General features: G+C 37.2%; 2 protein-coding genes across 9 annotated transcripts; one reads left to right on the top strand and one right to left on the bottom strand.

The window, feature by feature from the left end:
- Positions 1–24,236: 24,236 nt before the first annotated feature.
- On the bottom strand, positions 24,237–37,597 carry LOC118820079 (N-lysine methyltransferase KMT5A-A-like). Of its 7 annotated transcripts, XM_036588207.1 has the most exons (6): positions 33,220–34,126; positions 30,390–30,467; positions 29,755–29,888; positions 28,181–28,231; positions 25,830–25,997; positions 24,237–25,646 (listed from the first exon to the last, which is right to left on the bottom strand). In XM_036588207.1, exons 1-5 carry the CDS (start codon positions 33,350–33,352, stop codon positions 25,857–25,859), a joined length of 537 nt encoding a protein of 178 aa, XP_036444100.1. In that variant the 5' UTR covers positions 33,353–34,126; the 3' UTR covers positions 24,237–25,646; positions 25,830–25,856. The 7 variants fall into 7 exon arrangements, 4 of the variants coding, with proteins under 4 accessions (XP_036444100.1, XP_036444099.1, XP_036444097.1 ...); XM_036588206.1 differs by having other exon boundaries at positions 24,237–25,997; XM_036588204.1 differs by lacking the exon at positions 30,390–30,467 and having other exon boundaries at positions 33,220–34,125.
- A 17,405-nt stretch (positions 37,598–55,002) lies between these two features.
- Positions 55,003–71,830, top strand: slc22a21 (solute carrier family 22 member 21). Of its 2 annotated transcripts, XM_036588341.1 has the most exons (11): positions 55,025–55,120; positions 55,286–55,461; positions 62,228–62,331; positions 67,258–67,412; positions 67,662–67,833; positions 68,045–68,171; positions 69,140–69,237; positions 69,572–69,786; positions 70,207–70,389; positions 70,828–70,963; positions 71,186–71,830. In XM_036588341.1, the coding sequence occupies exons 1-11, from the start codon at positions 55,072–55,074 to the stop codon at positions 71,289–71,291; spliced, it is 1,521 nt and encodes a 506-aa protein (XP_036444234.1). In that variant the 5' UTR covers positions 55,025–55,071; the 3' UTR covers positions 71,292–71,830. The 2 variants fall into 2 exon arrangements, with proteins under 2 accessions (XP_036444233.1, XP_036444234.1); XM_036588340.1 differs by having other exon boundaries at positions 55,003–55,461; positions 71,186–71,829.
- Positions 71,831–72,089: the final 259 nt, after the last annotated feature.

Genomic DNA, 72,089 nt, shown 5'->3' with positions numbered 1-72,089 from the left:
ACTTGGATCCAATGAACTATTCAAGACAGACACTAGTAAAATTCTGTGCATCTTTATTTAAGTAGTGGATCAATTATGTACAATGAGGTTAAGAATTAGGAACTACTTTGTGTGCTGACTAGATTTAATAGATGTTTAATCATGTTTGGAAAGTAAACTTTGGAAAATAATATTTATTGAGAGCATCAGCAAACCATTATGAACATCCAAATGCTACTCCTTGTGAATGTTTATATGTGAGTGCCTGTCAACAGATCATGCAGTGTTAGAGACAACATGCAGTGATCACAAGTTACCATTTGTTGAAAAAGTGTTTAGAGCATTGGGTATACAGTACATTAAACTACACTATGAAAAAAGAGCATCTCGCAGATACAAATCCACTGCCGTGATCCAAGGACTCTCATTAGTAAATAGACAATCACGAAAATTAACATTTTGAAAATGGCATTTTAGCATTAAGTGAACCAATAGAAATTCATTTTCAACCCATACAGACATACACCGTCACTTTACTTTGCAAGTAAATATACAAAATAGCTACCTTTCATTACTGATAACCTGACACTATACTTCACAGGTGGTAAGTGCCCATGTTGAGAATGAAAACTGACCATGTCTGTGTCACTGCTTAGCTGATCCACTACCCAATTAATATATGGTTAACAGCAGTTCTATGGTGGTCGCTTTCCACCGATGGATGGGGTAGAGGGTAGTTGATAAATTGTGCAGTGATTGATGAGCTACAGTCATTAGCTGTAAACCTACGAAGTGTACCTGTATAGTAGGAACGTATCTGTTAATTCTACATTTAATTTTGGGCAATATAGAATACTTTTGGTAGATGCCAGTGATGCTGGATTGTGATACTAAAACGACTGTACTTTTATTTCTCTGTAATGCTAATCAGGTGGATGATGTCCCAGTTTCTACATTTTTAAATATTTGTGTATCAGCAACAACAGATAAGCGCATAAAAAATATCCAATATCAGCATCAATTGAAAATTTCACAGTTGAAAATTTCCATACCAGTGCATGCCTAGATAAAAGTATGTAGCCTTAGTAAGAATAATCTAGACTTTGTCAGATTCAAGTATCTCAATGTCAATCTAGACAGAGGCATCAGCAGTCTATAATTAACAGTGTAATGTTGGTACCAAAATGCATACATACATAAATGGCATTTTAACTTTCAGTGAACTTTTAAAAGTACAATCTCATCCCAAATGGTGCACAGAGACATTCATATTTACATATGTACTTTGATACTAACATTAAACTATAAGCAATAGTCTAATGTTGGTACTGAAATACATAATTAGGCCCGTTATGAAATAGCCTGGCTTAAATACACTTTACTGTGGCATGTCATGGTGGTCATGACATGTTAATAAAGAGGACCTTTAAAAACTTCTGCAATATTCAATCACTGAGATCTAAACAAAGTCACTCAGAGTGGTTTGATTTGATACGGTTCATTGTAGATATTTCTTTACACTGGTGGTGACAGGAACCAGGGGTCACCATGTCTTCAACACAAGCATAGCAAAAATGACCAGTGAACCTACCCGTGTTTTCTGAGATTGTATATATGTTGATGATGGTAAAATGGCGCCAAGTCTGAAAAAATAAGTTTTCCCTGCATGTATCCCTCTACCACAATTGTGTTTTGTAAAAATACACTGTAGATCAAATCCATCTCAAACCTAACCTAAAACAATGTTTCAGGCATCAGGCAGTGTATTTATAAACATTTTTATGTAATAACTTTCTGTAAGCGAGCGTATAAAGACATGGTTCCTCTTACCACCTGTCACTACCACTGTGAACAAATCTCATGTATTAAGTATTATGTGTAAATATTCTAATTTGTCAGTCTACTAACCATATGCTTTGTGCAATTAGACCAATTTAACATTATAGCACAGCCACATCAAATTTTTCATGATATATGTTTGGCTTTTGTCATTCAAAGAGCAAAGCAGCATTACTCATACCCTTCCCACTTTTTGCAATGCCCCACTTTTTTCTAAAATAAACCAAGGCTAAAAAGATAGCAATGATAGTAAGATGCAGTGGGGAACTGGGTTGGAGAGGTCACAGGATTGGTATTTCAATCGATAATACTTTTTAAACAAGAAAATATATGAAACACTCATACCAGCGCCCACATCCTTCCATGCCACTACCATGTCAGTGTCACTGCTATGCTGAGAATGGTCCACTGCCCAAATAATATCTGGTCAGTAGTGGTCCTATGATGTTCTCTTTCCACTAATTTATAAAGAAGAAATGCTAAATTGTGCAGCAACAGATGGGGTTCAATGAGAAACTGGTAAGTGTTTCTGAAGAGATAAAGTGATAAACTGGCAACTTAGCAACCCTTATACAGAGTCATGAGCTATTGTTTCATGAAAGTGTACTTAACTTTGAACCGGTCTGGGGCTGAGCATAGGTACAAAACTTCAGAAGATTTTCATATGTGAGACTCATACTACAATACAACTTAGTACAACACAGTCATATTCCAAAGTTGTCAAGGAGTGTCAAAATATGGTGTATACTCTTAAGGTTAATTAAATAAGGTAATAAAAATAAAGAAGAAGTGTACAAACTACAGGCCTACCAACATAAGAGACAAAAAGCCTGTGATTTCAATAAAGACCCAGTGAAGACCAACAATTTCAATGTCAGTAGTTTTACATGCATTAGGTTAGGTAGTACATTGTATTGGAGAAAAACACCAAAGCTACTAGCCTAATTGTCAACAAACACCCATTAATTTCCCCATTATCCCCTCCAATCCAATCCAGTCTTTTAATATACAGCATCAACTGATGCTAAGTCTAGTCTAATTTTAGCATCTTCAGACAGTACAGTTGCACAATTTAGGTAAGACATGTATGGCTGCCATTTAATGCTACAGTGAAATTACTTACTTTTTAGTATTTAATAATGTGACATTCTGACTCACATGTTTAGATCTTTGGCCAACTTTATGATTTACGGTTTAATATTTACTTCTTCAGTCTTGTTTACATCCCTGATGATTCAGATACTTTAATATGCAGCAAAATCATTGATATGTAGGAGTTTGCACACTTTAAAATTATATAGGTTTTATTTGTTGTAGAATACTTATGTGGAATAATCATTTAATAGTATCTAGGTCTACAACAACTAATGGACATTTTCAATAATGTTGATAAACTGAATTGTTGGCAAATCATGTTACCCATCAGCTATCTTAATGATGTTTGCGGTTCTCATGATTCAAAGAGAGAAATACATTTGTCCACCCTGCAGTACAGAGTCGTGCACAACCCAAACAATCAAAAACTAAAAATACTGTTTCCTGTAGGATATGTAAAACTGACCTCAGCAGGCAGCATACCCATCAGCATTATTAAATACTTATATTTTACTTAAACTTCAGCCAAAAGAAAAAACAAACAATTTTACTGCTTGGCTGATTTATCTCAATCTTAGTTGAAGGGTCTGTTGTAATGTCTATTTTAATCGTTTATAACATGCTTGGTTCTCACCAATTAACCTCAGGGGGAATCCCTGATGCCATCTTAAAGTCAACCTAAAATCAAAATAAATATATAATTATATATATAGTGCTAATATATATTATATTATATTATATTATAGCGCTAGCTAGGAAGGAGGACTGGTTTCAAGCATGTCCCCCTGAAACTTCAGTTTTTACATGATATTTTGACACCATTATTGCATTGTCAGGGGTTAATGAATATATTACTATTATAATCAATAAGAAATCCATAATCATATACTAAAAGTTCAGTGACAAAAGTGTATTAATCCTCTCACTAAGGAAAGGCCATGCTGTGTGAAGGTCAGGGGATTTCGCAATGGAGAGTACCTAAAGTTCAGAAGCTTCTAGAAACTAGTGTGCTTTGTTGCAAGAACAAGCTGGCCTGTGAGAGGGGAGGTAAAGCTGATAGGAAACTAAACTGTATCAGTGTTGGAACCAGTTTAAAAAAAGATAGAATTTAATTAAAAACCTTGAGAAGATGAGGGCAGCTTAGGATAGCTGAGCATGCCAGTTTTTAAAAAAACAAGGACACGTGTGGTTGAAAATAAGGGTTTCCAACTGAAGCGTAAGGATGGGAAACAATGGGAACCAAAGTGAAATGAGAAAAGGTGAGAGGGAGTATAAAAAAAGGGTATAAAAAATGATGTTTCTGTAATGTACTTTGCATTTGGCTGTCCGGGAGCCATCTTGCCACCTGAAGCTCAATAAATGCAGAGTGGGCCTTTTCCTTCCTTCACAAAGAACTCTACGGCTGAAGTCTTTTATTCAACTTTCTTTTATTTTTGACTGCACTTTATTTTATTTTGCGTTCATGATGAGAACAAGCAACTAGATTTATTAAAAAACTAAAACAGTTATAGAAATTAGTTTAATTTTTCATATGTTGGGGCTTTGAGCTAGAGGGAATTGCACTTAGTCCCGACAGCATAATCACATGAAGCATAAATGTGCAGTTCTGGAAATACATTTTCATTTAAACAAAGCTACTTGAAAAGCATCTAAATGTTTGTGCAAATGAAATGTCAACATTAAATTCAATAACAATACTATACCAAATTAAAATGGTAAAATTGAATTTGAATTTTCATTTTGAGCTGAACACAGCATATATGAGTGGGAAATTTAAATTCAAACATTGCTATTTTATATATAGCATTTTCATTTAAATTTTGCTACTGATATGCTTTCATATTCAAAGGTTGTTTCATTACTACATTAGCTCAAGCAAGTTTTGTTAGATAAGCCCTTACAGGGGCAAGAGGTGAGGGATTGAATCAACATAAGTGTAGACAGTTGCCTAGCAATCACTTTTTTGTCGTGGTCGTGCTTTGTAGCATGTGAAGACACATGGCAGCCATCCGATGCCTTCCTTTGCGAAATATGAAGAAAGACAAATTGTGTCAAACTACTAACCTAAAGTGGCCTAATCAGCTGAATAGTATTATTGTCTCCTAGCTTTCGATACTTAGCAGCTTGCAAATGATAAGAGACCCAGCTTGAGCTCAAAGAAACAAACATTACTCTCCACTTCCGTCTATGTGTTATAGCAGCAGTCAGAAATTAGATCTTTTGTTGTTGTTGTAAGACGTATGTATCACAAACACTGTCTGGTTTCACCTCTAGTTTCAATTCACATCTACATGAAACTAATGGAAACACACCAAATTTCCAACCTGTTTACTGCAACGTAAACACAGAACTGTGATAATGAAAAACTGTGAAAAATTATTGCTGTCAGCCTAAAAAAATGTTATCAGCTTAAATAACTACAATCATTCGATTGTGTAATAAATGAGTGATTGAAGAAAGGATTAAGACAATCTCCAGTCCTGCTATCTTGACACTGAGATAACATAAAAGAGAGATAAAAAAATTCATGTTCATCACAAACAGACTGCATACCTGCTCCTCATCTTCATCACTAGCACACTGCACTCCTGTTCCTCTTCACTAATACACCGCACTCCTGCTCCTCTTTACTAATACACTGCACTCCTGCTACTCTTCATCGCTAACACACATCATAAACACAACAGTTTATTGTCTTTATTTATTGTCTGCTAGACTGTTGCTATATCATGTAAATGTAGCACTATGTCCTGGAATGCAAAAGTATTTCCCCCTGCTAAAAACGGTAAAATATGTCCTCCGCTTGCTTGCCCAGTGGGTCTGAAGGGGGAAGGAGCGAGAAATAAACGCTTTTGCTGCACCGTGCACTTTATGAATTTTGTATTCTAAAACCGTTACTCTTTTCAGTTCGTTATTTGAGGTTTCAAGGTGGTTATTACAAAACATAGACTTAAGGAAAATGTTCAAAATGTCTACACAATTTTAGATAATTCAATAAGTGTGTGTGATTAAAAACACACTGTTGGTATGTTAGACTGTAACACATATTAAAATTATTAATAACAGTAGTTGTCTTAATTTGCGTTAGTTAGCTAGTTAGAGTTAACTTACCGTGAATTTATCTCTGACAGATGAAAGACCAACAGTCCCTGTGTTAATTCTTAGCCTATTTTCTTTGAATTCACAGTTAATAACCTGAAATATATACCTGACCACTGTTAATTGTGAGTTACTAATGCGAATAATTTAACCTTTTAACTCGGTTAGATAGCAAATGATCAGTTCATAATATAAGCTAATGCTAGCTTAGCTTTTCAAAATCTTGGCCAAACCCAAAATGCATCTTAGCTATTGGTTTGAATTTGCTGTTTTGATAACAATCAGCTAGCTAGGTTAGCTAATTTAGCTGGCTAGAAATTAGCTAAAGCTGCAGAAGATTAAATAGGATTTCTATAAAAAAAGTTTTTGTTTATTCTCACGATTGTAAAGAAAATGCCTCAAAAATTTCAATGTAACTGGTGCTAGCTAACCATACTGCGAGCATGTCGTTCAATAAAATCAGCTAAAGCTAACATTTCATGAGCTAACATTAGAGAGCATAGCTATATTAGCCAGTTATTTATTTGGCAAAATAAACTTCAGAAATTCAGAAACATTTTCATACATTTCTTGTAGCTTCATATTAGCAATGGTATCAACGTTCAAAGTGAATAACACAAAAACATACCTTTGTACTGGTTCCTAAAAGCCACTCCCTTCAGACACAACCGTCTTACTGCAACACCTCATACACAGCTTGTGTTAGACAGACCAGACCACCGGATATGCGTGGGCAGGGTAACTGCAACTGTCAGCTATGCGATTTGACCATTCAGAGCACGTTATCATTGGTATATCGAATCTAATACCAGTTGGAGCTCATTCAAAAATGGTCTAATCGTGTTCCAAAATGTGTGCACCCTCCCCCTCTCTAAATGCTACATATGCCCTGCACATTAGCTTTCAGAAGGGCATGCAAGAATCTACACCATGAGTTCAGAATGACTAAAAAATACACTTTTGAAGCTTTTGACCTAATTTATCACAAAAATGACTAATCCTATTTCCTTTAACCTTTTTTCCTTTTTGTAAGGAGTGTCATGTCATTATATATATATATATATATATATATATATATATATATATATATATATATATATATATATAAAATGAGTCTGGATTTCCAAATTAACCTTTGTAAAGCTTCAGGAAGATATCCTTTAGTCTTCAATTTCTTGTTGTTAAGGGGTCTGTTGTGCTCAGTATTTTTGCAGAGGCTTTCAATAAGTATCCTGCCTTGCTAGCAGTCAAAATGATTCCAATTCATTACATTGCAGGAAAGCTATTGAAAGATGTCATAAAATATGGAAACATCTTCATGACCCATCTTCAAGACATAGGCTTTCTTAAGCATTATAAAGGGGTAATTTGGAAACCTAAGGATATAATATTTACTGGTTTACTATTTCTTTATATGTGTGTTTAAGTCAAAAAATGTCCCAGCACAATGTCAACTATCCCTCTATGCCTTATCCCACTTTTATATATTTAAATAAGAGAGTAATCCTTGACATTTACAACCTTCACATTCTTTTGTTTTTGTAGGTACTGAAGGGCAGATCTTCCACCATACTTTGTACACTCTGACAAAGTGTACGAGAAAATGATTAAACAGAAAACAAGTAAAAAGTCATTTTGATTCCTATTTTACTTGCAGCTTAGATATAACATCTTTCTGGGCAAAGAGGCATAGAATTCATAAGCTTGTGGAGAAAACAGAAACACAAACAGCACAGCAATTTGAGCAAAACCAACCTGTAAGGCTAGGTTCTCAAGCTCATGAGGATTCACCTGCTCTTTTGAGACACAGGGCAAATGATTCTCTCTCTGATGAATTTGAGGTCAATCACAACAATTTGGATCAGGACCACACCTCTCCTATGTTTCCTGGTAGTGTTGACCCTGACTATTCTGACTACAATGATTGTCAAGAACCAAATGGTAGTCTAAGTCCTGACAGTTCAGACTACAGTGACTGTAGTGAAACGGAGTTAAACAACGGCATGCTGCTCTATCAATTAAAAACCTGGGCAACTACTTTCTCAATTTCCTTGGTTGCACTAAGTGCACTGCTGTGCATTCTGAGGGTGTTTCATCCAAATCTACCTAAAGACGGAAGGATATTACTTGGTACACAGTCACAAGTAGTCACACGAAAAATGGAAATGGCAAGTACTACCATTTCAGGCTGGAGCAAGCAATACAGAGAAAACTGTTAACCTCCAAACTAGTCTACAAACACAAACTCCAGTTTAACATTCATGGTCTCAGACTTTTTTAAAACTTGTAGAACTCAGCTTTGGCCCATTCTTTGTTTAAGTGACTGTGATTATTCTAAGTCTCCCTTCATTGTAGGGCTGTACTGTGGCCTAAGCAAGCCTGTAAGTGTTGAGTATTTGTGTGAATTTGTGAAGGACTTGACTAATGTGTTGCGGCATGGCATCGTTTGTAATGGCAGACAGCTAGCAGTGTTAGTGTCAGCTTTTGTCTGTGATGCCCCAGGTAGGGCACTTGTTAAGCACATAAAGGCTTATAATGTGGAATAAGAGGTCTGAGGCCTAGGCCAAGTGTCCTCTCACCAACAAATAACACCTTAGAATATAGTAAATAAATTTGCTTGGGAGGGCTGAGGCCCAGGCTGTGGGTCTTATATTCAATACCCTGCCATTTTGCTTCACAAGAATGAAATCTGGGACATGATTCTGAGGCAAAGGCCAAGGGCCCAGGAACTAAATCCAACAATTATGGATAGAGAATATAATAGATCCGTGACTCGTCTCCACGATTGATAAGAAATTGTGCTGAAATTAATAAAGCCCAGGAAAAGAACAAGAACCCATGACCTAGACATTTAGTATCTAAAGATTTAAAATCTGAACAGGAGCCAAAAAACCATTTTGTTGAGTTCTCTGAAGCTCGGGCCCAGGGTCTTGGTCTCAATCTTCTTTTGTTTAGCTATGAAAGATTAAGGTCTTGGATTTGTGTTCAAGTCACTTGGTCCGTAGCCCACTAACAATGAACCAAACCTTAAGACAAGGACAATAATTTTGAAAGGAATGACCTAGCACCGAGGCAAATGTTCAGTAGCATGAGCCAGCCATTTTTAACTCTAAAGAATAAAATTTGGAATAGGAGCTCTGAGGCCATGTCCCAGCATCATATCACCAATACAAATCTCTCAGAATAAGGCCAAGACCCAACCTCTTAGAATAGGAACTATAATATTTCAATGATTATTTTGAGGTCAAAGCCCAGGGTCTTTTAACTGCACTTCTGAGGCCAACAGTGAAAAGAAATTGCAATGGATCCTCTGAGCCGCTACCCAGTATCAGCCATTTCATTTTGAAAGATTAAGTAGGGACATGAGCTCACAACTACAGGCACAGAGGCCTCTAACCTATTATAATAGAATAGGGAATCAAAATTCTGTACAGGTTTGGTCACTCAAGTTAATACTTTAGTGTTGTTTCTCATGAAAATGTGATTTTAGGTCAGTTCTTTTGGAGACAAAGGGTATTTCATGGCAGAAATGTCTGTTTATAATCATTATAAAGTGTTGATGTTCAGATAATACTGCATAGCTTTTCTAGCCTTTCTAAAGCTTCTGAGCACTTTGAGTGCTAAAAACGCCTTTTCATTGTAATGTAGCGTCTACAACAAAGATTTCAGTATTGTACACGTTTAGTCACCCAAGTTAAAACTTTAGTGTAAAAATATAAATACATATAACAGGTATTTATGGCAGAAATGTCTGTTTATAATGATTGTAAAGCTTCCACGATAAAAGAATACTGTATAGCGTTTATAGCTTTTTAAAAACGTTTGAGTGCTTGTGGAGTGCAGTAAATGCCTTTTCAGTGTAACTTATGCTCTACAACAATGATTTCAGTATTGTACGCTTTTAGTCACCCAAGTTAATGCTTTAATGTTCTTTCTCATAAAATGTGATTTTAGGTCAGTTCCTTGGAGACAAAGGGTACTTCATGGCAGAAATGTCTGTTTATGATCATTATAATGTCTGCGTGTTCAGATAATTCTGCATAGCGTTTCTAGCCTTTCTAAAGAGTTTGATTGCTTGTGGAATACTGGAAAAGCATTAGCACTTTTGGAGTGCTGGAAACGCCTTTTCAGCGCAAGTTAACATCTACATCAAAGATTTCAGTATTGTACATGTTTCGTCACCCAGTTTAAAGCTTTAGTGTTTGTTCTCACGAAAATGTAATTTAAGGTCAGTTCCATTACATTTAAAGGTCATTTTATGGCAGAAATGTCTGTTTATAATGATTGTAATGTTTTCACGTTAAGAGAATACTGCGTACTGTTTCTAGCCTGTCTAAAGCGTTTGAGTTCTTTTGGAGTGCTGGAAACGCCTTTTCAGTGTAACTTAGCGTCTAGAACAGACATTGCAGTATTGTACAGGGTTGGTCACCCACTGTTAATGCTTTAATGTTATTTCTCATGAAAAAGTGTTTTTAGGTCAGTTCCTTTAGAGACAAAGTGTATTTCATGACAGAAATGTCTGTTTAAAATTATAATGTCTTCATGTTCAGATAATACTGCATCGCGTTTCTAGCCTTTTCTAAAGAGTTTGATTGCTTGTGGAATACTGGAAAAGCATTAGCGTCTGCAACACAAATTTAATGTACACCTTTAGTCACCCAAGCTAAAGCTTAAGTATTCGTTCTCATGAAAAAGTGATTTACAGTCAGTTCCATTACATATAAAGGATATTTTATAGCAGAAATGTCTGAATATAATCATTATAATGTCTGCATGCTTAGATATTACTGCATAGCCTTTCTAGACTTTCTTAGGCGTTTGGACGCTTGTGGAGTGAAGCACACGCCTTTTCAGTGTAACTTAGGCTATACAACAACGATTTCAGTATTGTAAATGTTTAGTCACCCGAGTTACAGCTTTAGTGTTCTTTCTCATGAAAATGTGATTTTCGGGGTGTTCCATTTTATATAAAGGGCATTTTATGGCAGAAATGTCTGTTTAGAATCATTATAATTTCTTCACATTAAGATAGTACTGCATAGTGTTTGTAGCCTTTCTAAAGCTTTTGAGTGCTTGCGGAGTGCAGTAAATGCCTTTTCAGTGTAACTGCGTCTACAACGACGAATTCATTATTGTACAGGTTTCATCACCCAAGTTAAAGCTGTAGTATTTTTCATCATGAAAAAGTGATTTTAAGTCAGTTCGTTTAGAGCTAAAGGTTATTTTTGGCAGAAATGTTTATAATCATTACAGCGTCTTCCCTTAAAGACAATACTGCAAAGCGTCTGGAGCCTTTCTAAAGCGTTCAAGCACTTGTGATATGCTGGAAACGCCTTTTCAGTGTATCTTATGCTAACCATACACTAGAAGACTTTGAAAAAACTCTGAAAAGACTTAATAGACTAAAGTCTGACACCCTCTCACATCTAAAGACAAGTCACAGACTTTTTAAGTCACAGACTAATCACAGGCTATGATTTTGCAAAGACTGGGGATCTTGCAGGGCCACTATTTGCAAGACTGCAACTAGATTCCTTTTGAGATTATTTCCCATCATGCTCCTGGTGGAATTTTATAGGAAGAGAAACTGTTGAACAATGGAGCAGAAACAGAAGCACCTTTTGGCCACAGCTGCCTTTGTGTGTGCAGTGATTTGTTCAAAAAAAAAAAAAGCCAATACACAGCAGAATGTGGACACGACCCTGGTTGTGTGAACGGAGACAGCAAGGTCTGTCCATCCTACAAAAAGAATTGGAGGTGAGTTATGACATTTAGCACACTGATTCATAGTATTCTCACAGTGTTCTGCCATACATAGTGTATGACTCAATGCCACAGCTCATTGTCCAAGATTGGCATTTAATCATTATCACCAACTCTCAGCTAGTGTTTTGCTTACCAGCATGTCTGTGATTGAATACTATGAATAGATAGTTGTTTGTAACAGCAGCTATTCATAAAATTTGATCAAGTGATGGTCATTAAATAACAATGGTGGCCAATGAGTTATACAACATGCCATTTTGTACTTAAATTCAGCACAAGAAGCTAATTGAAGTTAACTGCTGGTAGTCGTCAACTCACTTCATATTCAAGTATTGCAACATGTTGGAAACATTAACATGGACTAGAATACAGCATATCTATTATACCCAAACCATAAAGCTGACATTATATTCAACTTATTGTAATACTATGAGTTAGCATAAAATATATACACTCTTGGCATTTTTACAGGCAAATGACAGGACCGGCTTTAAGGAACTGCTCCGCATGACAGCGGAGGAATTTGACTTCCTACTAGAACGGGTGGCACCACTCATTACCAAGGAAGACATCAGGTTTCGGAAGGCCATCAGTGCAAGGGAATGGTTGTCTGTGACACTATTTCTGGCCACAGGTGTGTATCAACATGGGAGGAATTAACACTCCTATTGTATTTAGGTCAACACCTCCTTCCTTGGCTTTCAGTCCCTCCCTCCTTCACTCACTCACAGTTTACATGGTAAATTTGACCCAGTGGTTCTGAATGGTCCGAGTGCAGGACCATAATGCAGGTCACGTTTATACCCTAACTCCCCACATTCACACAAATACATGATTTACCAGTCAGTAATAACACAGAAAAGCAGTCTTTTATTGTGAAACATGGTGCCTGATATTGCCAGTTAGAAATCCTAGGTTTTTGCTCTCCAGCCAGCCTCAGATATTGGTATCTACAGAAAAATGTACAAATCATTAGTAATACCTCCATTCTTCCCTTCATCCCTCACTCACTCTCAGAGAAGTGTGAAATGTTGAATCTAATCACATCTCTATATTTTTCATTTTGAAAGTGAAACTTTTCAATCCCTGGGGTTCCAGTACCGCATCGGCAGCACAACAGTCTCCCAAATTGTTCTCTCAACATGTGAAGCTCTCTATGAAGTGATGAGAGGACTACCTTAAGGTAAAACACTAAAAATTAAACTAAAAACAAAAACACTGACAGAAAGGTTTATTCTACCAGAACATTTGTAATCTTACATCAGTCTAGTGATGTACCAGTATGGGACTGAGAACCTTGTTATTAATCAATTGTACTGCATATTATTATCATGATATTTTTTGTAGACACCAACATCTGAGGCCAGCTGGAGAGCTATAGCCAAGGATTTCTATGAGAAGTGGCAGTCTCCAAATTGCCTGGGTGCCCTGGATGGAAAGCATATATACATACAGCCCCCTGGTCATTCAGGCAGCACCTTCCGCAATTACAAAGGCCGCTTTTCTGTGGTGTTAATGGCTGTTGTGGATGCAAATTATAAGTTTATTTATGTGAATGTGGGGAGCCAGGGCAGGCTTTCAGACGGCGGTCTGGTTGCCCACTCTGACCTTTGTAGAGCCTTCTTAATGTTCCCAAATCAGAACCCCTGCCTAAAAGCAACATTGTGATGCCTTACATGTTTATTAGGGATGATGCTTTCCCCCTACGGATTGACATGCAAAAGCCATACTCACACAGACAGCTGGATCCTGACCAGAGGGTCTATAACTATCGCCTCTCAAGAGCTCGGTGGGTAGTTGAAAATGCTTTTGGCATTTTGGCAAACAGGCTCCGGGTCTTCAGAACCACTATCTGTCTGGATCAAGATAAGGTGGTGAAGATAACCGTAGCATCATGTGTGATCCACAATTACTTGAGAGAATGCAGGTCAGAAGCCTACACACCACCCACATTGGCTGACTGGGAGAGTGCAGGCCATGAGATGGTCCCAGGAGTGTGGAGGAAAGATGGCCAAGGGGCATTTCAAAATGTGGCAGCCTGCAGGGCACGCAATGCCACACAAAGGTCCAAAGAGCTAAGGGACATTATGAAAGACTACTTCGTTTTACCTCAAGGCCAAGTTCCATGGCAAGAAAGCCACATATAGTGTGTATATCAGTATGATGATTTATCAGAGGTTCCCAACTTTTGTCCCCATTCAACAGTGACCACCTGTGGACCCACGTTTTTTTTTTCCCTCTGTCACACTGTTAGTTCTTGGTAAGTTTTTTTTAATAGAATACATTGTGTTCTAGTCTGCCTTTATGCTTCTTTTTTTTCCTTTTTGCTGCACCCTTGTACTGCAAAGAATGTTTCACTGCTGTACATTTGCTTTTGTTTTACATAGAATTAATGCAATAAAGAGCATAACTCTTGCAAAATGTGTATTTATTCAACTTTTCTTTGTATCAAAAATAACACTGCACAATAAGACAAAGTAGTGCAAAATAAAATAACTTAATATAGTAACTTTAAAGTGCATTACAAATGCAGTGCTACCCGTGTTCAAAATACTGTACCTATTACAGTGAGAACCATATAAAAGGCATATTAACTGCAAAATGTGTTATTTTTCAAATCTTTTGTAAACGCACACCTAAAATATTCGATATTCAACAAATAAAAACAGCATAGTCAGCCACACAGGCTGTAAAATAAACTAAGTGGCTTCTTTAGTACCGTAATGGTATCTTAAGATCAAAAAATGGAAACACCACATTTCATTATTTTACATATTACATTGTTATTTCAATGCTTGAATTTTACATGATGTGGTTTTTACTATTTCCTTTACACTTTGGAGTGCAGTAATTTGCACAGAACTCTGATAAATATACAAAAGAGTAAATAGCCCAAATACATTTAGAAATAAATGTAGCACAATAAAATGTAGTGTTTCCATTATGTACTCAGATACCTGTAGATCTACACCTACTGAACTGTACTAATCAACTTTACCTGTGCCATCCAGACATACATGTAATTTACAAATGTCACATTAGACCATTTTCAAACTTCACTCTAATGAACATAATGCCATCTTTTCTGAACATAAAAGGCACATCATGTGTTTCTATTTTAAAATTAGACATCTACCTCTGCCTCACTGTCCTCAAGCAGTTGCCGAAAACTTGGCTTGTGCTGTGGAACTTGAGGTGGAATGTATGAGTGGTGGTAGGGTAATGGTGGTGGCTGAATTTGCATTTGCGGGTGCAGTTGAAACACACCTTGGGGTGTGTATGGTGTTCCTGCTTCTTTGTGTGCATGGCGGGTCATATTCTGATCTTGCTCTTGTATGTCATACAAGATAGTCGTTATATTTTTCTTCGCTCTTGTTCTCAATGTCGGATCATTAATTTGTCTCACCTCAGCTGCCACCTGCTGTCCAAAGGTAGACTCTGTAGCTTTAGGATTCTTGAAGCCAGACTGAACAGTTTTAGACATCTCACTAAGCATCACGAGCTCTATGTCAGTCTCAGCAGATCTGGTGTGTTTCTGAGCTTTTCTGCAAGGCTGCCGACTGACACTGGGCTCAGATGCATTGATGGTAGGGGATGGGCTTGAAGATCTGGATGTGCTTGGTGTACTTGGTCTTGATCCAGGCTGGACAACTGTACTTTCAAGTGTTGAAAAAGAGGATCCAGTGTTAGACAGGGATGCTCACAACACTTCATCACTATCATCCATGGATTCCTGGTCCTGTGTGTCTGCATGCTCCTCATTTTCTTCAAGCTGTTGGGGAAAACAATAAGTTTTAAGATTTCATATATCTGCTATATGATTATAAGCATCTAATTTAATCAGCATTATTCACAAAAGTTATCAAAGTTTAACAATCACATATAGAGAGAATCTACATAAATACGTGCAGTGGGGATGAGCCTGGAGAGATACTTACAACAAGGCTGCTCTAACTGTGGCGCGGAACAAAAAATGTTTTCAGAAAGTAAAGGTTTCTCTTTAGCCACTGTTGCTTTGAAGTGAGGGGCTTGTCTCCACTTCCACTTGGAAGAGGTTTCAGCAGACGGGAATACTGTGTCCTCAAAGACAAAGTCCAGGCTTTCACCTCTTCAACTGAAATAACAGCATAACATATACACTGGTTGTAGTAAAAGACTAATCCCTGAACTTTATCTTTCTGTTTTAAATAACGTGAATAATTGGAGGGCTATCCCTACTAACACTACGGTGTTAGCTGGTAGGCTAATTGTAAACACTGCAACTATCGTTAAGTAGCCCCGTTCGGGACTCATTTCTTTAACTTTACCCGCCAGACATTCCTGTGCTTGCCTTGCGACTTCCCGTTTGGCACTGAGAAGAGCTCTCCTATTGGTTGTCGACAATGTTCACGTCACTATTTGCGTGAGCCAAGACTTAAGACTTACGATAATATTAAACACGGTTGATTTTATCGGAACGCCAGGACGAGAAAAAGACTGACTTAAGACTGCAATCCTGACCACGTTACACTAAACGATGGAGATGACGCAAGCACGACGCAACTCTAGCAAGACTCTCATGATTTTATTCCGACATTGGAAATTTGTCTGCAACAGCGAAATCGCTTGAAAAATCGTTTGGTGTAAGGTCGGCATTAGTGTGTGTTGTGCTGCTACGAGTGGATCAGACACAGCAGTGCTGCTGGAGTTTTTAAACACTGTGTGCACTCACTATCCACTCTATTAGACACTCCTACATTGTCAGTCCACCTTGTAGATGTAAAGTCAGAGACGATAGCTCATCTGCTGCTGCGCAGTTTGTGTTGGTCATCCTCTAGTCCTACATCAGTGGTCACAGGATGCTGCTGGCTGGATATTTTTGGTTGGTGGAATATTCTCAGTCCAGCAGTGACAATGAGGTTTTTAAAAACTCCAGCAGCACTGCTGTGTCTGATCCACTCGTACCAGCACAACATACACTAACACACCACCACCACGTCAGGTCATAATGTTATGCCTGACTGGGGTGTGTGTGTGTGTGTGTGAGAATATATATATATATATATATATATATATATATACATATACACACACACACACACACACACACACACACACACACACACACACACACACACACGTGGGGATGGACGACCTAGGGTGGGTCAGCACGCTGAGGGCGTTGAGACCTCAATACTGTTTAACAAACCGTTGAGTTGGGTTGGGGGGAAACTGTTAAGTTGTTCCTTACATACAGAAGGTGTGAGGTAGGCAAAATATAACCAAAATGCTTTAAAAAAAAACAAAATGGTCTTACAAAGTCAGCATTCTACAAAGTCTGTTTTCTTTTCAGTGCCACTATTCTATTCTTCACATAGTACTTGACAGCCATCTAGTCACGGTTTCTGAGAGCGTCAGGTTCGGACAGCAAGCATGAGACATATTCTTACCAGGGACTCGGCAACTATTTATAAATCGCATTAGATGTTTCTCAACGGCGTTTACCTCATCATCTGACCACTTCCTTTTGTTCTATGGGATGTCTGTTGACAGAAATATGGAATAAGAAATGAGTTCACAGTCAGAAAACAAAATAAATCACACACAAAGAAAAATTAATATAATTTGAAAATATTTAACATCAGACTGCACAGAAATCCAAGACATGCTAGTCTGTGTTCCTTTACCATTGCTTTGTGCTGAGCAGAGGTCTTGTAGATGGCTTTGGTCAGGAAATGGCTGAATTTTTCCCCCACTTTTGTTCCATGATTACGCTGATCTGATAAGAACACAAAAAAACTCAAACATACTAAAGCAAGGAAGTAGCCAATAACTTGGGCTTTGCACAAAATGGACTCATGCTGTAACTAGTGACAAATCTAAGCCCATTCAAATGTGGCTTTGATTTCAAAGCCATCCTAAAAAAATGTGAGACAAATACTAGAATATGTATACACTGTATGTGGATAAGTGTATTACACCATGTAAATTTTAAATGTTAAAACACATTGGTGTTAAATAGCAGTACACTTTTCTTTATAATTCTGACCAATGCACCAGCACAACAGAACAGCCCACACCAAAAGAGTTGTACTCTGACTCAGTATTAATATCACTCAATTTCTGACTCAGTATTAATATCACAACCATACTAGAGTACAGCAGTGCTTTACCAGGCAGGGAAGAAGAGGCAAAAAGTTAATCCAACAGTCAGACAGAAAACCAATCAAAAGAAGAAGAGAACAAATTCAGTTCAGTTGAGGCCAAGTTTACATACACTTTGGCTAAAGACCTTCAAAATCAACTTTTCACAATTCCACATATTTCATGTCATCATACATTTATAATTAGGCCAACATACTCGACTGAATTAAACATACTCCTTCTGTCAGGAGGAATGGGCTAAAATTCCAAAAAATTTATTGTATTGTGAGAAGCTTGGGCGTGGCTACCCTAAGTATTTGATTAAAGTTCAGCAATTTAAAGGCAAGCCATCAAAGATTAAGAAAGTGTATGTAAACTTATGATCCTCTGAAATAAATTAGACGGTTGGCTATTATTTCAAAATGACTTCTGGTGGAAGTACATTCCCTAATTTACCCAACACATGAAACGTATGGTGACATTAAATGTGTGGAGGTGTGAAAAGCCAAGTTTGAAAGTCTTTAGCTTAGGTGTACGTAAACTTTTGGCCGCAACTGTATGTACAGTGTGTTAAAGTGAGATTACCGTGTGGATTTGAGGCGTTTGGACTATGAGGCTGATGGCTCAAGAGTTCTTGGGCTACAGCTTTGTGGAGGGTCTTCTGGCTCCTCCTCATCACTTGAAGTATCAGCATCATCCAAGTCTTCAATTTCATCTAATCATGTTGAAAACAGCTTAGTGACAATGTTCTCTACTGAATACGGGGTGCCATGACAGACAGTTAAAATCAACAACATGCAAGAACAATAAAACTAACAATTACACTTTGAGCAATAAGGCTCATAGCATTTACCCACAGTAGATAAGCCAGAGGGGTTTCACAATGACATTACCAAATGTTAAAACCAAAATGGCAATAGACCTCTACAGAAAAGTGCCAAACCAATATTTTCTAATGTTCGCAGGACAACTGTAATGATTTATGATTGCATTAAATAAAAGGGAGCTGATTCAATAGCATTATACATATTAGTTTTGTAAATAAAGTTTATACGTTCATAAATAAAAGGTCCCCTACATTGTGGATTAATTACAATGTCATCCAGCTAAACACCCTGAAATTCTGACAGTGCCCCTCTCTCCATCGCGATGAGATCATTTTAGCAAGTTGCAAAGTACTTTCAGGTAGACAGTAGTATTGGCGATGAATTCTAATGTTGTGACCCAAAAAACTGGCAAGCTGTTCCATTTCATTGTCTTTCAAATTTAAGACTGTTGAAAGAGTCGCAATCTGTTTCCGCAGGTTTGTCGATGAAAGGGCTGTCGAATTTCTTGCACCACAGGCTTCTGCGTACTCATGCTGAGCATCTGAACCACAATAAGCCGAGAGAGCATTTGAACATTTTCACTTGGTACCTGACAGCCACAGCAACAGGACAGCCACCTTCCTGCCACTCTTGCCACGAATTTCCACCCTTTGAAAATGCTCACAAAGCTTCTTTTCAAAATCAAAGACCAGGTGCAATGTCTTCATGAATTGGTGATTTTTCTCTTGAAACATATGACTCTAGTTTCAATCTTGCTGTTTCTCCACCCCTTCTTCCATTAAAAAGTATGACTTTGGTGAGTGTCAACTTGTATAAGCTTACATAGTTTTTGACATGAGACTTTTCCTTCAGAGCATGCTGATATTTCATCATTTCTGTATTTAGAAAAGAATGAAGGTTTCTTCGGTAAAAGGTAAAATTTGTGGCTTGTTCATTTTTGCCTCACTCAGGGTTGTTCCTGCTGCTGCTGAGATGGATTCATTCCATTTGTACTCCTGCAAAACCTTGAAGTTCCTTGCATCCTCAACAAGACGCTCTCGGCCCTTTATTATTGCATTGCATCCCACCAAAGTTGCTATTTTTCCTAAACTGTGGCCAAGCTTTGGAGCCAGCTGGCATTGATGACATGGGGGTAATTTGATGGCAAGACAATATCTTCTATACATTTCATACGTGTCATTCTTCTTCCAAGAGCAAGCTCCCCACTTCCCTCATTTTCTGACGAATATAAATAATTTTTCGTGGAACTTGATGAACATCTGTTCTCCCAACAGAAGTATGTATTTATCATTCCTGATCACATCAGAAATTTCACCATGCTTCATCTGGCATACTACAGTTTTCCAAAATCCTTCGCTAACATCAGCAGAAAAAGCGAATGGCATAAGAGAGAGACTGCACCTTCTGTTTCCCAGGCCCAGACTCATTAACATTGTGATTTTGTGCACACCTTCTAATGTGCCTCCAGAGTGACTTCCTTGCATACAGACCCTGGCAATGAATGCAATGTGTGAAGTCTTGAGTGGATCCACGTTTTTAAGGTCTCCTACAGGCCACCAAATCTCCCTCACCCCCACTGGATACAACAGCATTATGCATGAAATTTCCCTGCTTGTCAACAAACGCACGCACACTCTTCTTTCTTCAGATTTTTTTATCAAAGCTGAAAGCTTTAGCCACATCTGATTCATTGCGATGTACATATTGCAGGTGCCTTGAAATTTTAGAAAACGGCTTCTCACAATAAAGACAGTACTTCTTTTATCTACAGCCTGTACTTCAGTCTCATATCGATGCTACATGGACAGAACTCTGATTTGAAGGGTTGCTGTCAATTTCCACCGAAGAGACTTCATGAGAGGTGCCTATATTAATTTCTGTATAAGAGATCCTACTTGGAGTTTTGTTGATTGGTTTTACTGATGTCACCTTTGGCTGGCTTCTGTTTGATTTGTCTTTGTTTCTCATTACTTTTTTGGGTGAAATGTCACCATGTACATCAGACTTGCTACAGTTGGAAGAGTCGGAAGTATCGCCATCTACACATGGGTCATAGTCTTCACTGTCCGTATACAGAGAGCAATCAGAAAATTCATCCATATTACTGGAAATCTAAGATAATGGAATAAATGATGGTTTCATGAGCCATTAAAAGTTTGAATCTGAAGTAACTTACAGATGATCCACAAATGTACAGTTGGGGCCAAAAGTTTACATAAACCTAAGCTAAAGACTTTCAAACTTAACTTTTCACAACTCCACATCACCATTAATCTTGTGTGTTAGTTAAATTAGGGTTTGTATTTCATTTCCACAAGAAGGTAATTTCAAAATAATAGCTAAGAGTAATTTATTTCAGGTTTTATTCACAATATCAGATTGTCAGTGGATCATAAGTTTACTTACACTTTCTAAACTTTTGATGACTTGGCCTTTTAATTGCTGAACTTGAATCAAACGTTAGGGTAGCCATGCAAAAACTTTTCACAATACATTTATGGAATTTTAACACCAATTCCTCCTGACAGAACAGGTATAATACAGTCAAGTTTGTTGTCTAGCCTCCTTGCTCGAACACATTTACAGTTCAGCCCACAAACTGTCTACGGGATTCAGGTCAGGACATTGCAACGGCCAGTCCAATACATTTACCTTGTTGTCCTTAAGCTATTTTTAAAGCCACACAATCTTGCTACCCTTACACTTCAATGTTGAGACGATTTTCTTTGGATTGAAAGATACATACATACATACATAGTGCTGATCATTATGGCCAAAAAGTTTTGTCTGACCTGACCATAGAACGTTACTCCAAAACACTAGGTCTTTGTCCTGGTGATCATGTGCAAACTTTAGTATGGCCTTTTTGGCCATAATGATTGATCGGCTCTATGTATTAGGGGAAAAAGGGTGAGGCTTTTAATTGAAAGAAGATCATCCCAACTGTGAAGCATGAAGGTAACAACATGTTGTGGGGCTGGTTTGGGAAAGGGACTGGTGCACTTCAGAAAGCAGGTGGCATCATGAAGGAGGATTATTAGGAAACGCTGAAGCAACAAAGGATCATTGTCCTGCTGGAAGACCCAAAGTTCCCCCAAGTTGTAACAAAATGGCTTAAGGTCAACAAGGTAAATGTACCGGACTGGCCATCGCAAAGTCCTGACCTGAATCCCATAGAAAATTTGTGGGCTGGACTGAAAAAGCATGTTCAAGCAAGGAGGCCAACATACTTGACTGTATTATACCCGTTCTGTCAGGAGGAGTAGACTAAAATTCCAAAAATATATAGTGAGAAGTTTGTGTATGGCTACCCCAAGCGTTTGATTCAAGTTCGGCAATTAAAAGGCCAAACCACCAATACTAAGAAAGTGTATGTAAACTTATGATCCACTGAAGATCTGATATCATGAATAAAACCTGAAATAAGTTAGACTCTTAGCTATAATTCTGAAAGGACTTCCAGTGGAAATGAAGAACATTCCCTAATTTACCTACCTCAGACTAAAGTGTGGTGACGTGTGGAGTTGTAAAAAACAGAGTGTAAAATCTTTTCCCTAGGTGTAAATAAATTTTTGGTTTCTACAGAAACTTTCGTTTTATGAGAAAACAGACAGTCCATTAGTACCTTTTTAACCCAATAAAAATAACATCAATTTAATATCATAAACAAGCAAACCTAATGGAAGAATTTGCTGTAAAATGTTATGCTTCAATTTTAAATATCCCCTAGTTGTCAAAATGTATCCCAAATAAAATCTTAAGCTACGTTCACATTACAAGCCTCATTGCTCAAATCTGATTTTGTGCTCAAATCTGATCTCTCTGACAGGATGGTTCACACTCGTTTAGGTAAGTGACCCAAATCTGTTATTAATGTGAACGAACCGGCATCCTGAAATGACCCGCATGTGCACATCCTACTCCGTAACATCACGTGAATGAATCACATGCGTCACATGCACCATCAGCAAACAAACTAACGGTCAGAATGAGCCTTCATGAAGATAATTAACACTGAACAGCTCACAGCTGCTCATTATTAGAGCAAGATGAAGGCGAAAAAAGGTGAGATGTTTTCCTTTTCCACCGTTTACAGGCTTTAACTTTTATTCGGTGATGCTGCTATGGTAACACGGAATGATGGCACACGCGCAGTGGAAAAAAGCACATGAATTCCGATCTGAGCATTCACATTAAGCTTGCATGGCCATGAATTGGATACGTATCTGATCTATGACCACATATGAAAGTGATCAGATTTGAAAAGATCAGATTTGCGTGTCCACACAGCCCTGAAAACATCAGATCTGAGTCACATTAAGGCAAAAAATCGGATTTGTGCCACTTCAACCTGGTAATGTGAACATAGCCTTACAGTCAAATTTTTTGCTTATGTGTTAATATTGTAGTTAAAAAGAAAAAAAAACAAATAATTTTTACCCATCCAGCAGGGGGATACAGGTCTCTGTTCACCAGATGCCAAAAAGGGTTCTGATTCATCTGGAGATTTGGGGATGTTTACTGCCTGCATATCCCTGTTGATATTCTAAACACACACATTCTCACATTAGCTTTACTATTACTTTAAAATGACAAAAAGACATTTAGGACTGAAGGAAAAAACATATGCTAAGATACAAAATTAGGACCAGAAACACACCCCTATTTCTAATATTTTATTTTTGATGATCTCTGCTGTCTGCACATCTCTGCAGGCATTCTAAACGAACATAGACATTCTAGTATTATCTTTCATATTACGATGACTGAAAGAAGAAAACCTAAAAGAAAGGCCAACAGTGATTTTTTTTAAATAATTTACATCAAGATGCAAAATTAGACCAGAAACACACCCCATTTCTGGTACAGTACAAAGTCAGGACATTTTAAACTTCAAACAGACTAGAACATTTCACCCAGAAAAAAACTTGGAGCATTCTTAAGACAATTGTTTAATAATAGCATTACTAGTGTAACCGTGTTTATTAATGCTGATTTCCAAAAAGTTGTTCATAAACTGTGAAGGAATAATCGATTTTTACCTGTGCTGCCAAGATTACTGCTCTCTGTCCATCAGAAGGCAAACAATGCTAAGGATCATCAGGTGGTTTGTTGGTCTTTGCTTTCTGAACTTTGTCTTTAACCTTGCAAAATAAGACAGCTGAGAAGCTAACATTCTCAGTAAACAGTTATTATTAAGAAAAGACAAATAGAAGTACTAGGAGTAACGGTTAAAATTAAATTAAATTTTGACTCAAGCCAAGATACAAAATTAGGACCAGACACACCCCATTTCTGGTACGATACAAAGTCAGAACATTTTAGACTTCAAGCAGATCAACACATTTCACCCCAGAAAAAGTCTTGGAATATCAATCTGTTAATATTATGTGAATACTTATTAGTTTATTACCTTTTCAGCAGTAATCGTGGTGTGGGTCCATCAGAAGGTTCAGCAGCATATTTGGTGATCTCTGCTGTCTGCACATCTCTGCAGGCATTCTAAACAAACACAGACGTGCTAGTATTATCTTTAATATTATTATAATACTACAAAAATGACAAAAACTAAAAGAAGGACCATCAGTGATTTATTAAAATAATTTACGCTAAGATGCAAAATTAGGACCAGACACACATACCCCACTTCTGGTACGGTCCAAAGTCAGGACATTTAAGACTTCAAGCAGATCAACACATTTCACCCCAGAAAAGACTTGGTGTGTCAATATAAGGTGATTAACTTAGCAATGGTATTTTCAGACAGGTGACAAATTAGAGAGCCACTTAAATGAGAAGAGAAGCATAAGTGCAGACGCTTCCATATAGCCATAGTGTACTACATAAAACAAAATTATAGTGGCATGTACAAATATGCTGAATAGTGGCATTCCTTACAGTCTTCACTGGAGTCTTTTTAAAGATTAATCTCCCAAAACAGCACTGGAACTAATAAATGAGCATTAAATGTTACACATGAATTTTAAGACAGGGTCATGTAATTTGTTCTATAATCACACCAAAATCTTGTTTCATGTCAATGTGCTACAACATGTTACCTGTGCCCCAGGTGGACTCATCAGGTCCAGAAGAACATTTGTTGATGAGATAATTTGTTTCTCTTGGTAGTCTGGACAATGTCAATACAGACATGCAAGAGAGGATAGACCATAGTGTCTTTAACATTCACTTAATATTACAGGAAGGACTAACACACAGCATTCCTGGAAAACATGCAGTGTTCAGAAGAAATAAAACTGCCTGAATTTGATGCCTCAAAATAAATGTATTCATATCTTTCACAGAAAAGCATACTGCATATAATTTGGCCTGATGTTTTAATGGGCTATACTGAAATGGCATTCAATTAAATACCACGGACAAATGTTTAAAACTAGTACTTACATGAGCTTCAGATATGAGGACTCAGGACTCTGCTTATCAGTGCCCAAAAAAAACACTGATGTTCTTTGGGCACTGATTGTGGAAATTGTGGGGTCTGAACTCTACCTCATAATTCGCTACAAAGTGGGGATCCCAACTCCAATTGTGATTATGATGGAGATCTACTGCTGTACAGTGTTTAGTCCCAACACCCCTAGCTTGAATATTTAAATGGTACTAAAGAAACTGATTAATTAAATTAGATGTGTTAAGAGTTAGAACTAAGCACCATCAAAAACAGTAATTTATTCATTTAAAAATATATATGGTTGTTATTTCTATGAACCAGCGAACGCCAATGCCAGGAACTGTCTCCATAATTATATGTTATTTCCTCCTCTGGGTCTATGTTCTGAATTGCAAACAAGTATAGGTGTGGCTTGCCATTAACCATTATTTTCTTCATTTTACAATTTGCATTTCTTCGATCATCATTTACTAATCTTCCAAGAGCCCCATCTTCTTTGGCAGCATCTACGCCGAAAAAAATAATTTAGATGCGTTCCACTACAAATACCAACTGCAAGAGTTACAACTCAAGCATGAATCTCAACTAATTTCAATATCAGGTAGTCATAACGTGATTCTGTCTTAACTATTAGAACTGAATTAAGCCAGAAAGATGAAATATTTATAAAATAACATTCAGCAACCTACCACCAACTGCCTCCATTCCATTCAAAGTCAAAAAAAAAACAAAAAAACATTGTGTTTCTGTGTATTTTCTGTGTCTTTCAAAACTCTCCTTTTGGGAAATAAGTTCTCCTTGGTATTCCAGGACAAAGCAACCCTTCTCAACGTGCACAAGAGCAAACACTCCCCTCCCTACAATAAAGCAAAAACAAAATGTAAAGGAAGTATTTTGTGTCATCCAACTGCTAATTAAAAAGCAAATGTTACTTCAAGTTAGGGCTGGGCGATAAAACGATAACGATAAGTATCACGATATAACTTTTCCTCAATAGAGCGATAAAACAGGTTTGATAAATTTTCGATATAATACACCATTCTCACACTTCCACGTTTTAGCGAAAGCCCCGGTGTTTTCTACTGCAAGGAAAGCGACACTACTCTGCTGTCGCCAGGAGAGGGCGCACTTCCGAGTTTTTCGACTTGATTAGAGAGGGAGGAGGCCACGAGTAAAAAAAGGGTTGCCAAATATACTTTAGCAACATCTGAAACGCGGAGTTATACATTCCCTGTTTGAGTGGAGCGACCGGCGATCTGTTCTCCTGTGACCGAGTGTGAGTGACGAGATCAGTGACGTAACTGTACTGTCCTACAGCGAACTCACCTCTTTCCATGCATCCTAACAACTTTAGCGGTGTTAAATCACGTATGCAGCGCCGTGTTACAACACCAAACCGTCATATGTTAGTATTACTGCATTCTTGAGGTTAATGTGAGTTACAGCCCTGATTTAAATGAAAGTAAACTGAGGAAGCTGTGAGGCATTGGGAAGCGGGAGAGCGTTAGGTTAGCTTTCCAGGCTAGCTGTTTTTAGCTGCTGGCTAACTTGAAGCAGCGCTCCGGTGCTCTGGCGCTCCGGCACAACACAGTGAATTGATGATACGGTAGATCAAACAAGACACAAAATCACCCCTAACATACCTAAAAGGAGGACTCTGTTTGACTGGTGCGAGAGATTCACAATGCAGATAATGCTTTTACACAGCGAACGTCAGACATTTTGCGGTTCACCCCTTAAACTACTACGATAGCATAGAGAAATCCAGTCGTCTGCTAGCTGGTGTCTGAATACTGTGATATGCTCTGACATGGATGTGGTAGGAGTGACCAAGTTGACGTTGTTGAGAAACTAAAGAGTTTAGCACTGTTGTTGGCCACTTGTTTAGCCTTTGTAACGGGATAGCCGAGCGCTCGTCACCAGACAGCTAAAAATAATGTTTTCTCTCTTAAATTATGACTATTACAAAAATTGCAGCTGTGCTTTTCCAGCTGATAAAAACAGCTCAGAAACTTTCTCCCACTGTCCCATGACAGATTTGTGAAATGTTCCACTGTTTGGTGAGTGGCTGTCATGATCTGACCATAAATGATAGTTTAAAACCACAATTAACCACCCAGGAGCAAAATCAGCCTTCAAATGTTAAAGAAATAATGATTTGACATTTATCGCGATATGTATCGATATCGAACGATATGAATTTTGTTTATCGTGATAACGTTTTTGGCCATATCGCCCAGCTCTACTTCAAGTACTTGACCATAATTTTTGAAAGAGAAAAGACATCAGACTTACAAGGTCTACTCATTGTTTGACAATACACAATTGCCTACAGGTTTTGTGGTAAAACACCGGTGTCATATCATGCATCCAAATGTTATTCTGCCTTTGGAGTTATGGATTAACAGCTAATTCTAAAATTTTGATGTTTGCCTCAATAAGATATGCTCTGAAACGTATCTTTGATAAGATAATAAAATAAGGCAGCACCACTTTGGGAGGGAATGCACCAGAAAGATGAGGCTTTCTTTACAAAACATGAAGCACTTTAAGAAGAACTTCTTAAGTGTCTGCCTAAATCCCTCATAAGCCTAATATTCAAGAATGTGTAATATGTACATTCTATTGGTCCAAACATTGTCTGGACAAGAATTCCATTTACAGAAAAAAAAAACAGAAAAGATGAGGAATGGCACAATATTAAAATGTTTTACAAAAGTATCAATAAATTCATAAAATACCTGAAAAACTGTACATTGTACATGGAATATCATGATTAGATATCTGTGTTTAAAGATAGACAATTCCAGTGTGTTAGAAGGGAGGTATACTTAATGTTCCTAATAGAAAGCCAATGAGTGCATGTGAAATGTCTTTTAAACTTTCCTTTTTCTTGTACCTTTGACAATATCAGAGCCAAAGTGCTTGAAGCTAAAGACAAACTGACATCTCCACATCTTCACCATGTATGCATGCAGCTACTTAAAATAATTATTTATGAAGGTAATAGTTTTGGAACTGCTGTAACATTCAGGCATACCTTTATAAGAGGTGATAAACCTTTCTTCAAACCAAGATTTGTCTGTCTTTTCTGGAAAGAACATGTACAATAGCATCATGCACAGGACTACATCTTGTTCTTCTCTTTGACATGTTTCTTTAACACTGCCCTTTGAGTAAGCATCAATGTAAATATGTTACATAAAGGGAATAAAAAATCTTTTCAATTTAGAGTCTGTTAACTAAGTGTGACATTTTGTTCTAGCATGATAAAATAAACTGTATTATAGTATTTAACAATGTTGCTAACTTTCTTATTGGGACTATAGATTAGCTACTGCATCAAGGCCTAGTAGACGAAAAAACAATGCCACACTCCATGCTTTGTAGAGAAAATATTTTTAATGATTATCCTTGTGTATGTAGACAAGGCTATAGACACTTAAATTTCAGTTAATGGTCATTTAATAAGGAGTACATTTGCTATTTGAAGAAAAAAGGTCAATGTTGGCCCAATAATCCATATGATGTATGTGATCACCCCCTTACAAGAACCCTCTACTGTCTCTGTAGGCCGATGACACACTTATATATATCAAGCAAACCAGATTATAAAATTCAACTTAGCAAGACTGAGGACTGTATAAAAGACATAAAAGACTGGATGTAGAATAACTTTCTCCTACTTAACTCATTAACTCTAATTTGACACTTAAACTTGATAGTTTCCCCAGTTGTGTCAGGTTCATCTGTATAAATCTTGGTGTCACGATAGATCCCAATCTGTCCTTTGATTCACATATAATGTATATTACTAGAGTAGCCTTCCTGCATCTCCGCAATATTGCTAAATTAAGAAATGCATTGTCTCTACAGGACGCAGAAAAGCTAGTTCATGCATTTACCTCAAGGCTAGATTACTGTAATGCCCTGCTGTCTGGATGTTCCAGCAAAAGCTCCAGTTAGTCCAAAACGCTGCAGCCGGAGTCTTCATAAGAACTAGAAAGTTTGACCATACCAGCCCAGTTTTATCAAACCTACACTGGTTGCCAAATTTCGCATCGATTACAAAATTCTTTTACTGACATATAAAGCTCTAAACGAACTTGCCCCTCAGTACTTGAGTAAACTTCTCTCATACTATCAACCATCACGCCTTACTTAGATGGCTCACAACTTGCTGGCTTACTATTAGTACCTAGAATTAATAAAGTTACATCAGAGGGGAGAGCCTTCTCATTCAAAGCCCCCCATCTTCCAGTCAGTGTCCGGGACTCAGACACAGCCTCAGTCTTTAAGTCTAGGCCAAAAACTTACTTGTTTAGTCAAGCCTTTTGGTAATTAGTTTTCCCTGTTAGATAAAAGGTGCAGATCTGGGGGTTCATGGACATAGAGTATTATGGTAAACTGGGAGTGCCCCACTGCTCTCACGTGTTCACTCCAGTTTGCTGATGGTGGAGTGGAGGGGCGTTGACATCTCAGGGAGCCCTCATGTCTCTGTTACCTTTCTGGTTTCTCCCTTTTAGTTAGGCTGTAATATCTAGACCTGCCGGAGTCTGTGCTGCACTCTGTTAATACTGTAATCTGTAATCAGTCACTCTTTACAGAACTAACTCTGTGTGTTTTCCTTGTCTTTGCCCCATACTGTGCGGTCTGATGCTGTTGCTTCTTCTGCCTTGATTGGGTGCCCACTGCTTGCCAGTCTTCTGGACCGTTTTGACCACCATTGAGCTTCACGCTGTACAACGCTGTGTAGAGATGAAACGGTTACCGGTTTCACAGTAAACCGCGGTAAAATTAATGACGGTTAGTAGTACCATTTGAACTTTAAAGTATCGTTAAAACCGCGGCCGATTACCGTGGTGTGAAAACTCGGTGATTCGGAGATATTTCAGCCTTCTAAGAAGACCAAGTCTGACATTTGGTCATGTTTTGGGTTTTATAAGAATGCAGAAGGAAAGTTAATTGAAGATGACCACCCTGTCTGCAGATGACCACCCTGTCTGCAGAACAGGCCGAAAGAAAATAGCGGCGAAAGGGGGCAACACATCAAACGGAGAAGTCCCTGGGGACTTCGAAATAGAAGAAATGTCGTTGTTCGTTAATAATGTTAAATGAAGCTTTTAGTGTCAAAAAAAATAAAATAAAATAAAATAAAAAAATCAGTGAATCAACTGTGAATCAAAACTAAAGCTTTTAACACATTTCTGTGGAGCAGTGTCTCCAAAATGAGCTCTGAGTTAACTCACACAAGCTCTGGAACAAGATGCTGCAAAAGTTCAATCTGCACAGCTCCCCTCTCTTGTCTCGCTTGCAGTGTTTACTGTCTGAGAAGAAAATAACACTGTCTCAAATCACTCAATGTCCCCTATATAGTGCGCTACTGTTCAAACACGATCATCATTAACAAGCAGCTGAGTTATAAATAGGGAATTTGTAACCTATTGTTAATATATTGTTATTGTAAACATTTCATGCACTCTTTGGGTGAAGGATTTGCTATTTCATGATCCACGAAGTGCACTACATAGGGAAGATAGTGTGCTTTGAGACGGGACCTTGCGCAAGTAAAGGCTGTGTGCTGCTTTTAGGAAAAGCAGAATTTCAGAGATTAAACTTCAGGAGTGTTTCTGCCACAGCTCAGATGCACGTTAATTTTATTTTTTAGTTTTAAAATGCTTTTAGAGAAGCAGCTCCACAGGTGAAGACAGACTGTCTGCAGTTCACAGCACGGTCATGCAATTTTCTGTGATTTTGGCTGTTTTTCCTGGTGCACTGTGTTGATTAGGGGTACAGCCCCACAACGGCACAATAATGCTGCAGTTAGGACAGAAATCCCCCGAGTGCAGCACTTCTTAGAAGTAGTAATTTTCAATTAAGACCCACCTTAGAGTTGGTCGAGATTTAATTCTCTATGCAGGGAAATCCCTAATTATTGTAATTAATAATAATAACAATAATAATAATAATAATAATAATAAAAAAATTACAACAGTAATAATAATAGTAATAACAGTAATAATAATAATACATATGCTATTCTTTTGTTTACAGAGTATTACAAGTATTGTAAGTAATACAAAAGTAATACTAAAAATGTACTGACCTTATTTTTGAATGTTTATGCAAACAAAAAGTGCATATTGCTGCCAATTCTATTTGTGTTAATATAAAAGTTAGTGAAACGAGTTTCAGTTTGTGTATCAGTATTTATTTTTTTATTTTACTTTTTATTTTACACATTTGAACAATATCGCAATAATACCGATAATCGTGATAATTTGTCATGATAATCGTGATATGAAATTTTAATACTGTTTCATCTCTAATGCTGTGCAAACCTCACCTTCATGAACTGACCCTCCTGCTGCTGCATAAACTCAAACTATCTAATTAACCCTTGCTCCGCCTGTTTTTCCCCGTTTTGTATTCTAAAATTTTATACTAATGCTGTTTGCTATCCGTTGTCGACCAGAAGAGGATGGGTTCCCCTTTTGAGTCTTGGTTCCTTTCAAGGTTTCTTCCTCTTGCCCTTAGTGAGCTTTTCCTTGCCACTGTCGCCATTGGCTTGCTCATGGGGGCTTGGACCTGGATTTTTCTGTAAAGCTGCTTTGTGACACCTGTTGTGAAAAGCGCTATACAAATAAACTTTGACTTGACTTTGCTCTCACCTATTAAGCCAGGCCATTCCCTCCCCATCCATACACCATCCACTCTCTCTGTATACACAGCAGACGGGTCCCTTTCCCATCTATACTAACCACAGCGAGAGTTAAACCATCCACTCTCACTGTATACACAACAGGCTGCTCCCTCCCCCATCTATACTAACCTCAGCTAGAGTTGTACCCAACCTCTGTGAAGCTGGCCCCCCATGTGGTAAGAAATGTAATAAAAAAATACCACTATTCGTTTGTGCTGCGTTTGTGCCGTAGAAATCTTCGTTTGTGCTGGCATCATTTTTAAGAAATTAAACATTACGTTTTATTGCTTGTGACATCACTCAGCCCCCGATCAGCGTCCAAATCGCACCAAAAGGGTCTTGTTCGTTCATGCTGCTTTTGTGCTGGTTTGTGCCATTAAAATAAATATTTGTGCTGTTTTAATTATCAGGTTATGGGCTAAAAATATTTTTTTAGTAAGTGGCGTTACACCGTCCCCCGTCAACATCCAAATCGCCAAAATGATCTCATTCGTTTGCGCCATTAAACGAAACGTTTGTGCTCTTTTAATTCTTAAGTTGTTGTATAAACAGTTTTTGTCACTGCAAATGACGACATCACCACAGGATTAACACTAGTTGATGGTGAAGATCTAAAAAAGGCCTTTTGGCCTCCTGAGCAGCCGCTGTCCCAGATCACCACAGAGTCATCTGGCTTTTTCAACTGTTATTATTCAGCTTCATTATTGCACTGAGTAGAAGTCAAGATCATCACTAAAAGTGATGATTAGAAATTACCACTTTGCTCTTTAAAAACATTTTCAAAATGAATCAAGGGTTTTGTGAGGTTACACTTAGTTTAAGGAATAAAACATTAATGTTGGTCTTTCAGTGTATCATGTGTGCTCATGTTAATGTGTCACTTGTTAAAATGCTCATCAAATATCAACAAAAATTTACTGGAACCACCAAGAACACAACAGATTTTAACAGTGACCAGTGTGAGCTTTATAACACTCTGGAATTTTTGTGGATACTTCCTGACCCTTTTGGTGCGATTTTGAGCGACATCACAGGCAATAAAATGTAATGTTTAATTTCTTAAAAACAGTGCCAGCACAAACGATGACTTCTACGGCACAAACAAACAGTAGCATTTTTATTCCATTTCTAAACACATGGGGGGCCAGCTTCACAGAGGTTTAAAACCATCTACTCTCACTGTGTACACAGCAGACGGCTCCCCTCCCCAATCTTTACTAACCACAGCAAGAGTTAAAATCATCTACTCTCACTGTAAACACAGCAGACGGTTCCCTCCCCCATCTATGCTAACCACAACTAGAGGTAGGAAACAGGGATGTTATGGCTGAGGTTAAAAAAAAACTCAATGGACCAAATATAAATTGGGAACTTACTAACGGTATAGCTGCGCACCCTTCCACATCTCTCCATAATGGCGCTCTCCCCCAAAAAGCAACGTATGGTCAAGCAAGCCCATTCCCCCACACAGCTCTCGGCACTCCGCGCCATCGCTAGCTCTTCCCCCATGCAGCTCTCGGTACCCTAGCACAAGACCATCCCCCACTCAGCTTTCCCTGTTGTCGCGCGAGCCCACGCCCCACAGCGTTTCCCTCACATGCAGCACTCTGACTTAAATTTTAACTGCCAATGATTAACACAGTGTAGCGCCCCTTTCCCTTTAAAATCATGATTTAAAGTTACACACTGGTAATAAGGACAGGGCCCCGGGCTGCGGTGCTTGTTGTTTATTTCTGTGCGTTACAGCCAAATGTGTCCTAAACAGATTAATAGCACAATCAGTTAAACTACAGCATCAATTAGGATTTCATACATTTACACCACTTGCACATATTTATTAATATTTCCTTGAAAAACAAAATATTTAGTTTTCTGATTACTTCAATCTCTGTATACGAACTCCAATTAACAGTGTGCTGGACTACATGCAGTTATGAACTTAGCATTGAAACACAGGTTCTTCTCTCCAGAACGTAGAATATTCCCAAACACGTGCACAGTGCAAGTATGTACACAAATAACCAAAAGTCCCAAACTTAATAAATAACAGCTCCCTCACTGATCAAAAGTTTCTCTGGCTGCAGTGGGAGTGTGTACTTATTTTTTCTGACACCTATGAGAGAGCGGTAATAAAAACTCAGTTTGTGCCAGCAATCAACTCAAATTGTTTAGCTTTTTACCCCCGTTGCAGGCCTGTTTCGATGCTTGAGACTGGTGTGGCCATAAAACAATAACTGAACCGGTGTTACGGTAAATTCAGTTCCCCCTGTTCCCCCCTCATCGCGCATGTCGAAATCATGACGTCTTCAGTCAACGCTCCTCTGCGGGGCTTAGATAGGCTTAATTCATTTGTTTCTGTACCATAATTTCGTCCTATTCCTCGCGGTAAGCGAATTATCAGTTGTTTGTAAAATGACTTGTAGTTAAACATGTTTTAAAGTGTAAAATGTGTTGTTAGTAGATGTTTTAATGCTCAAACACTACGTGGGCTATCTTGCTAATGTTAGCTTTGGCTCCGTTTTCAACTACTCCAAGTAACAGAAATTAGATTTATTGCGCCATTTCTGATTTAATTACCATACATGCAGACACATTTTGTTGTTCAGACTTCAGTGATTTTTAAGGTGTATTTATGTCCCATATCCTCATCAGTCTCACTAAGCTCTGTAAATAGATTTGAAACATTTGTTGCTGAAATAAAGAAACTGCAGCAAGTTACACAGCACAGTAATTAGTCTGTGTTATTATTGTTAGACTACGTATCTCAGTGCACTTAGGAAGCTGGTTTCCCTGTAGTTTTTGAGGCTGAAGTCTTACTGTTATGGTACTAATGTGACTTGTCTTTACAGTAACTTTTATTCATATTTTATAATCTATAGAACTGAGAATACAGGGGGAACATCTTTAACCAGAGCCTGAGAAAAGTGGATCCCCCTTGTATATTACAGCTGGAGTGGATTTACAGTACAGCAATGGTACTGATAATATATTTCCGTGCATGATCATTTCACTCAATAACTTTTATTCATCTTATACCAACTTTAGAACTGAGAATACAGGTGGAACATCTTTAACCAGAGCCTGAGAAAAGTGCTTCCCCTTGTATATTACAGCTGGAGTGGATTTAAAGTACAACAATGATGCTGATAGTCTATTTCTGTGCATGATCATTTCACTCAGTAACTTTTATTCATCTTATATAATCTTTAGAACTCAGAATACAGGGGGAAACGTTGTTAACCAGGGCCTGAGTAAAGTGTTTTCCCCTTGTATATTACAGCTGGAGTGGATTTAAAGCACAGCAGTGATGCTGATAATCTATATCTGTGCAAGATCATTTCACTCAGTTGCTTTTATTCATATTATACATACTTTATACAACAACACAATTATTATAGTACTTTTATAACCTGTTGTAATATAAGGGAATGATAGGATTATCATAGTACCGTTGTAGTGTAGGGAAAGGAAACCATTTACCAGGAACACTGATCAAATCCCAGTTGTTTACTTCCATTAGACATGGTAACATAGTAACAGATGACATAGCTGTATCAAGAAACATTACACTGTAGTACACCTGCATGTAGTAATCATTCAATTTGAGAAAAATGGTAAAACATAGAATTTATCTTTTTTTAACATTTAATTAACTACAGTTTAAAATTTTTGATCCATTGTAGTTACTGGGAGGACAGAAAAAGCAAAGAAAACTTTATAGTATATTAAACTGATCCTAATTGCCAGTTTTTACTGGAACTTACTTTTTTTTAGGGTCACTGGGTAAATCTGTTCTACCGTTTAGTCTCTGTATAAAACAATGTTAATGGAAGAAGCAGTTGGAATAAAATAAAAATAAAAACAAATTAATATAATAGTGAATTAAATCTTTAATAGCTGTAATCGACTAGTACACTGAGAATGCTGTTCCATCTGTATTCTCAGTGTAAAGGGGGTATAATATGAATAAAAGTTATTGAGTGAAATGATTATGCACAGAAATAGATTATCAGCATCATTGGTGTAAATTAAATTCACTCCAACTGTGATATACAAGGGGAAAACACTTTACTCAGGCCCTGGTTAAAGATGTTCCCCCTGTATTCTGAGTTCTAAAGATTATAAAATATGAATAAGAGTTACTGAGTGAAATGATTATGCACAGAAATATATTATCAGTACCATTGCTGTACTGTAAATCCACTCCAGCTGTAATATACAAGGGGAAACCACATTTCTCAGGCTCTGGTTAAAGATGTTCCACCTGTATTCTCAGTTCTAAACGTGGTATAATATGAATAAAAGTTACTGAGCGAAATGATCATGCACAGAAATAGATTATCAGTATCATTGCTGCACATTAAATCCACTCCAGCTGTAATATACAAGGGGAAACCACATTTCTCAGGCTCTGGTTAAAGATGTTCCACCTGTATTCTCAGTGTAAAGGTGGTATAATATGAATAAAAGTTACCCGGGTGAAATAATTATGCACAGATATAGACTATCCACATCATTGTTGTACATTAAATCCACTCCAGCTGTAATATACAAAGCACTTTTCTAAGGCCCTAGTTAAAGATGTTCCCCCTGTATTCTCAGTTCTAAACGTGGTATAATATGAATAAAAGTTACTGTAAAGACAAGTCACATTAGTACCATAACAGTAAGACTTCAGCCTCAAAGACTACAGGGAAACCAACTTCCTAGGTGCACTGAGATACATAGTCTAACAATAATAACACAGACTAATTACTGTGCTGTGTAACTTGCTGCAGTTTCTTTATTTCAGCAACAAATGTTTCAAATCTATTTACAGAACTTAGCGAGACTGGCGAGGATATGGGACATAAATACACCTTAAAAATCACTGAAGTCTGAACAACAAAATGTGTCTGCATGTACGGTAATTAAATCAGAAATGGCGCAATAAATCTAATTTCTGTTACTCGGAGTAGTTGAAAACGAAGCCAAAGCTAGCATTAGCAAGATAGCCCATGTAGTGTTTGAGCATTAAAACATCTGCTAAAACCACATTTTACACTTTAAAACGTATTTAACTACAAGTCATTTTACAAACAACGTGATAATTCGCTTACCGCGAGGAATAGGACGAAATTACGGTACAGAAACAAACGAATTAAGCTTATCTAAGCCTCGCAGAGGAGCGTCGACTGAAGACGTCATGATTTCGACATGCGCGAGGAAGGGGGAACAGGGGGAAATGAATTTACCGTAACACCGGCCGCTTCACTCAAGAAGGAGCAAAATAAAAGAAACAAAAGAGTAGCGCTACGGTACCTTACACGCCCGTTAGATGTCTCTCTCTCACTCGTGCAATAGGTCCTCCTCCCTCTTGGGCACCCTGGCTTTCTTTCTCGCTCGCTCACCGAAGCTTTGGCTGACGCTGCCCGGGCGATGTCACGTCTCTCCTCGTTTCAGTCTTGCTGACTCAAACTTGTCTCCTGTGGCACGAACAGTCCTTCTCTGGTAGTGCACGGCGGAATTAGCACTCCGAGCTCGGTTCCCAAAGTACTTTAGCTTAGCTAGCTAACTTTCACACCGAAAGCTAGGATATTAACTAAACAATATGTCGCAGAACGTTACTACACAGCATAAAAAGTTGTCAATACGACACTTAGTGCGGGTAGTAAGCCTATTTTACTCCAAAAACCTTGAAGTAAACTATTTTTTGCCGTACTCCTACCGTTCGTGAGCTCTCTTTTTCTTTTTTCTCGCGCACGTGCATACTCTCCTGCCCCCTTTACACGGGAACCAATCATAAAAGACCCTCACTAACGAACTCGTTAATCTATCCAATCAAGAAAAAAATAAAAGAAAATTGATAGACCTACTTAAAAATAGGTTGTACTGAGCACATGTTCGCTCTCTACACCTCAACCAAACTTGAACACTTTTTCTCTCTCAAAACTACGTATTTATTTTCAACCTTTGACTCTCCCTTTCTTTTTAAATGCTGAATTTTTCCTCTTACAATTATGCTTTCATATCTAAACATCAGAACACTTCTTTGAAACAACTATTTACAACAATTTTTCCTTTTTTTTAGGGTTACAACAATAACTTACAAAAACTCAGAAGCACTATAAACTGGCCAGATAACTGCCATAGTCCAACAGACGCTTCCCTAATTTAAGTTAATTGCTCAACGCTGTGCCAAAGCCATTTCACTAACATGCATTAAATAAATCATAAACGAACTGGGCAAAAACTATTCAATGTGTTTGTCACACTACTCAGAAAACATACAATAAAACGTATATTAACTTAGCATTTACAAAGTGCAGCCCCTTCTTATGGAGGACCAGATTAGCCAAATTGAAAAATAAATAAAATTAAAAAATAAATGGCTCAGTAAATTAATCAATCAATAAATAAAAAATAAGTATATACTGCTTATTGTGATTGTAATTATACACATATTTCCTTTTCTGCAGTTATATATTTCTCAATTCATTTATTTCTGTATTTTTTCTTGTTTCATTAATGCCATTTTTATATTTTTTCCATATCTATATTTTTAACAATTGTTCGCTTTATTTTTTTGATTGTATTCATTTATTTATTTTTTTTTTCATCAATTCATTTATTTATTTATTTTTTCATTCATTCATTTATTTATTTCTGTATTTCTTCGTTCAGGCTTAGCAATCAAGCCCAGGAGGAGAAGAGCTGATTAAACTGTTCTTTCACTCCATAAAGAACTGCACGGACAGACAAACCTGCTGATAAATAACTCTCGATGGCTTCCACAGGCCGAATGTGTGACGGGCGTCCAAATGTCTGTGTGGTCCTTAGTTACAGCTGAGAGAGCAAGACAGGTACAATCGATCTACAGAATCTGCTATCAATCATGCAATAGGAATATTAAGACACTGTGACATCATTGACTGACAGCCCCTTTATTAGCAAAAGGACAAGGAAATACAGAAATAAATAGAGAAATAAATAAATATATAAATTAATAGTTATGTAAATAAATTAATAGAAAAAACAAAGAAATGTTAATAAAGAAACATATAAATAACAAAAATAAATGCAAAAATTGGTGAGAAGGGGAAATTACTAAATAGACATAAATAAATGCAGACATTAATTTATATAAGATTTTAATTATTAATATATTAATTGTTATGTATATTTATTTATTTTTAGATTCATCATTATTCTTTGCAATTCTACTTCATATATTAATTTACTAAGTCATTTATTTTCAATTTTACTTATGTTTCATTTTGGCAAATCTGGTCCTAAATACCTTCTCACTCTTTCCTGGGAAAAAATGTAATGAACACCCACAAACACTAAAAGCAAAATGTGACACACACACACAAACACTAAAAGCATCAAGTAACAGTCAGAATAATATGTTTCATTTTGTCCATGAAGCATGATACTTCCAAAAATAGAGGTAAAGCTGTGGGAAGAACTCTCTTACCCTCTCAATACTCTCTCTGTTTGTGCTAAACAGATAAGGTGTACCATTCGAGGCTACTCTTAATCAGGCTTAATTCAGATGGGGGTCATAATGGCTTTTGGCTGAAATGTTGAAAGATGGTTAGTCTCCTAAAAGGTTTTGGTTACTTTATCATTGTTTTTTTATACAGTTACAGTGGAGTAATATATTCTGATGGTAGATGATGGAATTGTGACAAATTTGCCTATGCCAGGTCCTATCTTTAAACCCTAGTTATGAAGGTTGGCATTAAATGAGAATAATGAAATGGCTGGGTTGTCACACATAAGTCCTGGCACAAGAGTCATCAGTTATCACAGTTATAATCAGAATGTGTGAACCCACTGCATCTCCACAAAACAGTGAAAGATATTTATTTTAAGAGACTTACCATCCATTCTCCTTTTCAGTCAAAGAAAAACCTTCATGACTGGAGTGGACAGACATAGGGCATAGGGGTCACCAAATCTGACAGCTGCTATTAGAATATGTGACTGCACTGAATCTCCACAAAAATTAGTTAAAGTCCAACCAAATATTTTCAGGTGACCTATCATCCCTTTACCTTTTTAGCAAAAACAAAACATTCTGTAATCAAAGCAAACTATAATCAACCTCTACCCCTCAACAGTAGGCTGTTCATTCATCTTCCTATATGCTCTTATATATACATATATATATATATATATATATATATATATATATATATATATATATATATATATAAAACAGCTGCAGGCTATGTTGACACCCTCATGGATATGCTGTTTGACCATGTGGCAAAAGGACCTCATTTCTATCAGGAGCTCTTAAGCCAGGTGCTTGTTCCTAAAGACCTCTGTACTCATTATGTTTGACCCAACAAAGTGAGGCAGCAGCAAATCTTCAATCATACTTCAAGAACAACAAATGAAGCATAAACAAGGTAAGATGTGGATTTAATAGATATTTAATATCTAATGGTCCTTTCTTGGATATTTATCACCCGGATCTTTCCTCAAATTGTATAGTAAGTGCCTCCTCCTGTTTTCCAGCAAGAGCCTCCACCTGTCCTTATGTCAGTGTGTACCAGCAGGAGCCTCCACCTGTCATTATGTCAACCTGTACCAGCAAGAGCCTGAACCTGTCCATAGGTCAACGTGTAGCAGCAAGACCCTACTCCTGCCCTCAAGCCTGCCTGCATCAGGGAGCAACACAAAGTATAAACAAAGGTAAAAAAAATAAAAGTAGTCTGTTAAGGTTTTACTACTTTTTATTTTTAAAGCATAATGCTCATGAACACACTGCAAAACTATGATCATCCTCTACCCCTCAACAGTAGGCTGTTAATTTATCTTCCAATATGTTCTTATTTTTGCGGCACCTGATTACTTTGCTTAAAACTGTATAGCAAGAGCTTCCACCTGTTTGCCAGCCAGAGCCTCCCCCATTCTTATGCAGCCTGGAGGCTGTGGCCCAGCCTTTTTTCAGAAAGACAAATTAGGTAAATGCTCAGTGCTACATGCTAGAATGTTTTACTGCACTCGCTGTTAATCCTGCTTCTGGGGTCCCCTGTTCTGTACAGTTTTTGCTGCATCAACAAACCTGATCTAGCTCACGAAGTGCTTGATAAACAGTTAATTAGGTGGAACAGACATACTGAAACATAGAATTGTTGAAATTGTTTGGGGCAGAGGGACTCCAGGAGCAGGATTTAAAAGCGCTGCTTTACTGTATGTCTCATTTAACTCACCTAGGTTTTGTCGTGACTTTATGTATTTTCATTGAGAAAAAAAATACAAAAAAATTTATTCATGCAAAATGCAAATTTTGCCAAATGCAAAACAGCGCTATAATTAGTTTTTTTTTCTTTTTTTGCTCTATAAGGTTGAATGTTTGCCTTATTAAGTACTATATTTTTAGGGGTCCAAGCACAAAGTGCTTCTTCTTCTTCTTCTTCTTCTTCTCCGCTAAAACGTATCATGCACAATCAGCCTAATGGTGGCGCTATAGCAAAGCTTTGTACGTTTAGGGCCAGCGATTCTGTACCGTATGTCATAGAAACAGTTGTTTTTTTTCCCTGATTAGGTATGTCATGTCCCACAAAACAGCTGTTTTGGCCATATTAACAATCTCTATAGATTTTAATCTAATTTGCATATTCAGCAAAATTGCACAAATTTTTGAGCGTGAACTAATCCCTGAGTTTTCGCACAATCCGCACAAATCTGTTATCACTGGAATCCTAAGAAGCTGAACTTTGATAATTATCAAAAAATGATGGAATTTCATTACTGTGTATCGTCCAGACCCCACCCGAAAATGTGGGTGGAGCTCAATTTTCAAAAATCATGCATTTACAGTTCTAATGACCGATTGTTACAAAACTTCATAGGCGTGTGCACTGTGGCAGTCCTAAAAGATCAGAGTTTGGTGGAATTGCATCACTAGGTGGCGCTATACCAAGCAAAAAATGTTACGCAACCAAAGGTCCTAGAGCAGAATCTATAAGGCTGATGTCATATTCGAAAAAACATGGCCGTCATCAGCCAACCAGATTTCAACCGGTATTTGACAGCCTTAAAATTGGCCAATCACCACAAAACTTGATAGGTATCTCTAGGTATGGACTCTCTACTACCGTTAAGGCATGACAGGTATTGGCCACAGGGGGGCGCTGCTCATGTTTTAAAACACTAAAATTAGTAAAAGTCTCATATCGTACAGATTATAAACATGCAGTTAGTATAAAATAAAGTGAACCTGACAACTTTGCAGATGCAAGTGTCTTGCTAAATATTACCATTTTTTCACAAATGCACATTGTTTGAATATGACCTATATTGAACTAGTCCTACAGTTTACAACTTATCATCTCAATTCTGGTCATGAACTAAAGACTGGAATCTGAAGGTAAATAATTATCAAAAAAAAACTTTATCACAGAGCATGTATGCAACTTGTCAATGAATCCATCTGGGTGGAGTTTTTATAACTCCATTATCTGTAATTCACACATACATCATCTGATTGAGACCAAAATTGGTACAGACATACAGAATAATACTCTGAGGAAGCACGTTAATTGTGGTCTAAACTGACCTCCAAGGGGCGGTACAACGTGTAATCATTATATAAATTATGTAAAAATCAACATATCTCTCACCCATTTTACATTAAAGAAATGCAAATGTTGACGGTATACTCAAGTCTTCAGACTAAGCCACTCTGCCCTTAGATGTGTTTGACTAAATTGTACCAGTAATCGAACATTGTGATTTACACATATTTTCATGACAGTAGTGCTATGATAATAAGGCATTGTCCGATTGACACCAAACTTGGTACACCTGCTCAATGCCTAACAATGAAACAAGGTGCAAAGTTTAGTGGGCATATGATAATAGGGGGCGCTAAAACATCATTCCACATAGTGAGCATATATGCAAATTCATCACATTATGCAACAATAATTTCATACATGACGATTAAAGTTCTTATATATGTACGAATCTTTACTGACGTGTACCCAAAGAGGGCCATGGCCAAAATAGCAATGTTGGGTGAACTTGCAAAGCAAGCTTGGACCCCGCAAATTGCTGCTTGCGGCTATATTTTTAGTTGTATTTACACCTGGTTAATATTTCAGCTCATTCATAGGCAGTTAAACTTAGTACATTTAGATCCTAACAGGCCAAACTTTAACAATTCATATATTTAAAAAACAATAATTGGTGCACAGCTTTAAAATTGTGCATGGTTACAGGGGCCAATTTGAAATTTTTTCATGGAAATTTTTGATGTGAGAGGACATGTGCTAGGTGAGTTGTCGTGGAATGACTTCTGTCAAATATCAAGGAAATTAAGAGTCCAGATAATTTTGATTGAGCTTCAGTTATTTTCCTGTAGATGGAGCATACCTTAGATAGCAAAACAGTTACAGGCCAAGTCATATTATACCTCTCAAGGCATACCTAGTTTGAAAATACTGCGCAGTTTTAGTTTGTCATGATTTCTTTTTTTTTTTTGGCATGCTAATCAGTTTTGCATAAGGACTCCATACACTGTCTCAGATGACCTTACAGAAGATCTCCAGGAAACTTCACTCATAGTGGTGCCTTTCTGTCAGCAGCAAAATTCAACATGGACCATTCCATCTGAGCTGGAGGAAACAGTTGATGAATAAGTATTACCACAGAGAATAACTCCTCTAATTAATAAAACACTGAAGGCTGCAATTGTCTATCAAAATAAACATATCTACAAAATGAATTGTCCTGCGATTTTGTACAGGTTGGAATAATTGATACACTTAATGTTTAGTTGAATAAATTTATTTGATTACTTTTTTCTGTTTTTTTGGAAATGTGTTCTCTGAATGTACATTGGAATGTAGTATCTTGTGTAAATGTCATTGCAATTATTAATAAATAATTTGCATATATAATAGTTCTATTTAAGATTAAACAGATAAAGAAATCCTGTGTAAGCTCAGGCATTATCATAAAACTCTTCTAATTTGCTTCACTGCACAGGAGGGGATGACCACATGCATGTGCTGATCTAAATACTCCCAGCACTGCCCCACAAAGTTGCGTATGCAAGATGTTTTTAACAACTGTAAAGAACTTAATTAAACTAAGTTTGACATAAAAATGTTATGATTAGCACATTTAATGCTAACGTTCAACATAAGATTAGGTAACCTGCCGGACCGAGAAAGTGAGGATTCTTGCAAGTCTCCATATAACTACTGATAAGTGCCATGAACAGCTTGCAGAATGTAAGGATTTGGACAACGTTAAAGAAATCCACTTTATTTGAAATTCAATACATCTAAGAAATCAGGACTTGTGTTTTACTGAATATGTATCTTGCTGAACAGATAATTAGAAGCTAGCTGTCACGGTTTTAGTGAATTTCCTACCATTCGAATGCCTCTCTCACTTGCTGCTAATCGTTTTCTGATGCTAACTCTTCGGCAGCTTGTGTCAGTGGCTTTTACTTGTAAGGCTAAAGATACCCTACCTTAGAAACACCTTCCCCCATCAAAGATGTGGATGGAAGTGAGGAAAAATTGTCAACCTTGTAAGACCTCTTAGTCACAAAAGTGCTATTTGATTTTGTCACTGTCCATATTTTCTGGTAGCTACGGTATGCTAGGTCTCACAGCAGCCCAGCCCACCCAGTTTCCCTGCCAGCCCCACCTTCTGATTTGTTAATAATGTTAGCTACATGATACTATACCATCAATATGCTGGTTAATAGTCAACTTTCTCATAGCAGTTGTAGTATGCTATGAATAGGTAACACAATACAGCTAATTTCTCATGTAATCACTAATATAGCCAACAACGGAGCCCAAGGCCTAAACTGAGCAGTTACTGGAGCTAGACCAAAGCAAGCTGATTTAGCAAGCAATGTTACGAGCAGTCCAAACAAAAAATGAAGTATAAGGTTTGCATTTCACAATCTTAATGTGTTAACTGTGCTCATAAACTCCTAGCTAGCTACATTTTTACCTTTGCAATGTTATATGGTAGCCTATAGCCTCTGTGCTGCATACCTGAACATCTCAAGAAGTCAAAGATACTCCGATTCTCAGGGCAGTGTAAGCGTCTTGTACAGACATGAATAGAGTGGGCAGTTATGTCTAGGGACGAACCACAGTTGTTCTGAGTTACTGGAGCTAGACCAAAGCAAGCTGATTTAGCAAGCAATGTTATGAGCAGTCCAAACAAAAAATGAAATATAAGGTTTGCATTTTACAGTCTTAATGTGTTAACTGTGCTCATAAACTCCTAGCTAGCTACATTTTTACCTTTGCAATGTTATATGGTAGCCTATAGCCTCTGTGCTGCATACCTGAACATCTCAAGAAATCAAAGATACTCTGATTCTCAGGGCAGTGTAAGCGTCTTGTACAGACATGAACAGAGTGGGCAGTTATTTCTAGGGACGAACCACAGTTGTTCTGAGGTCAGCTGAGAACCTCTCAAAGTTCACTGTGTAGTTTTATCGCTTTTTTCCACACTGAATCTCATAAAACTCTTCAGAAACTAGAGAGGACCTTGGAGTCCTAACACTAGTCACAAACATCATGGGAACTGATTACTGAAGCACTTGCAGATAGCAACGGTTGCTAAACAATTATTGAAGGGTGGAGAAAAATAAGGCAGAGCTTGGCAGATTTTGATTGGCCATAATACTATAACAGTGCTCACAGAAAACAAATCAAATATTCTGTCCCCATTTGGGTAGGTCTGTGACACTGTGACTGTGCCCCTAAGTGGACTACTGTATTATCATATCACAGTGTTTCTATGTTTAATCTCATAAATGGAGAAAAGTGAAAAAAAATCTTGCTGAAACTACAGAGGTCCAGACCTCGGTGTCCCCATGGCTACTTACTACCATGCCTCCAAGACATCTTCTCACACATACTTAAAGATGAATAGTCTCTGCATGGTATTACATTTTTCATCATTCCTCTGGGTGTGGCTATAGGGCCTCTTGACTCACCTGTGGGAGGTGAATCAAGAATCTCACTAGCATCCTTTTCAGCTGGACACAAGACACATAATAGGATTTATGCTTTTTTAGTCTCTCATTTTCAAAAAAACAAAATATTGCAATTAAGATTACCTCACATGTAGTGAGGATATAGTGTTTATATTTTCTACAGTTACAGGAGATTAAGTGAGTTTTTACAACAAAAATTATACTAATTATACTAATCAGTTTTCTAGCTTAAATTGGCCTCAGAACATAGACAAGATCTGCCTCCTGACATAATTCTGATCTCCCAGGTTTCCACACCCAATGTCGGGAGAACCTGAAATTCCAGTTCATTTGCGCTTGAGTTTGGCAGCACAGAGCCAATGAAGCCAGGAAAATCACTGTCTACATCATCCATGACTCAACGCAGAAGAAGAAGAAAAACATAAGAACTAAAAAAAGGACAAACATCATACTCAAGTGTTAGTCCAAACATTCTCCAGAGCCTGATTCAACCCAACAGGAAACTTGATAATCTATTCTTCATTTCTTTGTTTCCAAGGCAGCCATCTCACAATTAGCTTTCGGCAGCTAAAGTCTGACTTATGCTTGGGTAAGAGCATCTTTGCAGAGTTTTGCAGATCAGGGGTTTCTGGGTAACCATATGTTGATGTACACACCTCGAGGATCGCTATAACATGTTGTGCGTACAATGCGTCAAACAAACTGACTGGCTGAGCAGGGTAAGGTAAAACTTAGAGCAAACTCTGACCTGGCACCAACAGGCTTAGGTAAAAAGGGCACACTGCACATAATCCAACAGTAATAGTAATTTATACAACCCCATTTCCAAAAAAGTTGTGACACTGTGCAGAATGTAAATAAAAATAGAACGCAATGATGTGCAAATCATGTAAACCATGTTTTAAAAGAAAAATACTACAAAGACAACATTCAAATGTTAAAACAGAGAAATTGTATTGTTTTTTTGGAAAATATGTATCCCCTTATTGAATTTGATGCCAACAACACGTTCCAAAAAAGTTTGGGCGGGGGCATGTTTACCGCTGTGTTTCGTCACCTCTTCTTTTAACAACACTCTGTAAGTGTTTGGGTTATTGATATTGGATATGTTGTCTTTGTACTATTTTCTATGAAATATAGGATTTAAATGGTTTGCACATCATTGCATTTTGTTTTTTTTACATTTTGAACTTTTTTGGAAATAGGGCTGTAATATTCCAATATTTCTCCATTTCTGTTTATAATCATACTCCAACAGTATTCCAAAAGATAATTAACAAACAATAGCTGTCAACCTATTACAGTTCAACATACTTTAGCCTTGCACAGTCTGTACAGTGTAATCATCCTTATATTAACCTATGCTCATACAGTCACAACTCGCCATAAAACAGCCATTGTGATTTCTTCCCTAGCTCAGTATCTACTATAGGTTATGTTTGAGAAAAATTACTCTAATTTCTCAAGGAGCATTAGCAGACAATGGATAGTAATCCAACAGCAGCTCTGGTTTTTTTTAATTAACAAGAATCTCACAGTTTTCAAATGACAGTAACCAACAACAGCTTTCCACTTATGCGCTTACAATAGTAATTGATCCGTTATGCTCCATAGTTCAACAGTTATCCAAAAGACAGTAATCCAGCAAGAGCTCTGCATGAATGCACTTAGTTATCCAATAGTACTCGACAGTACTAGACAGCAACACAGCAATAGCTGTTATACATTACCAATAGTAATTCAGCAATAGATCTACTTTTCTTCCTTTACAACAGCAATCCTATAATAATAAAGGCCAACGGTATCTGTCCAGTAATGTATTTACAATAATAATCCAACAGTAATCAAAAAGATAATAAACCAGTAATAGTTCTCCATTTATTCCAAAGTATTAGGTCAACGACTCCCAATCACAGACTCCCAATCTCAGAATTTGAATCCCTGATTTCAAGTGTTTAAGAACCTCTCGTGCCATGTTCCACATACTCAGGTCTTGCCTAGTCTGTATAATGTATTCATGATTACATTTCCTGACGCTCATACAGCCACAACTCACCATAAAACAGTCATTGTCATTTCTCCCACTACTCAGTATCTACTATGCTATGTTTAAGAGAAATTACTCTAGTTCCACTAGTAGCATAAGTAGTTAGATAGTATCCAAGAATAGCTCTCCATTTATGGACCTCATGCCCCCACTTGCTGTGTGAACCTCATATAGTCCCAATTCTGGTAAATACGATGAACCATAAGGTGTTACAAGGAAGTACATGTTCTTACTGACCATTAATAACAGATGTTCTATTTGTGCAAACTCTGTTGGCATGCCAGGAGCTACGCACAGAAAGAAGCTCTTTCTGTAAAGAGTGCCTTTCCACTGTATCTCTTTAGACACTACAAGATCACATTACCCAGGCAAGCTTGCTTTTACTGCACTGCATACTGCATCACTGTACATCTCTGCATGGAAAGGAATGGATTTCTTTAATTGCAAAGTAGGAGCAAAGAAATACTTTTTTAGTTTAGATCTGCTTGCAGAAGTTGGTGGTTATTTGCAAGCGTCTGGCACACATCTTTTGAAATAGGAATGCTTGCTTTCGAGAGATATCTGAGAGGGGCACAGATTAATTCCAGAAGATCTTTCAGTTGAACTGTTAGCTGCCACACCAGATCATCTGTGTCTGATCTTCTCACCTATTATAACAGGAGGGAGCCTCAGAAGATACCAGTTCTCTGTTGCATGGCCACCTATTTTAACTTCCTTTTCTTCACCTATATAAAGTACTTGTTGTAAATGGCCAAATCATACGCCAATTCCTTCAAACACATCATGACCAATATAAGGTGGGAAGCCAGGCTGACAGACATGAAAGTAGGTGAGGAAACTGGAAAATTAATTCAAATCAAACCTCTGCTTTCTGTCAGGGCACCACTTTGTAGCTCTGCCTCTTTGTAGTTTTGCACTGTTCAGGGTGGGGCACATTTTTGAACATCACAGAGCTCACTTCTTGCTACAAGGCAATATCTACAGAAGTAAGTGGCGACATTGAACTTCTCTGTGAAACTACAAGATGCATGCAAAGTAGTGTCATTCAAACTTGACAAAACATCTTTGATTTCTGACTCTGTCAAGCTGGTATTAGCTTGCAGGGCACCTTTAATTTGATTTCTCATGTATTGGTGACACACTATTGAGACCGTCTACTTCTTCCACAATTATCTAAATAGTGGAGGAATGTACAAGGTACTTGGCCTGCAACTAGTAAAACATACACAAATTTCTCATATATAACCCTTTAATATCAGCTGGGTCCATGTCATCCTCAAACTTGTCATGTACAATGCTTTCATCTGACTGACCTTGTGCAACATCAGAAGACTGGCTACACACAGAATGAACAAAAAGGATAGCGAAACCTGCACAGATGTAGTATTTTTAAGCATTCTAGAAATGTGTGCAGTAAAAGGGGACCTTGCTTTGCCACAACCTCTGAATGGGCCCTTCACTTCTTTATACTAAAAGATCTTTCACATCTGACTATTTTCACATATAAGTGGGCCCTATACTGTTTCACATTTGACACAGATGACTGTCTATGGTGGCAATAAATGTGACATTTAAAATAATTATTTTTTATAAACCCTTATTTGCACCCAACTATACAACAAGCATATGTACCATGTGCCTCAATTTTGTGTAATTGCTGATGATTTATACAGTCTTTTACTGGTTAGTAACAATGCCACATGTATGACATTTGAAAGCTTTTAGAACACTTATCATATTGCAACCTGTGCAGCAAATCTTACTTCAACATGAGCTTAAAGACTTCCGGCTGTCGTCATTTGCAGGAGTTGCAGGTTAACATCCACATTCTTTTGTACTGCAGTTAACAGCTGTGGGAAAAAATAGACACACATTTGCACATGCTTGGGTAAAACAACGATAAACAGTGACTAATGCAACATCTTTTTATGGTTGTAGCAAGCAAGTAGTCTAAATTTAGCTGGCCAACGACATGGAAGACACAAAACTCATAAAAAGCAAGATGGCAATACTACAGAGATAAAGCCTAGAAAACTAATGTATGGTAGACAAACTGCATTACTGCTAACAAGGTGTTGATATTCTTGCTGGCACATTGGATAGCAAGTTAGAGCATTCCTTTCATCAGTCCTGTTCAGAGGCCAGGTCTGTTTAAGAGTTTATGTTATAGGCTAAATTGTATGCTTATTATTCCTAGTGTGATAAGGCCTAGGGGAATACACTAATGTTCATGTAACATCTGGATCATTTTATTTTTTCCACAGATGGTGGAACTTAATATGATTTTGGCATCCTGTAAGCCAATCACTTTCTAATTTTTTTTAAAATACTGAGTTAAATTAAAATGTGGTTGTCACACATTTTACCCATTAATACATTTCTAAAAACTACTTTCCTAATAGACATGGTGCAGATGATGTGACTGTGCTACAAGAAAGCACTCTTTGTTAGTTGCACAAGCCATTTTGCAGAAGCTTCACATCCAGTCTCTGATGATTCCCCCCTTTACACATCTCTGATCATCTGTGAAAGCTAAGTAATGGCAAAAATTTAAACAGTTGTTAAGTAGTTCACATGTTGAAAAAGGTCAGCAGGTTATTGCTTGGGTTGTGAACACACCTGTAGAAAACAGCAGTGTACAATGTGTATGCTAAAGTAACAGAAGCTTAAAATTCAAAATTCAGCTTAAAAACTGGACGGTAGGTAGGACAGTAGGTAGGTAAGTAGGTAGGTGGGTAGGTAGGTAGGTAGACAGATGTGACGGAAAATGTGGAATGTGGAAATGTGACAGATCTGGAATTCCTTATTTAAGCATACAATTTACATAATAACAAACTTTAAGTTTATGATTAACAATTAATTTGTCTTTATACTTATAAATCATAAGTGAATGGTTACATGAGGTTTGCATGGGAGAAGGGGAAGGTGATATGTCAGCTAGTTCATAGCTTTATAATGGCTTAGCCAAATGTCTGCTGTAACTGGTGAGTTAGGCCAGTTTATATCTATGGTGCTCTGGTAGGAATTTGCACCTAAAACGTTGCACAAATTTAACTCTATGGTTTTACACAGTTTTAGAACATGAAATGCATCTAACAATTCAATCTTCAATTTAATCCAATGCAATGATAAAATGAAGGTCAAAATCTGTTAAAATGTTTTTTTTCCCTATCTCAAAGGATGGTCAATACCTGTGTTTTTCAGTTTACGTATGTAAAGTAGTGGTTAAGAAATGCAAAATGACAACATATCTCTTCCTGTACTCACATATTTTCTTGCCATTATACAACCCCATTTCCAAAAAAGGAATGTAAAAAAACCCAAAATGCAATGATGTGCAAGTCATTTAAACTCTATATTTCATTGAAAATGCTTCAGAGACAACATATCAAATGTTGAAACTGAAATTTTACTGTTTTTTGAAAAATATATGCCCATTTGTAATTTGATGCCAGCAACACGTTCCAAAAAAGTTGGGATGGTAAAGTTGTGTAATGCTAAAAAAACCACCTGGTGGTTGATTGACAACAGGTCAGTAATGTGATTGAATATAAAAAGAGCATCTCAGAAAGGTCTTTCAGAAGTAAAGATAGGGAGGGGTTCACCACTCTGTAAAAGACTGCACGATCAAATAGTGCAACAATTCAAGAATAACATTTCTCAACATAAAATAGCAAAGAACTTTTGCTTTTCATCATCTACAGTACATAATCTTATTAAAATATTCAGAGAATCTGGAGAAATCTTTGTATGCAAAGGACAAGGCCAAAAACTATTTGCTGGCTGTGGTCTTCGGGCCCTCAGACGGCACTGCATTAAAAACAGACATGTTTCTGTTGTGGAAATCACTGTATGGGCTCAGGAAAACTTCTGAACAACACTGTCTGTGAAAAAATTTGTCGCTGCTTCCATAAATGCTAATTAAAACTATTAAATGTAAAGAAGAAGGCATACACCGATCAGGCATAACATTATGGCCACCTCCTTGTTTCTACACTCATTTTCCATTTTTTCAGCTCCACTTACTATATAGGTGCACTTTGTAGTTCTACAATTACAGACTGTAGTCCATCTGTTTCTCTGCATACTTTGTTAGCCCCCTTTTACCCTGTTCTTCAGTGGTCAGGACCCCCATGGACCCTCACAGAGCAGGTACTATTTGGGTGGTGCATCAGAAACAGCACTGCAGTAACACTGATGTGGTGGTGGTGTGTTAGTGTGTGTTGCGCTGGTACGAGTGGATCAGACACAGCAGTGCTGCTGGAGTTTTTAAACACGTCATTGTTACTGCTGGACTGAGAATAGTCCACCAACCAAAAATATCCAGCCAACAGCGTCCTGTGGGCAGCGTCCTGTGACCACTGATGAAGGACTAGAGGATGACCAACACAAACTTCACAGCAGCAGATGAGCTATCGTCTCTGACTTTACATCTACAAGGTGGACTGACAAGGTAGGAGTGTCTAATAGAGTGGACAGTGAGTGGAGACAGTGCAGCAGCACTGCTGTGTCTGATCCGCTCGTACCAGCACAACACACACTAACACACCACCACCACGTCAGTGTTACTGCAGTGCTGAGAATGAGCCACCACCCAAATAGTAACAGTCTGTAATTGTAGAACTACAAAGTGCACCTATTTAGTGAGTGGAGCTGATAAAATGGACAATGAGTGTAGAAACAAGGTGGTGGTCATAATGTTATGCCTGATTGGTGTATATAAACAGGTTCCAGGAATACTACCACTTTCTCTGGGCCAGAGGTCATTTTGGTCCGACAAATCAGCATTTGAATTTCTTTTTGGAAATCATGAACACTGCGTTTTATATATATATATATTATATATATATTATATATATATACACACAATTCTTCTGTACTTTATATGTAAATAATACTGTATTTTGCATTTCTGGTTAGATGCTGCATTTCATCGGCTCTGTATCTGTACTCTGCATAATGACAAAGTTGAATCTAATCTAATCTAATGTGTCACACTTGAATGTTTCAGATCATCAAACTACTTTTAACAGACAGAGATAACCAAGGTAAACACAAAATGCAGTTTTTAAATGATGATTTCATTAACTAAAAAAATGCTCTTCAGCCCTACCTGGCCCTACGTAAAACAGTAATTGCCCCCTTACCTACTAAATCAACCAGTTAAGCAAATGACTGTTGGGTTCAATTTCACTAGCCACGCCCAGGCATGATTATTGCCAGACTTGTTGAATAAAAACATCACTTAAATCAAACCTGTCTGGCAATGTGAAGCAGGCTAGAAGAAAAGCAGCAAATGATGCACGTTCTAAAGAGATACAGATGTGAAACAAAGTCATTGAAATCTAACAGTCTAGAAAGGGTTACAAAGCCATTGCTAAGGCTCTGGCGAACCACATTGAGAGCCATTATCCACAAATGAAGAGTGGCCAGCCTACCCAAATTTCACCAAAAGCACATCAAAGACTCATCCAGGAGGCCACAAAAGAACTCAGACAAACATCTAAAGAACTGCAGGCCTCTCTTGCCTCAGTTAAGGTCAATGTACACAGTTCCACAATATGAAATATACTGGGCAAAAATGGCACCCATGGGAAAGTTGCAAGGTGCAACCCACTGCCGACCAGAAAGGACATATGAACTCGTCTTGCATTTGCCAAAAATATTCTTTGGACTGATGAGTCAAAGGTGGAACTTTTTGGAAGACATGTCCCATTACGTCTGGCATAAAGAACCATGAATTCTGCTCTCTATCAGACAATCCCGAGGGAGAGTTTGTGACCTAAAGCCTCAAGCGCAGCTGGGCTATGCAGCAGGACAATGACCTGAAGCACACAAGCGAGTCCACCTCTAAAAAGAAACAAAGTTAAGGTTTTGGAGTGACCAAGTCAAAGTGCTGACTTGAATCACATTTTTTTAGGTTAGTTATTAGGAGAGCAATTACTTCATATATGTATTGAATAAATGTTTATCTTCAATATGATCAATGATCAAAATGCAGCTTTTAAATGATCAAAAAATATTATTTAAAAGCTGCATTTTGTGTTTACTCGTGTTGTCTTTATCTTGTATTAACAGAATGTTATATTTTTATTGTATGGGAACAAATAAAGGAACAGAAACTAAACAATACATGACTTTACATTCTCTAGCTAAAAACAAAAACAAAAACAAAAAAAAAAAACAATTTAAAACAGATCACAGATACTGTAAATACTTACTCTACCTGATGTGCATCATATGGTCAGATGTTCTTATCCACATCACATCTAGTGTCCTTTCTTGCTTAGGACTAATCATTTGCTGATTATGTGCTGGCAGCATAAAGGACTGTCCAATAAGCCTGGGCAATAGGGCAATGTAATTGGGTATCATTGATGCTGGACAAGTAACCCATGGTGATGTGTAAAAGGCAATAATCATCGTTTTGGTAAAAGAGCTGAGAGAACTAGAGAGGACTAATTTACCATTTAATAGCTTGAAAAATACGCTGGGGTTTAAAGTTTAAGAAAAGTGCAGGCTCACGGAATAGTAGTCAGTTTTTGAGAAAGAGAGAGAGAGACAGAGAGAGATTTCTTAAGAAACTGCCTGTGTATTTTCTCTCTGTTACACACAGTAATACTACCTTTACCACACATATTCCCCTCAATTTACTTTACGCGAATAGAACTGAAAATGAATGCCGACGTGCTTTGGAACTTCAGTTTGCCTCAAAGTGACTCGCTGCAGTAAAAAAAAATAGCTGAAATGACTGGATGTTGGCATAGAGCAGCTTAACTCTAACCTGGAGAGAAGTTCCCCGATCCTTGTCTACAGCCAATATTCACAGAAAAAGGTAATAAATAATTTCACATAAAATGTACCCATAACGTTTTATCCGCTTTTACTCTTGAAAAATTGATTAAGTATCCTGGTTTTTAGTTGAACTATATTAAAAAAAAAAGTCGCTGTAGCGACGGAAAACTACTTGTTTTGAAAGTGCAAAGCACCTGAGCATGGCTTTGGAAATCACTTGTAGTCGGAAGTTTCTCCAGCAGGGAGGGCTATTAGCACGCAAGTCGCCACAAATCTGCACAATCGCCCGCCCTTCCCTCTCCTCCCCTCCCCTCCCCTCATCCTCCTCCACCTCCCTATAAAACACAAACTTCATACTTGAGCCTCACTTCCGCGCCGGCGTTTGAAGAGTTTCTTTTGCCGTTGGCGATGTCCTCCTCAGACTACGACCACAGAACGGCTTTTCTCGGAGACTGGGGTACATTTCAAAAGACTGTGTTCTTTCTGTTATGTTCCAGCATTATCCCGAATGGTTTCACAGGCTTGTCCATCGTGTTTATCGGCGACACGCCGCCCCATCATTGCCACATTCCCGCTGGTGTAAATATCACTGCTGAATGGAAGAACGTTTCTATTCCCATAGAAGCGAACGGCAGAGCCAGTGAATGCTCGAGGTACAAACTGGATGTGCTGAAAAGTCATTCTGACAGGGGCTTGGTACCGTGGGTAGACGTGAACGTATCTGCCATAGAACAGGAGCGCTGTGTGGACGGATGGGAGTATGACCGAGAAACATACGTTTCCACCATCGTCACTGAGGTAGGTTGATCGTCTGGGATGGTGGCATACCGTCGTTAAGTTGGCTTGCGGTTAGCGATTCGGATTTCTACCGGCTATAACTCCGGAATGCAGTAACCGTATCAACTTCCATATCACGTTATTCTTCTCTTTGTTATCACAGGCATAATTTTAAACCACCTGAGCTTAACTCACTCCACTTGTCTCCAAATAGTTGGTTTAAACTGGACATTTCGATACAGCTGGCGGTCATGTAAGGCATATATGTATATATGTATATGTATGCATATATATATATATATATATATATATATATATATATATATATATATATATATATATGTATGTGTGTGTGTGTGTGTGTGTGTGTGTGTGTATATATATATATATATATATATATATACACACACATGAATAGAAATGAATTGGCTAACATTTAAGTAGTTATTTTCTGTAGCAAAGAGTCTAAAGCCCAGTTGTAATTGTTACAATCGATCAATCAATCAGCTTGTATTTTCACTCGAAATACATCGATGGTGACCTTCATTTACAGTGTAGCCCAACATTTACAACATTAGAGACTGAAAAAATATACAAAGGAATTTAATCAGGTTAAATTAAAATTAACAAAACTACATAAACAAAATAACAGAAAAAACACACAAAATAAATGGAAAATAATTAAGAGAACAATTATCCTTTGATTGAGAGAAAAATTTAAAATTAAACCAAGATAGTAAACCAACTAATAAGATTTCAACACAAAATGATAAATAGACAAACTAAGGATTATAAAAGGTAATAAATATAAATATTTAAAAGCAGAAATAGATTGAGATAAAATAAAATAAACATATTGATAAGAAAAAAGTAAATAAAAAAATAAGATAACTGTAAAATTAAATACAAAGGAGAAAGGAAAAGTTAAGCTCAATTAAAAAAGGCTGTCTGAAGGTGGTTAGAGACTAAAAGTTTGAAATAATTGCATGACACCAGCGGGCCAAGTTTCAGAGATTCTTGTAGTAAATTCCAGTTCACTGGTGCACTGTAGCCAAAAGCAAATTTTCCCAGTTCAGTAAAAACTCTCTGTACCTGAAAGGTGATCCAGTCACAGGAGCAGGTCTGATAAGTATTGTTATTTATAGAGCTCATAGATAAGATATAAGATGGCATATGGCCGGAGTAAATAATGAATAAAAATAAGCCGCTGTGTTTCCCATCGTGCTGCTAATGAGGACCAACCAACTTTATATATACAGTCTGTAGTAGTGAGTGTTGTAAAGGTTGCCAATAATGAATTGCAAGGTGGAGTGATAGATTGAGTCTAGTGATTTTGAGGGTACTGATGGACGCATGTCCAGAAGCCACATCACCGTAGTCCAGTACTGATAGTACGCTTGCCTCCACGACTCTTTTTGTAGCATACATAGGCAGATAAGATTTATTTCAATATAGGAATCCAAACCTCTGTCTGCACATACTGATTAGTTTATTAATATGAGATTTAAATCCACCCAAATACCAAGGTTAATCCACCCAAATACCAAGGTACCTATTCTCTGTGGCTCACTCAGTGCTGGATCCTGTCAGGATCCTGTCAACTTGCTTGGCATCTAAAACTAAATTGTGCTTGTATAGCGCATTCTGTAAGGTGTTAAATAAGCATTGGAGTTTTTCTGTTGCTGCATGAACAGATTCAGCAGAACAGTATAAAATCTTGTCATTTTTGTACAAGTGCACTTTGCAGTCTGAGGCTGAGGCAGTGAGATTTTATATATATATATATATACATATATATATATATGTGTGTGTGTGTGTGTGTGTGTGTGTGTGTGTGTGTGTGTTAAATAAAACTGGACCTAGGATTGGGCCTTGTGGGACCCCTTTGGTTATGGATGTTAAATCTGATGTGTACTCTGTATGTGTCTGAAAGGTAATAGGGGACCATTGCATTATTGTAAATACCAATCATTTGTAAGTATTCCAAAAAAAAAGTCTTTAGTCAACAGTGGCAAAATCTTTTGTTAAGTCAATTAAAATGGCAATACAGTGCTTCTTCCTGTCAGAGACCATGTAGAGATCATTTAAAACCAGTGAGATGGTGCCGTGCTTTTCTCTAAAGACACACTGAAAGTTAAGCAGGACGGAATTTATATAAAGAAATTGAGTTGGCTGTTCACTAAAGATTCTAAAATAACTGGGGTTACAAGATGCAGGAAATAGGGGTCCAAGCCGTTCTCACCTCACGGTCATGCAGTGCACAATTGCAGATGCGAAAACCCTGAGGCTGTATGGTGACCATCTATTGTTTTGGTGCCTGTAAGTTGTAAAAATGTTGAAATGTAATTTCATAGGAAGTTGTGACAACTTTATCTGACAGCGTTGAGACAATGTACTGCAACGTTGTCAGTAAGTTGTCACAACCTTCTAGAATCCTCAGAAGTTTCATTATGTCGGCATGGACCTTAATGGAATTTTACAAAGTTACCAATAGGTTGTCATAAATACCACATGGCAACGTTATGTAATAATGAGTTTGTGACGATGTTGTGATAACCTTGTCCAGGCAATGTAAACAGCACCCCCTTTTGGCAATATTGTATCATTTGTTTACTAATTTAACTTGACATTGAGCTGTATTTTGCTTGTAATCTTAATTGAACCACTGCAGATAAGCAAATTTGCTCAATTAGCTCATGACCAATGCGGAACCTGCACATTGCACAAGTCTGTCCCAAATGCAAGCAATCTTAAGGTTTCTTACCTAATAGGTCTGCACATTGTTGAATTCACATTGTTGAAGAGGACAGCAGGGCATTCGTTCATTCTTAAAGGGAAGCACTGATTCTATCAGCGGGGCCATGATGAGTCTGGCATGTTGGATTTGGGGGGATGCGATGCGTCATTGAGAAGTTGAGAAGAACACCTAATTATGGTGGCAGGTGGTATTTGCATGATTAGTGTCTGAAGCATAATATAGGAAACATCAGTTTTACTTTGCAAATGTTTCTGTGTAACATGGAATAACAGTGGCAAAAGCTTATATATTTATACATAGTGTTTTACTTCCAAAATTCAAAATACAAGTGTGAAAGATGAATGGTTTGGATTTTAATATGTTGAAATAACTGATGTTGACTGGAAGTGATAATCAACGACCTCTCTTGCCCAACTCCGAATCTGTCCAAGTTTATCCTTAACAACATTTTGATCAATATTAGTCTGTTCATTTACACTGTTACTGTTTTGATAAAAAATAAAAGCTTTCATTCCATGAATATTGATTTAGCAAACTTGTATTTCAATTGGATTTTTTAGGTAACACCCTTATAAAACCCATATGCAGCCAACTTAAAAGGGGGGATCGTTCATATCATCTATGTTAATCAAGTGTAACAGAGATATGGAAAAAAGGTATAAAAACCTTAACCTATTGGGATGTGCTGTACCATTGCTGATTGTCTGTTTTACAGAATGGTCTTGTTCTAAAAAGAGTAGTCTTGGAAATACACAAAATCACAACTTTATTGAAGTGCAAAAACACACTTAAAATACTTGCTACATGCAGTCAGGAAGCTAAAACTTAATTACACTTAATGTAGTAATAATAATAATAATAATAATAATAATAATAAGCCTTATTAATTGAGCACTTTTCATGCCGGTGGCAGCTCAGTGCTTTACAGGAGGTGATAAGGCTTAATAGTAATAGAAGTATGAGTATTAATTTAAAGTCATGTAAGACATTGACACAGATCAAATAAAAGACACAAAGAATTGTAATCAAGCACTAAGTGAAAGAGTGGAATTGAGTTCCACAGTTTAGAAGCATAAAAACTGAAAGATGCCTCTCTACGTTTTCTCCATGTTTTCCAGAAGGTGTTTGCAGAAGGCCAGTATCTGCAGATCTAAGGTCACATGCTGGAACATAAACAGACAGTCATTCTGTGATATAAGCAGTGGTCATTTAGAGCCTTTAAAACTCTCGTTTTTGCTTTTGTTAGAATCTGAATCTAGAAATGGCCAAACTTTAGCAATATTTCTCAAATGATAAAAAGCTACTTTACTGACTGTGTTTACATGTGGGATAAAACAGAACTCAGAGTCTAAGATTACACTCAGATTTGGTACTTTAGGTTTGGTATATGAAGAACCAAGCTTCTCCTAAATCATTTTTCTCTGAATTTTATTTCCAAGGATCAGTATTTCAGTTTTTTCATGATTTAGTTGTAGACAATTTTGTGGCATCCACTAGGAAATATCTGACAGTCAGCTGATAAGCCTGTCAACAGAGTCTTGATTATCAGAAGAAATGGAAATGAACTTCATTGCATGAAAACAACTTTTTCTAGGACTTTACTTAAAAAGGAAGGTTTGAAATTGGTCTAATCCATGCTATAGCTGAAGAGACTGCAAACATTCCATCACCCATTCCGGCATTTTGAGTTAATGTTGTATCACAGAATGCAAAATACAAATAAATCATGTATTTGAAGGGGATAAATAAATACATAGGCCCCCAGAGACCTACAGTGAGAAGTAATGTTGTAATAAAGGGCAACAACTTTTCCATCCAGTAAACAGAGTTACAATTTTTTGGCTAAGAGACCAAAAAGGCTATATTACCACATCTCTAAATAGGATCTCACAATAAATGTAGTAAATATGTTGGAAAAAGTAAGTGTTAATGTTATTAGTAGTACGTGTGTTGAGGGTTACACCAGTGTAGTCATTTGTGGTATCTCATTTCTCATTTCATCTAGTGCACAAATCTCACAACTACCCCTCAAAAAATGATGTTGCAGTAAGTTTTAATATTCTAATTTAATTTGACCGGAAATAATGAGAAGGGAATTAAAAAGGGAATTTTGGCGAAATAATCTTTTTATGCATAATCTTTACTCCTCGATGTCGTCCTGGTGCTTGGACCCCGCAGATTGCTGCTTGCGGCTATATTTCTTTCTTTAAATTTTCTGGCTTAAAGTGTTTTGAACATGTGAACGTTTGCTCAGTACAAATGCAGTTCAGTTTATTTTTAGCACACATGGTATTCATAGTATCCATGTTAACGACCAAAAAATCAAAAAGCCAGTACAACACGTGAAAACAGCTTTGTACAGTTGTACACACATAAAATCATATTTTTATTAAAAAACAAAGTTCAAAACTTCAAACCAGTGAGATTCAACTGCTCACCCTGGGGGCATGAAGAACAGAGATGCAGTCTCAGTTCCTAAAATGCAGGGGACAAAAAATTAATTTTAATTAATTAATTCATTTTAATGTAATTTTATTTTGTTAGGGTTTGGGACAGCCACCTCCAAATAGAAAGTACCTTATAAATATCACTGTCTCAATTAATGCCTTTCGATAGATCATAACATAATTCTTGGGTCTGAATACTTTCATGTGTTTTTTTTTTGTTTGTTTTTTTTTTTAACTGATTAGGTAGAGTGGTCCATATTAAGTCGTATGCAAATGTTTGTGTCCATTGGTCAAATTGCATGTTTTGTTAATTTAAGTGATATACAACCTCACAAAGAACACACTTTTACATTTTAATGCACAGTTACTGCTTATTTGCTAAATTAAACAGAAAAGAAAAAATAAAATAGAAAATGTATCATAGCTTTTTTACCATAGGCCACAGTTTGCATTTTATTTTTTTCCAATTTATTAAACTTAGGAAATATATAGAAATTATGCATTAAAAATTGTGCAAAAAGACTTACTTTCATTTCATTTAACTTACTTTCATATAGAAAATCAACAAACTTGGCATTTGACTAGGAGTGTTCAAACTTTTGCATACGACTGTAGGTATCAACATTGTTACTACCTACCATATTGACTCTGTGTGGTGTGCTGTACAAAAGACTGCAAGGATTGAAGCTGAAAATGGTGTAAAAAAAAATCTTAAGCCTACAGGCTTTATCTAAATAAGCTATTGTGTGGAATGATGTTGTACATAAACATAATTCAACACAATTCTAACAATTTTGTCAGTTTTAGCAAATGCCAGAATACTCAGTAAAAGGCAGAGATGGCAGAGAAAGAAAGGACAGTATAAAGGAAGGAAAGTGATCAAGGAGACATGGACAATGGACAGAATGAAAGCAGAATGAAAGAATATAGAGAGCAAATCGAATCAGAGAGGAAGCCTCGGCTGCGAGTCCTTTCCAGAGCATAGATCATGCTGATCATGCATTTTTAAAAATAATAAGTAATTTCAGTTCATGATTGTCATTCAGACTAATGTGATGAAATGTTTTGTTGTTATATACAGGATGCTGATATACTAATAGAAGGCTATAATAAATACATTTCCATGTTGTGCCACCCCCATTATAAAAAGTTTTATTATCATTAAAATGGTGCATTGTTGAGAACTTTATATTTCATAGCCATTTTATTTACTATCTAAAACATCCAGTGAACCTACACATTTGAATTTTGTTATGTGTAATGTTGACAATGGTATAAATCAGAAAAGAGCAAATACAAGCTTCTGAAAAGTAATGCCTGTTGCAGAATACTGTCACTGTTGTGACAAAACCCAAAACAAAATGTAATGTAGGACACTTTCAAGTAGACCATTCTTTGTCAAAAGGTAAAGGGCAGCTGGTGAATTCAAATGGTATAAAAATCATAATAAAAACAATGAAAATGAAACCAATGATTTATGATGTCTTTAAAATACCCTGTGAGCACTGATTACATGTGATTGATTATGTGATATTTTTATGCATTGAATTGGGATGTTGCTGTGTTGTTTGGTTGTTGGCAGTGGGACTTGGTATGCTCAGATGACTGGAAAGCTCCTTTGACTTCATCACTTTTCTTCTGTGGTGTCCTCATTGGATCCTTCATCTCTGGACAACTATCTGACAGGTGATATTTTTAATATCCACTCACCTTTAACACAGATTTTTTTTTTTTTTAATGGCATTAATTTTGCTAAATGAGCCATACATTCATTCAGAAGATGATGGTGGATAAATGGACTAAAATTTTGGGGTTCTCTCTCAGATTTTAGACAAAGCCAGTAGCCTGTTTTTCAGTGATTTAAAGATTTTGTACAGTGTTTCCATAATGTATTAGTGGGACATCCTTGCATTCCTTTACTTTTGAACTGTATTATGAAGCAGTTTACTCTAGTATATTAATAAAATTCTTTGGATGAAAGAGACTGATAGGAATAGCTTCTTGGCCAGAGGTGCCATTCTTTTTGTCTTTTACTTAAGAAGAGTTTCCTGGTTAGTGAGCTGAATAGGATGAAGGTAATTTGTTCTACTGTTCTTTGTTCTTTTGATATAAAACAATATATTATTTTTGCAGCCCAATGCACTGGTCTAACAATTTCTGAAAATACATCTACAATGACAACTTCTTTGATAGTCTGTACATGCAAAAGTTCCAAAAATCTAGGGTAATTTTTTAATCAAAAAATGGCTAAATTCATAAAGGCATCAACATTCTGTTAGGCAGCCAGGTTATTACCTTTATTAAGTTAAATCAAATATTTTTCACACTACAAGAGTGTAATAGACTACTTTGCATTTCATTGAAAAGACATAACATGTATTTCAGTCAGGTACATGTGATTTTCATACACTGTTGAAGGGGAGGGGGGGTTGCAAAACCAAGTCATTTTTTGGATGTTCAAATTATTGGTTAGATGAGTTTAATTAATTAATTAATTAAAGTTTGTTATGTTTTCCTGTGCCATGTGCCTATGTTTTCTAGTCCATGTGTTTTTGTTGTTGTTAGCTTCTCCCCTGTTCTGCCATGTCTTCAGCCCACGCCTGTTGCTTCCTCTGTCGCTGTCATTGTCCACAGCTGTTCCTCGTCTTGAGTGTTTGTGTGTATATATACCTCTATTTTTCCCTAATTTTTTGGCCTGTATTTCTCTTGTACCCTTGTGCTCTTTGTTCTCGATTTGTGTTACTGTTCCTCGTTCATCCTCCCTGCTCATTGTTTGTTTTTTCAGTTCTGTGCTTCTTGTTCTCTGTTTCCAGTTCATGTTCAAGTTCATTTTCGTGGTTATACTTGTGTTCAGTTTCATGTTTAAGTTCGTGTTCATAGTGTTTGGTTTTCTCTGCTCATGTTTTCTTTGTATTTATGTACAGTTAATGTTTACTGGTTTTCTTAGTCCATTTAGTTCTCTGTATTATCGTGTTTTCTGTTTAGTTCATGGATCCGCACCACATTTATGTTCCTGCCTGCTTTCTGGATGTTCAGAATAAAGACTATAACAAAATAGATGTTCAATACTTTTATTTTAGAGAAAGTGAGTCTAGTATAATAATAAAGTAATAATAATAATATTTTTCCCCTAACACTGTAGTTTAAGTAGGCCATAATTGTCAAGAAACATGTAGTTTTCAAAGACTTCATAAACAGAACTGTTCACAGTACAGTTTTTTTCATAACTTGGTGCATGAATACACATTTCAGTTAAAGTGTGGAGTTGTAGAAGTGCAGGCCTGGCATAAGGGCATCATTTTGTCCAGCAAAACAGTAAAGACCGCATCCATACAAATTTACAATAAATTTCCTGCCCATATGTTACTGTGGATTGAGTGCAGCGTGGATGGCAGACAGCTTATCGCGCTCACAATCATGGGCATGCCAGTATCCCTGCTGTGACCAGGCATGCTCACACACACCAAGGGGCCCATGTCAAATGGCTGGAAGGCGACCATCGTCCATGGTGGAGTCATGGCACTTGTGCCAGCGTTGATAGTGGGGTGGGTGGCATAGAAAGTGGTTGGTCAGAGCAGCGCTGTTGCTGCCATTGCCCCTACCACACCAGGATTTGACTTGGTGCACTATGGGGCATATTGCTATTCGCACGGAGGAGCCATGCCAAGGACACAGCCCCAGATGAGGACGGGGTGTTTACCACTGAAAAGTGAGTGCCCCACGCCATTTGTGCTGGCCAGGACTGGGTACGCCAAGGGGTTTGGCTCAAGGTTGTGGGTGGCTGGGACAGTCAACCTTTAAATGGGAGGCTATATTGCATCCCACTGCTGCCATAGAGGCTGGGGAGGCATGGCCATATGAGGATGCTCGTGGGAGGCATGCACTCACTGGAAAAGGGACTGTTTGTTGTTTTTGTTGTGTTCTTTTCATTTAAAATGTGTATATGTGACCTAGGTCATTTTGTGTCAGGCAGTGGGCTTGTAGGTAGTTTGGTTGAGTGTTCTACTGTGAAGCACAGATATATGGCTGGTGATGACCTCCCTGCTATATTCATGCTGTGTTATCTGCCTTTCTGCTGGTGTTTCAATAAACGCACTACTCGCAGCAGAATCATGACCTCCCCTATGTCTTACTCTTACCCAAAATAGGTTTTGCATTTGTGTTTGTGGAAAAAGGAGGTCTAAGGAGACGGTAGTGAAACAGTTTTAAAAATAACATTCATTTCACCCATGCTGTCGCAGACGCTGTCATTTCTGACAACCGAAATAGCAAATGATCATGAATGGGAATAAATGTGCTTGTGTCCAACAAATTAGTAATGTAAATGTTCAGAAATATATGTAGCAATAGAAACACAATAGCACACAGACAGCTCTGATTCTACATGCTCATATGTTTCACTATGGCCTGTCTGGACATGCATGCACTGTAACTTTTCTGAGAGAAGACCTAAATGAGTTTATGGGTTGTTTGCCAGATTCTCAGAATGGAACAAGATCTTGTGGTTGGTGTTATGCTCCATCCATGATAGAGGCCCTAGTTTTAAAGATGGTCTTGTCTGAGTAAACGGAGCATTCATAATCCAGGTGATCTTTAGGGATTTTTGCCAATATTTTTGTTATTTTTAGTGCAAATATCACTTTTAGAAGAACCACTGTATTTGAATAAAAATGGTCCAAAGACAAGATATTTCCTTTATCTTGTCCACAGCCTGCTTAAGAATTAAATCATCTGGTGAAATTAGCAATTTCTCCCTAATTTAGGGTTTGTTGGTATGTTCAAGCTGATCTCAAATAACTCTAATTATAGAAGCTACCAAAGCCCCTCAGATTATCAACATACTTCAAAAAGGATTCACCAGATTTTTGTGTGTGCTGACAAAATCTGTTGAAGTATAGCCATCTTTGAACAGAGTAAATTTACATGGTGTCCTGGGTAATTTTCTCTTTTACACGTGCTCCTCTGTTTTCTTGCCATCCTAATCGTCTGTCGCCTGTATGTGTTTTTCCTCCCTCCTTCTATCCTCCTTGGTGAGGATGAAGGGCACATCCAGGTACACCAAGTACACTTAAATCACATTCTCTATTCATGCCTTTGCATGTTTCTAGGTGGTCAAGAAATTATGTTCTTCATATAAGTGTGCCTTGGCATTGAATACAGTGGGAATGTATTTCCTGTTCACGGGGCAGATTTCACCTATAGATCTTTAGATCTGCTAGGAGAACATGAGGGTTGGTAATGTACGTCATAAATGTTTACAATTATGTGAACATTATTTACAGTACTAACAGAAACATGCTTTGAAAACATATTGCATTAAAATGGATGTCTGTGTGACTTTTTAAACCATTTTGTTGGTTTAAATTTTGGGCAGAATAGGTAGTGATAGAGGTGGCAGCATTTGGTACCTTTTTGGTGCAGAGAATTTCATTTAAGATTTCAAGATTACAAAATTCTTTAGTAGAAAAAGATAAACTAAGAAGCATTTTCAAAAAGCTAAAAAAAAAATAAATAAATAAATAAAAAAAACATTGTGACAAAAAATGATATAAATAGGTGTATCTATTGTGAGAGACATCAGCATCTGCAAGTATCAAATTCAGTATAATGTGTTTAAAGGCATTATAATGCTGATTTATAATGCTGTTTTAATCAAGTCATATAAACTTTTTAAATTGTCATATAATTGTGAACATGACAGCCGTGTATATGATTATTTAGCAACATTTAATACAGAGGCCTTCACTTATTTGGCCAGTTTCCTGGACATGGGTTAAGCCTAGTCTGGGACTGATGGTGAATCTTCATTGGAAGTTTTTTTTTACTCTAGATTTAGGCTTAATCAGGGTCTGGAAACATTTCCTGTAAATAGCATTTGTTCATCTGATTAACGCTGTTCCATAATGCTAATTTCCACTGTATGGGATTTGTTACATTATGGTAGTACCAAGCTAGCAGTAATGTACATGTTCAGTAGCTATTTTGTGTTAAAATTAGGTTGTACAAAACCTACAGCAAAGCTAGAGAATGCTCAACAGGATTTGTAGTATAGGATTTGTGTAGGATTTGAAGTAGTCTAAATCGCCTTGCACGCTCAGCGGGAACTTTGCAGAGTTGGCATTATTGAGAGGTTACTGGTTCAAGTAATCAGTAGCTTGCCTCTAGAATCTCTTCTGAGTTGCATAGTGCAAGATTTACAGATATTCTGGGTTCTGAGATTAATCCTTGCCTTCTCAGATTAGTTATCTATTGTGCAAGGGGAGCATGTCAGCAGGGTGGGCACTGGCTATGACTAACAAATGGGGAAAAAAGGGAGGAAAAATTGTGTACATAAATTTATTTTTTCACAATACTTTAGAAGCCTGTAATGTGCCAGAATATGTGACATATAATATTAGGCGAGACAGCAACTGTCAGGATTTGATGCTTTATTTTCACCAGTATGGACATCACATTACATCACAGGGACTATGTAGTTTGTCACATTTGTGATAAATTATATAGTTAAAAAATGCGTAGTTTTCTGTCCTCTCATACATGGAAAAACCTTTTATATTTGAATCAATTATGTACTTGTACTTTAATTTTCAAAAATTTTCTTTTCACTTGCAGGTTTGGAAGGAAAATCGTGCTGTTTTTAACTATGGGAGTTCAGACAATATTCACTCTCATTCAGGTTTTCTCTCCATCGTGGGTTGTATTCTGTTCACTGTTCTTTGTCGTTGGGATGGGACAGATTTCAAACTATGTGGCTGCATTTGTTTTAGGTACGCGTGTAGAAGTGAATTTCACACTATCTTTTATGTCAAGCTAAATGTCTTTTTTAAGATAAACAGTGGACATGCATTTATTTTGTTTTTACCCATAATGATGCCCGAATATACAAGTTGTTTAACATTCGCTATTACAAGAATTTGAGCTAAGAGTGAAAGTCATAAAGTTAAAATTTGGAATTTTTTTGGCTGTGTGGATTCAGAATATGCTTTTGCTCTCTTAATACACTACTTTATCACAAGGAATGGAGATTCTGAGCCTACCGGTCCGCATCATCTACTCAACTGTTGGAGTGTGCATTTTCTTCTCCTTTGGCTACATGGTACTTCCACTTGTGGCTTACTTCATAAGAGGCTGGAGGATGCTACTGTTGGCCCTCACATTACCTGGCTTCCTCTACATCCCACTTTGGTGGTAGGTGTGTGCCATATATTATACTGATCAAATGAGTCCAGGTAACAAGTTATTATTTACTCATTAGAATGATGTGACTGTTAATATGATATATTCATACAAACAATGCAGTGCATGTGTGTAACTTGGAATAGAGCTTAACTGAATTAAATGACAACCCTAAAAATGGCAGGACTGCTCACTCAGAGAGCTCGGTTTTTTGGCATCACAGGATTGTTCCAGAGTCTCCAAGGTGGTTGCTATCTCAGGGTCGTGTGGATGAGGCAGAGGCCATACTGAGGGATGCTGCCAGGAGGAATGGGATCAAAGCCCCTGAAGAAATTTTTCCACCTTCTCAGGTAAGCGCATTTGTACTTTAAATAATAGTGTAATTTCCCATGATTTATGTCTTTAGCCATTAACTCATAAGACTCGTCATGTGCATTATTTTGCACCAAATTATACAGTTAGATATGAGGTATGGTTCATTAGAGAGATACTTTCCTTCTGCATGCATTCTCACGTATTTGGCCCCATTCCTTGCGCTGTTGTGTAGAGCTGTAATAAAGTGAGATGACTCCCCATGGAGATGGAATGCCTTAATTAAATCCACACTGACATGGTTGAGTTGAAGTGGAGGTTGTTTCTTTCATTCACTCTGGGAAGCAAGTGTGTCATGATCCTGATAATGGTAAATGTAAATGTTCAAAACAGTGTATTGAAATTTAAAGCTGTATCACTGACATGCTCCTCTGTCTCTTTTGAGGGTCTCTATTTACTGCCTATTTTTTGGATATTTCTTACACAGTCTGTGATTAAAACCAGCCATCTAGGTGCCTCCTATCATGTTATGTAAAAGGTTCTAGTCGGTAGGCACTTATAAATTTTAATGGTTGTGAGTTTTGGAGCTTATTTTGTTGTCTGAAATATGTTTATCACTGCACCCTTACTCATAAGACAGGCTTGGACTTAGCAATTATTATGATGTACAGTAAACATTGAAATTAGTAATTCATAATCATATTGGCACCATAGGGCAGCTCAGAGGACATATCTTCTTGCCATACACTATTGTTCTTGTGTTATTCCAAAAAGATCTCTTCCAATTACAAGCTTCTGAAACAAGAAATTGAGGACACTTTAATTAAAATGGAAATTTTCCATTTAAACAACTACAGACTCTTGTTTGTGTGTTTTCTTAGCTGTGGCCTTTAGATGGTGCCTTATTTGTAGTTGTGTGTGTTTATTTTATTTTATTTTAGTTTAGTTTGGCGATGGTGGTCACTGCTGTTTTATTGCAACACATTTGTTGTCACATGCTCTGTAGCCTAGGGACAAGGCTGGAACCATGCAGCCCCACAACCTCTGTGATCTGGTGAGATCCAGCAACATCCGTACTATTACTATTCTGCTGTGCCTAGTCTGGTAAGTGTCCATCTGCACACTGTTTTATTAACAAATAAAAGCCCAGCTGTCCAAAGCAAAGTACTTAAATGTAACCCTTTGTTATTAGAGTTATTGGAGTTTGGGAAAGTTTTAACTCTGAAATTTTTAGGCCTTGTTTTATTGCTCAAAGATGTTATAACTATTGTTAATATGATTAGTCTCTAGCTAATTAGCTAGATTTGGCTGTAATACATAATACACAATTATCATCTATAGTGGACCATACCAATAAAGTGGGACCACTCTACCTAGCTTATATTTTAGAATACTAGATGTTAATTTTGCAGGACTTTTGTCTTCCCCCCTTTTTTAGGATGACTCTCTCTATAGGATACTTCGCCTTGTCTCTGAACACGTCCAACCTATATGGGAACCCCTATTTGAATTGCTTTTTCTCAGCAGCTGTTGAAGTGCCTGCCTATATTATTTCCTGGCTCATGTTTCGCTACTTGCCCAGACGGTTGTGTCTCTTCTTCACCCTTTCTTTGGGTGGAACGGTACTACTCTTCATACATCTTCTGCCCCAACGTGAGATGAATTAAAGCTTACTAAATTCTATAGCTTTGGTGCAATTCATAGGAACTACAAGATTAGAGTATGTGTGGCTTGTTTTCTTTTTTCATTTCTAAGCCCACCCTAAAAAATACATTAATTTTTGAAAATCTCCTTATCCCCTTTGACCTCTGAACTACTCACTATATCTTTGGAAAGAGATTTATAGTTGAATTAAAGCTCTGAACATTACAATTAGTGTTGGGTATAGCAAATAGAATATCATGAATATGTATGTATTAGAATAAGTGGATATGATTTAGTTTAAACTCATAAGAAACTGCAGGAAAAGCATGCATGGCTTGGGTGGGCTGTGACAAATTTACAATTATGTGTTATGCCAGACACCATTTGTCACAACTTTTTGAATGAATGTTCTGTCTTTTGCTGCCACAGACATGAATTATGTTGCCATTTCGCTGGAGATGCTAGGCAAGTTTGGTGTCACTACAGCATTTGCGATAGTATATGCTTTTACTGCTGAACTATATCCCACTGTCTTGAGGAACACAGCTATGGGAGCTTGTTCAATGGCTTCAAGAATAGGCAGCATATCTGCACCATATTTCATCTACTTTGGTGAGTAAACTCTTATCAATTTAGCAAATTCAGTTTTCAAAGTATACTGTTGTACACTTCTATACAATTTCTAAATGTTGTGACTACATTTTACAACAGTACTTGTGCTTGTTATCTCACTTATCGTGGTCTTCCTGACATTTGAAACAGGGAGATGGCATAATATTGATGTTTTTACTTCAAAGGAAGTAAAGTTCTAATCAAAAAATGCCAAAAAGAATGTCACAAGGCTGTAGCAGAGTTTACTAACACAGCAAACCCATTGTAAATTTTGATGACAAATAAGAGACACCACTGTTCTACTGCAGTGATTCCTTATTGGAAATTTAAGTCAGTATCTGTATCCTCTATAAAAAAGCACAGTATTAGGATCCATTGTACACCAGATACACAATAACCACTGTATAGTTACACGCTATTGTTCTTTCATTGTTCCAGGAGGCTATCACAGAGCCCTGCCTTACATCCTAATCGGCACTCTAAGTGTTCTTTCTGGATTGCTGAGCCTACTGCTTCCAGAGAGCCTTGATATGCCACTTCCTGAGACCATCAGTCACATGCAGACAATTACTGGGTAAGCCTTATGCTGCAAGTCAAGCACGCTATTGTCTGTTGTTTGGTTAAGCATTATAACTTCTTCATGGTCCTTGATGGCATTTCAGAACAGACGTTTGGACTCAGGGTCATTATTAAGTAATCTTTTGGCCATTCTCTGTTATGTGTTAATGATTTAGCAAGACAAGAACACTAAAGTGACAAGTGTCTTCTTGCAATTTTCCTTTGATCTGTCTTTCAGTTGTAAAATGAGACGCTCATCTTACAGTCTTACCACTGCAAGAGCTGAAGAGGAACACATGTCCAATCCTAATGATGGTTTAGGGGCAGAAATATCAAAACTCTAATGAACAAATATCAAGAAATTGTTACTAGTATGCATTTCTCTCTTCAATGATTTATGTGTATTTTGCTGTAATAAATTGTTTACTAACAGTAACATAGAATCCTGATGATTATAATCTAGTATTTGAACATTATGTATTTCTGGGTCATTCATTACTCATTGCTCAAAGTATAGTGTATAGATGTTAAAATTATTGCATACTAAGTATTACCATTTACTCACTGATGTTAGTGCTCATTTGTGTATTAATACAGTATTTTTTGCAATAATAATGAGTTCATTTTAATTTTGGCTTTTGTGGCTTCATATTTAAATGTAGTTACAAAGCTATTGGCTGTAGTGCATTTTTTTTCAAATTTCAACAAGTAGATTAACACTGCATAACAAAAATTTCAGGGAAATCCATACTATATAATTAAAAATATTTAGTATGTTAATATGCTACATTGATTATAGTAATATTAACATGCACTTTATTCATTTATTATTATTATTTTACTCTAGCAAATAAACTGCCTCAGTTCATTTGTTTGTGCATTGCCTCTTGCTTTATTTTCATTTCTCTCTTTCTTTCTTCTAAAATTTCTTCTTATTTGAAAGAGACCATGTCTTGCTGAAGAATTCTAACTTTGGCAGTGATGATAGAGATGCTGTCTTGGCATGCGTTTTTCTTCATGTTTTTCTTGACAAGCATGGGCAATTTATCCTGTTAGTGAATGGGGAAAAATTTGTAACGTGGATGTGAATGAACATGTGTTCATAAATGATTTTTAAATTACAAGAAATTTGTTAGCTTTGC

Source organism: Colossoma macropomum, unplaced genomic scaffold, assembly GCF_904425465.1.
Source record: "Colossoma macropomum unplaced genomic scaffold, Colossoma_macropomum, whole genome shotgun sequence".
In the NCBI taxonomy this organism is placed as follows: domain Eukaryota; kingdom Metazoa; phylum Chordata; class Actinopteri; order Characiformes; family Serrasalmidae; genus Colossoma; species Colossoma macropomum.
Note: the sequence above shows the minus strand (reverse complement) of the source record. Positions and strands in the feature narration are given on the sequence as shown.

Excerpts from the sequence above, each read along its gene's own strand:
- LOC118820079 (XM_036588204.1), bottom strand. The coding sequence starts at position 33,302 with ATGGGCTTGCTTGACCATACGTTGCTTTTTGGGGGAGAGCGCCATTAT. Across the intron at positions 29,889-33,219 it reads GGTGCGCAGCTATACCGTTA|CGTTGTACAGCGTGAAGCTC; the intron begins GTAAGTTCCCAA and ends ATCTCTACACAG. Across the intron at positions 25,998-28,180 it reads GTTTATCACCTCTTATAAAG|GGAGGGGAGTGTTTGCTCTT; the intron begins GTATGCCTGAAT and ends GCTTTATTGTAG.
- slc22a21 (XM_036588340.1), top strand. The coding sequence starts at position 55,072 with ATGTCCTCCTCAGACTACGACCACAGAACGGCTTTTCTCGGAGACTGG. Across the intron at positions 69,787-70,206 it reads CATACATCTTCTGCCCCAAC|ACATGAATTATGTTGCCATT; the intron begins GTGAGATGAATT and ends TTGCTGCCACAG. Across the intron at positions 70,964-71,185 it reads CACATGCAGACAATTACTGG|TTGTAAAATGAGACGCTCAT; the intron begins GTAAGCCTTATG and ends TCTGTCTTTCAG.